Consider the following 72,089-nt stretch of genomic DNA (forward strand, 5'->3'; position numbering starts at 1 on the left):
GGAGGGAGGAAACTACAGTATGATACAATTTTCTTCAATTAACTTTATTTGGCAGATCTTAATATTTTAAAGTTCTCTTCTGAAACGAAGTGATCGTAACGACTGATGGAAATGGCTGTTTTTGCGACATAACATGGATTCATATAACCTTAAATGATTGATGATATAGCAAAAGACGTTTAGCGTTGGCGTTGCTTTCTATATCTATTTTACGACTGGCAAATTATTCTTTGGTTCATATTCTGCCATGGGTTTTTTAATTTCGATTTAGTTGTTGTCATTTCGGCATAAAATTCTCGTTTTTGGCTATTTTGCTTCTCTGTGCTATAGGAAGTCGGACTTATTTGATTCTCGTTAATATGCTTAGTAGTTTCGTTATTGAAAACTTTCTCTCTCATTTGGTAACATGGCATTACTTACTACGCTTGCCAAAACTTCCGATACACCTGGTCTTATTGTATTTATGCTTTTCCGTTGTCTCCTTAGTTTAATCGAATTTGAATTTGAAATGAGATGCGGCTGACATTTCAGTATTTCTAATGCTTTTTCTTTTTTTCACATCGATTAGCAATGAGCATGTATGCATTGAAGCTGTAAGTGTTCGAATGATAAACTTTGTAATTCCTAATGAATCATCGAGCGATGTAGAATCTGAAACTTGTGCAGTTCGAGTCAATCGCCTGTTATACAGAAATGTAAGTTGATAAAAAGAAAAAAAATACCAACATGTCAGCATACATATATATGTAATTTTATAATCCAAACGCAAGTGCAATAAAAAAGGGCAAAATATGAACAAAAGAAAGATTTACACAGAAAGTCCTGAAAAATTACCAAGAGAATAAGACAAGATGATCCGGAAGGGTAAGCGTCTTCTGAATTGTTGACCACACCCACCATGTAACTCTTGGTCAGTCTAAGTAAGAAAGCTGAAGTAGATAAGTAGCTAGTGTAATCAACTTTATAAAATGGTCAAATGGACTCCATTATCTGATTAGATTAGACGATGTTGTCTGTTTTCTTGAGGATACCCTGGTATTCATCTCCCATTTCGATCCATTGATACTAATCTCTTGTTAAATGCATGTCTATGTAACTCAGTGATCCTCAGAATTAGAACATAAAGATTTTTATTGTCAATCATTTTCGCGATGGAAATTCAGTTCGTGATTGCTCTTAACCCACAAATCTGTATCTCCATGAAATGACAAAAATGTACAAATCTGAGAGATTAAATCACTACAGGATTCCATGAACAAGGTTTATCCACGAAATCAAGTGCCAACGAAAGTATGTGATTTTATAGAACCATGAGATTAAAAAATAAATGAATTTACAGGAATTGGGATCTATAGAAGTTAATTATATTTGGAAAAGAATAAAATAAATGTGGTTTTGAAGATACCTAGTAGTCGTCACTTATGAATATTATGACACGAGCTTGTTGCTTTGGTTTTTGTTTTTGTTTTTATTTGATTTTTACTCGCATCGTGTTTGTTGGCCATGGTTCACTGGTATTAACATACCAAGGAAGCAGAGAATTCTCTAGCGATACAGATCAATAGTATGACTGACGTGATAGCAGTAGTCTTTACAGCCAGTTGCAGTAGTCGGTCGAATATCATATAAGGGATACATGTTGACAGGACATTGGCATGAAGTAACAGCTACACCAGACCGGCTACGTCACATCAGAAACACACTATTCGCCGAAAGTTTTGTGTGTTGATGTGACACAATGCTGCGATGAAACTTGTCTCTTTAACTTCATTACATGGATTAATTTGGCAATGGAAATAAAATATTTGGCTATGACATTGCTCTTTTTAACAGGTACAGTCGAGACGAAACGCTTTCTGTTTACCAGAATTCTACGGGTAACTACTGCAAATCATAGTATGTATTTACTCAATACAAATACAGGTGTCCCGAATCCTGCAATTTGTGCAAAGCACTGCGACAATGAGGAATGTCATTCTTTTTCATTCACGAATGTAGACAAAAGATGTGAAACCTACTCCCGTTCGATTGTTGAGGACAAGAGCGCTAGTGCAGCATTGGAGACTTGGCACTTCTCGAAGATTGAGAGTAATGAGAGTAAGTATCTTTCTTTATTAGTGTTTATTTTGGGTAATTCAAAATTTTTCTTTGATTTTTTTTTCATCCTTGTTTATTTCTTTTTCTTTTGAGGGTGGGGTGATGGGGGTGTTAGCCGTGAATTATTGCGGTCATTTTGAGGCGTGGAATCCTTGTAGTGACTTGTGACTACCTCAATGAACAACATGCGGGAGGGCCGTCGCACGCCAACGTGTCCTTCCCATGGAAACAACTACCATAACACAAAGCGGTCAGTTTGTTTCTAAGCTTAATGAGATACACCTGCTGTCTCAGGTATGGAGATTCAAACCACATACCTCGGGTTTTGCATGTGATATTACGTAAGACAACGCCCTAATCGACAGACCCATTGCGGCGCCTTTTATTACTTTAACTTACAAACACATTTTGTATGATTGCATATATGAAATCTATGAAAAATTTCACCTGTTCTTTTAAAATAATCCTCATTCATACAGATGACCCAAATGAATTAAATTGCATCATACAGCTCATTCGTCCTACTTGGATTCGTCAGAGATGTTAAAGACCAAAATTGTTAAAAGTTATGTGGCTACTAAGGAAGATTGAAATAATGCCTTATATCTAATAAATTGAATAATTCTTAATATGGAATGATTTTCTTTAAATGTCACGTAAATGTACATTCTGAACTCAAATATTAAAGCATAGCAAGCAGGTTGCGGCAAACCTCGGGAACTGTCCACTGGTAGTGTCTACCAACTGCAATTCCGAAGACTGTACAAAAGACACACATGTGGATAGCACCTATAAGTTTTGATTTTGATGTTGTATGTGTCCTAATTCGTTGGTTTTGTGTCATAATTTCATTATTTGATAAAAATATTGAGTTGAAAGATTTTTTAAAGTTCAATATAACAGAGGCTTTATCTAAGGAAATGAAAAAATGACTCATTAAAACTTTGCTTACTATAATCCATATATTGAATATACAACTGCTGATTTAACAGTGTCATCAATCTGCCTTAATTGATTAATTAGTTTCAGAATACAGCAACTGTTCAAAGATTCCACATGAATATCCATCTGGAGTTTACAAGATCACTACAGCAGAAGGAAACAACATGGAGGTGTACTGCGACATGGATTCTGCAGATGGGCCATGGACGGTTAGTATCGCGCTTTTATTATCCAGTCAGCAGACTGAAAAACAGCGAAGATTATGAATTTATATATTTTTTGTTTTGTAATTTGGAATGGTGTGCATATGTATTTCAATAGGAAAAGGGTACTAAAATCAACCTTTCGGGGATATGTGTTCCCTTCTACAGACTCTTGAAAATAAGGTAAATCATATTGAATTATTTTTGAAGAGCAATACCTCTCATATGTAATACTAGACACTAGCAATTATCAGTATTATAAGACAAATTAAAATTGGTTTCAAAGGTGTGGCACAAGAAAAAATATACAACAGCTTGTATTTGGTATTGGTAGCGTCTGTAGTCGCACGTTTACAAATAGGCATTGAAGGCCAAACATGTACATAAGCGAGAATATAGCACCATTTTTGTGCCAAAAATGAAAACAAATGTATGGTTTTCGGGAAAAATTTTTACAATATCATTTCTTCAATTTTTAAAGAAAACTAAACATGAACATGCTGATAATAACATGTTAGAGATAAATTGAGAACAAGAGACAAAATGTGATGGTGTTCTATTTTACATTAAGCAAATTTTCTGGAGGTCAAAAATGCTATTTCAAATTGAAGTTCGTTCGTAATTATGTGCAAAAAATCTTCAAATAGCATGTGATGAATTGCCCGAGAGTTGTCATTAGGAGTATTGTGGAAAGTAATTAAAATTGATTGACAATATTCTGATGCATTTGTTTAGGAAACATGAGCAAAGGGGAAAATCTGTATTGTAAAACGACTTTGAATCAAATGTTTACACTTGGTTTTATTAGTACAAAGGGACTGTCACCTTCGCTAATAACCCACTAAGGTGAAATTTCCCCTGGTACCACAGAAACTAAATGTTCTTACAACTTCCAACTTCCATCAAACCATAGCTTGAATCATCCTTGACTACACTACCCTTCTGGATTTAGTTATAAATCTATCAAGTCATGTTGTGTCTGCCAAGATTTAGATAAGACGGCCTATTTGTTGTCAAACTAAGTTATTCCAAATCTGGCAAAACATCCTTAAACCCTAGATCGACAACAACAATGTCATCTTTCTCCAGCCAGAGAGACTACCCATGATTGGGTTTGTAATAATCGCAGCATTATTATCGCTTCCAGGGGAAAACGTCCTACTCTGTCCAGAATGTAACCATCTGGCAAGGTTATGCACACGAACTTAAAATAGTTCCGCTTCTTCAGAGTAGGAGATTCTCTGGAGCTTGTGATCAGAACTCATAGGAATAAAGATAAACGAATCGTCAAGTATGACAATCGCTCACTGGCCAATAAATGCTTATGAAAACAAAATACTCTGCTCGAGCATATTTTCTCTTGTGGGGTACTTACGTCCAAGGAACAAAGGAAAAATGCTTGTTTCTAATGTTTACATCATTTAATGAAAGGTCGAGTAATCTGAATATTCGACTTAAGCGAGTTCGAATTTCATAGTGAAGCATGATCGGGACCGACGAAATATTTTGAATTAATTGAGGTCTTCGAGTCTTATGACTTCGAGATAACGAGGTTTGTCTCCATATCTATATCCTTAAATTGACTTCTGATACCTATATATTGATGTCAATTTACACATGATGTATAATATCAGCATCACGTTTTAAAACATTCTGGATAATTTGATTTAAAATGTCGTTATTTGGAATAAAGAATTCAAATTTTGTGAACGAAATCGTCCATGGGCCTTTATGTGATGTCAAAGCATGCAAATAAACAAGAACAAAAAATAACACGAAAGTGTAGTATGACTCATGTGATAGTCTTTCAACAACAGAACACTCTACCATCATGATTGCTGAAGCGATGGTTGAAGGTAGTTATCATAACATTATAAAAATAGTATATCAGGTCCTCTTTTAGCAACAATTACGCCGGGTTATTGTTCCTGTGTCAGTCTTATCAGAGAAAATTATCAACGCAGTCAGACTTTGGGTTTTTAAATAATTAATGTATCATAAAACCAAGATAATACATATTTTAAAAACCCAGTTATAGTTTTAAAAGGAGATCAATGTTACGTGTTCATGCGTTATGGCTTTCAGTTGATATTTACGCTTTAGAAAAATGATCTTTTTTCTGCGTTAGGATATACAACTGAGAATAACAATCAATAGGAAGGCCTTGAATTAGTGTACAATGTACGCGAACCTTAGAAATTTGCTTCTTTGTGCACAATATGCGGTCCTATCGTGGTTAATATAAATTTAGTATTTTTCCTAATTAAGCCATATATTTACAGATCGGACACACGTAAACTTTCAGGTACATATGAAATAGCTATATGCACATTTTGTTTACTAACTGACACATATGATCAGTTGTAGTGTACAAACACTCATTCTATATATAAAAGCGTTTAATGGACGTCTCTTCTTGTCTCAGCAATAAAACTTCGAAACATTCTTATAGTCACAAAGAAAATTTTATTCACATTCCTTCAGTATTACTTTATACATGACACAAACAGCATTTGACAGAGAAAATGAAAATTAATTAAACATCAAAATTCTAACTTTACCTTGTTCAGGACATAGAAATAAAAATCTAAACTAGGTTTTGGCAATCTTAGGGCCTGCTCACTATCTTACCCTCCTAGTAAAATTACAAAAAAAAATATAAACTGGTACAAAGCAAAGATACAAAAACCTATCTAATTATAAATAAGCAAAATTACTTACAACACAATAAAGTGAAAGTGTAACCTCAAAAGCTGACACAACCACCAGGCGACCCTGAAGGTTATAAGGTGAAGTGGGCGACCCCACTGCAACAAAAGTTGTGATAAACATTGCGAGTACGGAATTGTGTAATTAATAATTCATTGCGAGTAAAGTGTATGCACGTGATTTACAGGGCAAGCCCTGGCAGGTACATAGACTTGAGAACTACATGGAAATGGAATGATGTAACAAATGCAAGTACAAAAAACCAAACATAAAATGAATCGGGGTATAATTCCCCAGAATTAAATGCCCAAACGAGCGTAGGTACTATTTACAATTTTAATTTTCTATCGCTTTTAAAAAAAACCCGTGTATATCCGTATACATGCGATCTTTGTTGCTACTGTGAAATCAATAGTGAGACAAAGCGCGATCCGGTTGTATAGTCACATAATATTTCCAATTAATTTAATTTCGTTTAATTAATCAAACACTTTTATAGTATCAACCGCATAAAACGCGCGATCCTATCGCATGGTTGTGAGCTAGATACTGTATTATGCGTATGTATGTAGAAAATACCAACATGTCAACAGACTTACAATGCAAAATAAAATTCAATAAAAACTAGGACAGAAGATGAGCAAAAGAAATATTTATTAGGAAATTCCTGTAAAAAGTACAAAGATAACAAGAAAAGATGTTCCGAAAGAGTAAGCGTCTCCTGCTTCAGCGACGACAACCGCCCTATAAATCATGTTCACAAATGAAAACACGATAACCCACAACGGACCAGCAGCTTATTAACGCGCATCAAGCACGTCTAAATACATATCACATTGGGGACGTACAATGTAATATGTCGTACGTAATATTTGAAGAAAAAAATAAAGAAAATACAAACATGGCAATATATTTATAATCCAAATTCAAGTTCCATAAAACTAGGGCAAAATATAGACAAAAGAAAGATTTACACAAAGACTACTGAAAAAGTACAAGGGAAATAGACCATGTACTCCGGAAGAGTAAGTGTCTGCGTCTTCATCGATGACACCTGCCTTGCAAACCTTGTAATGTCAAGTTCTGAAATAAAAACAAGGTATGCAACAACGGAAACAACAGGCTAACTAACGAGCATCAAACACGTCCAGCTTCATATCACACATAGAAATATATATATATCTCAATAAGATCACTATGGCGACCATAAATCTTCCCCATAGTTTTTCATCATAGTAACAGCACAGGTGATCTCTTTTAAAATCGAAATGACGTCAATTTTCGATCGCAACTTGACCATTTTTGGATAGTCAATATCCTACTTTCTTATATATATCGTTTTTCCACATTCGACATATAACGGTTTGTTCTATTGTCACGATCTTTAGGTGGTAATATCGACACCTAATGGGGAACCTACACACCAGGGTTTCTAGATAAGCAGATTGATGGAGACTGATAGTAAACAATAGTTTCATTGTGATCTCAGTGAGCAGTGTTCTGTTTCGTTGGGCACCGTGATGTTCCACTGTGATGCTCGTCACAAGTCCGCATCGTTTCACGATTATAAACCCAGTCTACTTGGTCAAAATTGGCGTGCAATTTATAAAACTATTATTAGATCCGGAAAGAAATTAATTCATTTTCGAAAATATATTTTAAGATGACATTAAAATGATGACTGAAATGTTTCACATGGAACTAAGATGTTAGAAATTATAACATGTTAAACTGATTATTTATAAGTTAAGTATACAAAACAATGTTTCACAGGTGAAAAACACTTCACCGTAAATTAAGTCGTACAGTTATGGAACTAGAGCAGCGTGTCTTTTAAATGCCAGTGATAAACCATGTATACAGTGTAGGTAAACAAAGAATTGCTGGATGTGTAATCAAAGTGAAACTTGCTAGTGTCGATATCGAAAGACATACGTGTAGTTGGTGTTTGATTAGCACGATTTAATTAATTGCAGGTGATACAGAGGCGAATAAGTTCAGATGTGGATTTTTATCGTACCTGGACAGAATACAAGAACGGTTTTGGAAATCTAAATGGAAACTTCTGGATCGGTAAGTTACAGTGTGACAAAACTACAAAATCCATTTGTGACTTTCGTTTCTATTTGTTTGTTTATCGCGTTGTTTTTGTTTAAGTTATTTTTTTATTATTTTTTTTTTTGAGATAATTGTAGTGAAACTATCCATGTTTACATAAGTACATTTTATAAACATGTTTGTAGTTGACGGGATAATTTTAAGAGTTTGTGGATTATTCGTATTCGAACAAGCACGACATAAAAATCCCTTTACATATCTAGACATGATTGATTCAAACACATTATATTTGTTACAACAGGCATTGTTCTTTTTGTTTTGTTGTTTGGCTTTCTTTTAACGTTAGAAATATTCTATGTTAGTGCTTTGTTGACTACCAACCGATGATGGAAAGTAATGTTTTAAAGCTCCCGACAAAAGTTACTGATTCATATATCAACGCCACATCGCAGTAACTAATAAATAGTATTTATACGATCAATGAAGTAATAACGACAGTACGGACGGGTTAATTGTCAATATTTTGAGGCAATCTGTCCATTATTCAAGACACAACCCAAAAGTCACATCATATTCATAGACCATTAACAAAGACAAAGGTACACACTATAATTGAGAACGATATATAGTATAAAATGTTCCGATGATCTCTTCGGCTTATGAACACCGACAGCCATTTATATCGAACAAAATACATCCTCAGCAAGTGTTTGAAAGATCTCATTACATCATGTGCGTAGCCGCTGAGTGTGATCGGGGTCACAATTCAAATAAGGGTTCGTTGATTAAAAATAAGAAATCTTATTGTAAAGATTTTAATAAATATATACATAGTTATGATAAAAAAAATTATGATAAAAATGACAAGTGCAATGCACAAAAATATATAAAATAATGTTTTGAGTATGGTCAAACAGGACCAACTATTCAACTCATCCACACTGTAAAAACAAAAACAAACAAAAAACAAAAAATGCCAACAAACAAAAAAAAAAAAACAAAAACAAAAAAAACAAAACAAAACAAAAAACAAAAATCTTTTATCTTTTGCTTCCGAGGTAAAGTTCAAAATCATCGCCAATTTTAACAGTAACGAAAGCTGAGACATTGAACTTTAAGAATTATATGAGAATGGTGATTTTGAAAGTGGTCAGTGCAAAATAAATACCTATCAATTTACAAATAAGAATTTAAGAAGTCGACACTCCTTAGTGAGGTATTGCTGGTCGACATTCCTTAGTGAGATATTGCTGGTCGACACTCCTTAGTGAGGTATTGATGGTCGACATTCCTTAGTGAGGTATTGATGGTCGACATTCCTTAGTGAGGTATTGATGGTCGACATTCCTTAGTGAGGTATTGCTGGTCGACACTCCTTAGTGAGATATTGCTGGTCGACACTCCTTAGTGAGGTATTGCTGGTCGACATTCCTTACTGGGGCATTGCTGGTCTACATTCCTTACTAAGGTATTGATGGTCGACATTCCTTACTGGGGCATTGCTGGTCGACATTCCTTACTGAGGTATTGCTGGTCGACATTCCTTACTGGGGCATTGCTGGTCGACACTCCTTACTGGGGCATTGCTGGTCGACATTCCTTACTGGGGCATTGCTGGTCGACATTCCTTACTGGGGTATTGATGGTCGACATTCCTTACTGGGGCATTGCTGGTCGACATTCCTTACTGAGGTATTGATGGTCGACATTCCTTACTGGGGCATTGCTGGTCGGTATTCCTTAGTTAGGTATTGCTGGTCGACATTCCATACTGGGGTATTGCTGGTCTACATTCCTTACTAAGGTATTGATGGTCGACATTCCTTACTGAGGTATTGCTGGTCGACATTCCTTACTGAGGTATTGCTGGTCGACATTCCTTACTGAGGCATTGCTGGTCGACATTCCTTACTGGGGTATTGCTGGTCGACATTCCTTACTGGGGTATTGCTGGTCGACATTCCTTACTGGGGTATTGCTGGTCGACATTCCTTACTGAGGCATTGCTGGTCGACATTCCTTACTGGGGTATTGCTGGTCGACATTCCTTACTGGGGTATTGCTGGTCGACATTCCTTACTGAGGCATTGCTGGTCGACATTCCTTACTGGGGCATTGCTGGTCGCCATTAATTACTGGGACATTGCTGGTCGACATTCCTTACTGGGACATTGCTGGTCGACATTCCTTACTGGGGTTTTGCTGGTCGACATTCCTTACTGAGGCATTGCTGGTCGCCATTAATTACTGAGGTATTGCTGATCATCTTACTCCTGCAGTGCTTGATTTGTTTTGGTCTCCCCAACATGCTGCAAATAGTATTTCATTGGTGAATATGCAATATACCTACTGCACGATGTGACTAATAAAATCTATTACCTGTTACTGAAGAGGATCAGGGTATCCCTGTCGAGGGATAAGATCTCGTAACATAATCCAAAACGAGACATTAACCGAAGTTAGGATGTTACAGGATCTTAGCCCGAGATCGACGTCGTAAAAGGTTATATTACATGTGTGTAATCTAGCACGCCAATTATGTAATAAATAAAGATATATAAGGAATGTGTTATGTGTAAGAATGATAAGAAATTCTAATTTTACTCTCCACCTTCTTTTGTCAAAGGCAACGATATCCTCAACCTTCTAACACCCGTCCCGAGGATCCTACGTGTGGAATTAACAGCCTATAACGGGACAACGGCAAACGTTCAGTACTCACAGTTCCAGGTGGCAAACGAAGATCAAAATTATAGAATTTTCGTAACAGGTTTTTCCGGCACTTTGTGTAAGTCTTTATATAAAATGTTTGTTTTTTATCCTGTAAATACATCCCACCGTTTGATTGATTTAACATCCGGGTATAGGCCCTGTTTCTAATAAATTATTGTGAAGTCTGTAATTTCCGGGAGAATTCTTTTCGCTATTTTTGAGGATTGTTTATAATACACAACTTGAATTTAGATTAACAATTAAGGAATAGTCAATGAAATGAAATATTTCCTTCCAACCGTGAAAAAATGAACCCACAAAGTATACTGAAACTGAACAAATATAAAGCAGAAAACATTTTCTTTCATTTTTTAAAAACTATCCAGGTAGTGAAAGGTTCTGTGTTATACCCACCTTTCAAAACGAGAAGTACAAAACTTTGAACGCGCAGATTTTTGTATCAGTCGGAAGTACAATTGAAGTCAGCGTCATTGATAAACCTTGTTGTATACAAAATTGTTTTTATTGCTCAGATGATGCCATGGAAAACGACAATGGCTTCGACTTCACGACCTTTGACAGAGACAATGATATCGACGATGAGAACTGTGGAGTACTACGACAAAGTGGTTGGTGGCATAAAAAATGTACGCGAGCCAACCTTAACGGCGGCTACCCGTCTGACACAAGGGCAACGAAGAAAGTAGCTTACTGGGTGAATTTTCCTGACCCAAATGAGTATTTTTATCCGTTGAAGGGCACCCTGATGATGATTAGATAGACACGATACGATATAGTTTTTTTCTCGGTCGTCATTCTCATTTGTGTTCTCCTGACACAGAGTCTCAACATTTAAAAAACACTGTAAATATTATCAACATTGTGAAAATTCCCGCGCAAAGTTTTTACGAGATTGAGTAAATGGAAAATATTTATCAAAATTTAAAATAGATTAAAGAATGTGTATATGTCCGTGTTCTTGTCGCAACCTGTGTTTTATGAGTCCGTAGTCCAGATGTCCAACTACTAGTACGCACGTAAAACTACAAGGACGCACCTAAAAATTCATTATCCCAAAATCTGTTTGTAGTTCATATAGTATGAACATCTAAACATGTTATTTGTCATATACAGGTATAGATGGGATCTTAAAATGATATTTTTGTGCCAGTCCTTTTGCGAGCCTTGGCGAGCAAACATTTAATGGAGACGAGTTTCCTGAAATGAAAACAAATTTGGGATACTTTTCATAAACTCAGAGTAGGTACCATTTCACAAATTTAAAAAAGTAAAAATGGCGAAGCAAAATCAAACAAAGGAGGCCATTTTTATCACGAAATGTCATTGCCCATATTATGACTTAACTTTTTTTTGACTGACACAGCCGAGGAAACACGCTACAGGGTATATTGCCCTAGTGATATATACGTTAAAAACTTGTATGGGCGATTTCACTGCATAACAGGTGTTTATGTGATGAAAAGCATTAAGAATTTGAGCTGTGATCTCGTATTTCTTTTTGACTGGATTAACTGCACGCATTTAAATGTATTCTTCACTTGCAATATTAAAATAAAAACTAAACAAAAAATACCAGCATGTCAACAGAACCATAATCCAAACCCAAATTAAATAAAACTAGAGCAAAATAGGAACAAAAAAAGATTTACAGGTAGACTCATGAAAAAGTACACGGAGAAGACCAGGTGTTCCGGAAGATCCATAGTCTTCTGCTTCATCGACGATACCATACATTTAAAGGTCAATTCAAGTAAGCAATGTCACGTTCTCAAATAAGAACAAGGTCTTCAATAACGAAATCAACAGACAAACTAACGAACATCAAACACGTCCAACTTCATATCGTACAAAGAAACAGAATATTTCTCAATGAGATCACTCTAACGACCGTGAATGAAACTTTCCAAAAAGACAGTCCACAAAACCAGGTGCCTAATCAAAACACATGCTATCTTCCTCAAATCATTTTAATGCTATCTTTCGAGTTCTTATCCAAACAAATAAGAAAGGTAAACATAAGTCATCATTCACCAATCGCATCGGAATCGTTCTTCTGATATTGTGCTAACAAGATATAAGTAATGTCAGTATAAGGCTATTTTTTACATGTCGATTCCATATAGAATAATCTCATTGTTCCTAATATAAAGAAAACAACAATTTGTATCACATTGGCAATATGAATGTAGATAGGTTCAATACTCGTTGGTGTCATGGTGGCTTAATTATAAATCATTATCCAGAATTAAAGACAATTTTCACTAGACACGATTTACCGACGGTAATAACGAAGGCAGACATCAAAATTAAAATATAGGTCAAGTAATTAATATGTATTAAGTTATTAATGGATTATTCATTATTTATCATTAAATAATTCCATTTCTCTTCCTTTGTGTCACTACTAATGAAAGAAATTACAGATTCAAAAAGGATAAATCGAAAATACTAGCGATGATTTCCTTCCACAGTTTTATTCTTAGAGTTTGTCATCGTCTGATGAAAATGTCTATTTCTTTCAATACTTTTTTATTCTTTTATTTCTCTGGGTAATTTTGTGGCGTCAGTAGCAGATATATTCTGAATCTATTAAGTGTGACGTATGTTACAGACTTACAGTTCATGATTGATGACCAGCTTTTTCTAGAAACTTTATTGATGGAAATCAGGGGCAAAACAATTTCATATTCATCTCACAGAAAAAAACAACAAAATATGGCTGAAAAAAGTATAAGAAATGAAATACAAAACATTGAAGATCAAGACCATGTAGATACAGAGAAATTAGAGCATTTGAACAAGGAATTAGAAAAAATAAGATTAGATAGGATTAAAGGTAGCATTGTTAGATCTAGAGCGAGATGGCAAGAGGAAGGAGAAAAACCAACAAAATATTTTTTTCAATCTAGAAAACAGAAATTTTACCTCCAAAATTATACCCAAGTTAGAAACAGAGGATAAGGGCACATTAACTGGACAAGATGAAATTCTTGAAGAAGTACGGTCATTTTACAAAAAATTATATGATGATAATAGAAGTGTAGAAGATGTCAATTTAAATGATCTCTTAAATAGTTGTAATGTTTTGAAATTAGACAACGCTGTTTCAGAAAGTTTAGAAGGGCAAATTACTTTGGAGGAAGCAACAATTACTTTGAAGTGTATGAAAAATAATAAAAGCCCAGGTACGGATGGTTTTACTGTCGAGTTTTTTAAATGTTTTTGGAAATATCTTGGGGGGTTCATTTTAAGGTCTATTAATTTGGGTTATGAAAAAGGGAGGTTATCGGTAACACAAAGGCAGGGGGTTATAGTATGTATTCCAAAGGGAGATAAGTCTAGACAATTTCTTAAGAATTGGCGACCAATTACATTGTTGAATATAGTATATAAAATTGCATCAGGAACCATAGCTAGAAGAATTAAGAAAGTTTTAGACACATTAATTAGTGAGGATCAGTCAGGTTTTATCTCAGGTCGTTATATTGGGGAGAACACAAGATTAATATATGACATTATGCAACATGTAGAGGAAAAAAAATATTCCCGGAACGCTGTTAATGATAGATTTTGAGAAAGCATTTGATTCCGTTTCATGGAAATTTATTGACAAGGTTTTCAAATTCTTTAATTTTGGTCCAGATATTCGTAAATGGATAAAAGTTTTTCATACTAATGTCAGTGCTTTTGTTAATCAAGGTGGTAATGTATCTTCATCCATCAATATAAGAAGGGGCTGTCGACAAGGTGATCCAATCGCGCCATATATCTTTATTCTCTGTGTTGAAATTTTGTCCATTAAACTAAAACATAACAAAAACATTAAGGGTATAAACATCAGTAATATTCCAATTCTTATCTCACAATATGCAGACGACACCTCTCTTATATTAGATGGCTCTGAAATATCATTAAAAGAATCTATTTTAGAATTGAATGCTTTCGCAAAATTCTCTGGTTTGAATCTAAATATTGACAAAACACAAATGATCTGGATAGGAAGTAAAAAATATAGTGAAGATACTTTGTTGCCTGACTTGAAATTACAGTGGGGAAAGGTCAAATTCACGCTTCTTGGAATTGAATTCAGTGTCAATCTTCATGAAATTCCAAAATTAAACTATGATAAAAATTAATTAAATTGAAATCTATCATTAAGATGTGGAATATGAGATCACTGACTCCAATTGGGAAAATTCATCTTATTAAATCTTTAATGATATCACAGTTTAACCATTTATTTATGTCTTTGCCAAACCCAGACAACCAGTTCTTGAATAAGCTCAATTCCATCCTTTTTAGCTTTTTATGGAACAGTAAAACTGACAAGGTAAAGAGAGATATTGTTACCCAGAATTTTGATAACGGTGGACTTAAAATGGTAGATATAAAGTTGTTTATAGATAGTCTGAAATTAGGCTGGATTAGAAGATTACACCAGAAATCTGCTAAATGGCAAGCAATTCTTCAAACATATATTGACCTACATATGCTATCTTCCTGTGGTAGTGATTACATTCAGAAATGTTGTAATATCTGTAGAAATAATTTCTGGAGTGATGTTTTCAAAGCCCTGTTGAGGTTCAGTGAAAGGGTGGGGGTAGAATATGTTAAGAAAAATATTTGGAAAACTCCTTTATGGTATAATAAAGATTTGTTGATAGGGAAGACAAGTATATTCTACAAGACATGGTATGATAAGGGAGTGATGATAGTTAATGATTTATTCAAAGATTTTTCTACTGGCACTTTCTACACTTTTCAAGATTTTAAGCAAATTTATAATGTAAATTCAAATTTCCTTGAATACCATGGTGTGGTCTCTGTGGTTAAGTCATATTTAGCTAGATCTGACTTTGTAAGAACATGTACCTCTCAAGTTTTTCCAACCATTCCAAGTAGTATTGAGTGTTTTGTAAAAAAAGGAAATGGGTCAAAAGATATATATAATCTTTTAGTAAAAAACGATATAATTTCTACTGGGAGGAAAAGATGGGAAGAAATATTAGAATTTGATGTTCTAAATTGGAGGGATATTTATAAAAATTGTATTCGTGCAACAAAAAATACAAAACTTCAATGGTTTCAGTACAGAGTGGTTCAACACATCTTAACAACAAATTTATACATGTTTAAAATTCGACTACTGAATAACCCACACTGTACATTCTGTAACTTAGAAAAGGAGACAATTATTCATATTATGTGGGAATGTCCAGAAGTTCAAAAATTTTTAGAAAGTGTAGAAGTTTTGCTGGAGGCTCTTTTTATTCCATTTTCCTTCAATAAAATAAGTTTTCTGTTTGGTTTCATTGCTAATAAAAATCAGTTAATCAGTAGCAAACTTGACAATGAAATCTTAATTATCATTAAATATTACATATATAAGGCAAGATGTCAACACAAAGCCTTAAGTGTATATAGTCTTATTTATTCAGTCAGGGAATTTTATACCTTTCAGAAATATATTGCCAATAGTAAAGGTGAACAGGCACAGTTAAGTTTTAATGAGGAATGGAGAAAATGGAGAAAATTATTGGAATTGGCCAATTCTTAACTTTAAATACATTTACTGTCATGTAGTATGTTTTACCGTATTTTAGTATTCTCTGTCTTTACAGTATAGCAGGCCCCTTGCTTACCCTTATAGTATTTATTTATTTATTTATTTACCAGGTATTTTTCTTTATACTCGAGTCCCTATTGTTTCGCTGATTATTGCAATTTTTACTAACCCAGATCACCTCTCTCTCTCCCCCCCCTCTCTCTCTCTCTCTCTCTCTCTCTCTCTCTCTCTCTCTCTCTCTCTCTCTTCTCTCTCTCTCTCTCTCTCTCTCTCTTTATCTTTATGTGTAGTATTGATGTATGTGTAGGAGTGGGTGTGTAAGGGTAATGTTGTGATGTTAGTAAGGGTGTTGATGAAAATGCCAGGCGATGATGGTGGTGATGATGATGATGATGATGATGATACAACTTAATCAAGATTATGGTGATGTGTGAGTGAGCATATTGTATGTTGTATGTTTGATGATGTTTTGTTGATGTAATTGTTATGTACATTAAAAACTCTTGAAAAATAAAAAAATAAAAAAAAAAAAAAAAAAAAAGTGTGACGTATGTTATGGTTGTAACATCAATTGTAGCATTTATGGCCGCCGGTCATCATGCAGCTGGATAATTAAAGATAACCTTCAAGGTCTAAATTGACTAGTTTTGTGTTAAAATAAAAATTATAATGCTGGGTCAAATCTCTCTCTCTCTCTCTCTCTCTCTCTCTCTCTCTCTCTCTCTCTCTCTCTCTCTCTCTCTCTCTCTCTCTCTCTCTCTCTCTCTCTCTCTCTCTCTCTCTCTCTCTCTCTCTCTCTCTCTCTCTCTCTCTCTCTCTCTCTCTCTCTCAAACAAAATGAATGAGACCTATCTTATGTTCTCCTAAGCAATGGGACTGAACTGTCTAATTTCAGTCCGTTTCAAGATTGTGGAAAAGAACACACAAGTGAAGATCACATTTTAAAACAAATTGAGAATTGAATTCAGCAAAGTCAAATGAATGAGTTAAACAGTTTCGTCCTTCCAGAACTCGTCAGTGATGCTAAGTCATACATCTGTATCGTCCTTCCAGAACTCGTCAGTGATGCTAAGTCATACATCTGTATCGTCCTTCCAGAACTCGTCAGTGATGCTAAGTCATACATCTGTATCGTCCTTCTAGAACTCGTCAGTGATGCTAAGTCAGACATCTGTATCGTCCTTCCAGAACTCGTCAGTGATGCTAAGTCATACATCTGTTTCGTCCTTCTAGAACTCGTCAGTGATGCTAAGTCATACATCTGTTTCGTCATTCCAGAACTCGTCAGTGATGCTAAGTCATACATCTGTTTCATCCTTCTAGAACTCGTCAGTGATGCTAAGTCATACATCTGTTTCGTCCTTCCAGAACTCGTCAGTGATGCTAAGTCATACATCTGTTTCGTCCTTCTAGAACTCGTCAGTGATGCTAAGTCAGACATCTGTATCGTCCTTCTAGAACTCGTCAGTGATGCTAAGTCATACATCTGTTTCGTCCTTCTAGAACTCGTCAGTGATGCTAAGTCAGACATCTGTATCGTCCTTCTAGAACTCGTCAGTGATGCTAAGTCATACATCTGTTTCGTCCTTCTAGAACTCGTCAGTGATGCTAAGTCATACATCTGTTTCGTCCTTCCAGAACTCGTCAGTGATGCTAAGTCATACATCTGTTTCATCCTTCTAGAACTCGTCAGTGATGCTAAGTCATACATCTGTTTCGTCCGTCCAGAACTCGTCAGTGATGCTAAGTCAGACATCTGTTTCGTCCTTCTAGAACTCGTCAGTGATGCTAAGAACCTGTTTTATTTAAATCTTAACCTTGCTATTTCAGCAATATGTGGTAATTTGATATATCTATCAGCTGATAGTGATCCTTTGTCCCATAGAAACAAAAAATAACTGTTTCGGTTTCCTTTCCGATTTGGCAGATAGTTTGGAAATGAATATCAATGATCAGTACAAACACTTTCTTTTTTAACATGGCATGTATCCGCCAGAAATTATCTTTTTTTTCGATGTGTTAGAATGATCAATATAAACCCATTTAACACACTAAATAATAAAAACCTACCTTGCCCTACTACTGTGAAACAACATTCACAAATAATGTATTAGTGGAAAGCTAAAAGCAAATCACTTATCGTTTCTTTCTTAAACAGCTAAACTCCTCGACCGTGTCAATGATAGATGTGTGGTGCCAAACTTAGTCTCCTAAACAGGAGACATTTCTGATGTCATTGCTACAGTAATGGGTTAACAATCCCTAGGGATTAGCGATTGGTAAACATTGCTAGATTCTGAAAGTATGTTTTTTTATTGTTCAAGATCCTATCTAGTGTTTTTATCAGACGGTCTCCAGGTGTATCCAAGGTGAGTGCGTGCATTTTCGGAACGTTGTTCGTGTAAGCCTTTTTGTGATAGCTTCTTTCATTTTGGCTTCTGTTCCTTTACGTCCTATTAACAACCAAGGCTCTTTTAAGGACATGCCAAGTTTGGTTGAAGTTCCCGGAGAAAAACAACCGAACTGAGGCTAATATCTGGCGACTGCCCCAATTAGGCCCCAAACCCGTGACCCAGAGGTAGAGGGCTACTGATAAAGGCGGTTAGAGGTTTGACCACTCAGCCACCCACATTAGTCCCTTTCTTTTGATAGCGCGGGCCTGGTCTTCCTAAGTAATTCGCCAATACGATCCTGCAATTGTTGCAGCAGGTACAATTTATATATAAATATGAAGATATTTTTGCGGGAATTCTTTTGAGCGAGAGGAGCACTGAAAAGTCCTGAATGGACAACAAACCTTTAAATGTCAAGGTCATCGATTTCTAAAGGTTAGGATGTTGATCTTGTCCAATATGTTTATAAGCGACATTTGCAAGTTCGCATAGTCTGTGTAAAGAAATGCTAAAATCATAAAGATGATACCGATATAAACAGACTCACTATTCCAACTTCAATTCGATCAAACAAGGGCGAAATATGAAAAAGTCACATAGTAAATCCTGGACAAGTGACATGATAAGAACGCCAGGTTTTCCGGAAGAGTAAGCGTCCTATGCTTCATCGACGACATTTGGGCAAGCCAAGTAAATGATGACACGTTTCCAAACGAGGAACAAACGTAAACAACAACTAAACCATCAGACTCACTAAATAGTATCAAATACGAACATTTTCATATCGCACAAGAAATTCGAACATTTTCAACTGAGATAATCTTCATCAACATGCATCCCTCGAAACCCTGGGTTGTGGGTACATTATTTGTGTAAAATTCTACACATTCTTCAGAGTGATATGGCTAGCACGAAAAATCATTCAACGTACGCATCTCCCGTAAATCACGAACTGTTTTATACACTTATTTCGAAGATAGGATTATCAAATCACACGATGTGAGTAAAATGTTACAAAAACAGAGGAATGTATGTCTCGTGCAAGGTGGTCGACACAAGGAGTGTCACTGAGTCACTGATCACTCCCGACTTACTCGCGAAGAGAGCGACCCTGACCAATCTATGGCATTGACATCTGTAATGATAAGCGCATGTATTCAACAAATGTAACTGAGGTAAGATGGGGTGCGGTTTTCTCCACATGTGGGGATGGGTGCCTGGTTTCAGTTTGGTTTATGATTAATGATTTATAAAACCAAGTGAAATACCAGCCTCTGCATGTACAATAAACAGGTACATCTACATTGTATGGCGTAATGATTTATATATTAGTCACACGTTTGCCAGTTTACAAAATATTTCAACATATATCTGTTCTGTTTTTTTATATATATTTTTGTTGGAACTTTTGTTGTATGAGGTAATTTTACTTATCAGTCTAAAATGTGACTAGATGACTAGATACCGATAGAATAGTGACAAAACTACTTTGTACGATGTTCCCAGTGGTAGAGAATAGGCAGGGCAGCTCGAGTTATCTCCCTTCTTCTACTGTCTTCACTATTGGACTGCCCGCATTTCACATGCTCGAGGAATATACATCATACCTCATCTCGTGATCGAAGAAGAAGAAGAAAAAGAAGAAGAAGAAGAAGAAATCTTTCGAGTAAGGAATAAATATGACGATCTACTAGTTCTAACTGAAAAGGAAAGCTGAAGGTTCAAATACATTAACTAAATTACCTATTTCCTCTTCTGTCCCACGTTTCATTGCCCCATCCCATCTGTCTTATTCAATCAAAATAAATCTACTATGTTATAAACTTAATGTTTAATCATATTTGTATGTGTAGAGATGCATGTTAACAGTATTTGTATATCACGTGATGTAGATGTATTTTGATGTAGTCAGGGAAAGAGTCCAAATCTTGGTCTCCAATACATTTCTCTTATTTTGACAATAGATATATTTAAATAAACGAAATTTAAAGGTGTTATTTACTTGTGTGTCTTTCTACAAATCTTCTCATCCCAACGGCATTAACGATCTGAAATAAAATGCTAGAATTACCACTGTACCATTTAAAATAATTAACCTATAGAGCACGTGGTATCATACGTACCGGTCACAATCGATCCTATTTTGATGACGATATTTTGAAAGAATAAAATGTAACTACAAAAACCGGTTGTCATACCAGGTGCATATCTAGTCATGTGATTGGGTGTTTTCAATATATAATTGATGAAGATTCGTGTTTTCAATGTTTGGGTGTTATCACTGTGTATGGTTGATGGGGTCGGGTGTTATCCCTGTGTATGGTTGATGGGGTTGAGTGTTATCACTGTGTATGGTTGATGGGGTTGGGTGTTATCCCTGTGTATGGTTGATGGGGTCGGGTGTTATCACTGTGTATGGTTGATGGGGTTGGGTGTTATCACTGTGTGTGGTTGATGGGGTTTGGTGTTATCACTGTGTGTGTTGGATGGGGTTGGATGTTATCACTGTGTGTGGTGGATGGGGTTTGGTGATATCACTGTGTGGTGGATGGGGTTGGGTGTTACCACTGTGTATGTTGGATGGTGTTGGGTGTTTTCACTGTGTGTGTTGGATGAGGTTGGGTGTTATCACTGTGTGTGTTGGATTGGGTTGGGTGTTATAACTATGTGTGGTGGATGGGGTTGGGTGTTATCACTGTGTTTGGTGGATGGTGTTGGGTGTTATCACTGTGTGTTGGATGGGGTTGGGTGTTATAACTGTGTGTGGTGGATGGTGTTGGGTGTTATCACTGTGTGTGTTGGATGAGGTTGGGTGTTATCACTGTGTGTGTTGGATTGGGTTGAGTGATATCACTGTGTGCGGTGGATAGGGTTGGGTGTTATCACTGTGTGTTGGATGGGGTTGGGTGTTATAACTGTGTGTGGTGGATGGTGTTGGGTGTTATCACTGTGTGTGTTGGATGAGGTTGGGTGTTATCATTGGGTTGAGTGATATCACTGTGCGGTGGATGGGGTTTGGTGTTATCACTGTGTATGTTGGATTGGGTTGGGTGTTATAACTGTGTGTGGTGGATGGTGTTGGGTGTTATCACTGTGTGTGTTGGATGAGGTTGGGTGTTATCACTGTGTGTGTTGGATGGTGTTGGGTGTTATCACTGTGTGTGTTGGATGAGGTTGGGTGTTATCACTGTGTGTGTTGGATTGGGTTGAGTGATATCACTGTGCGGTGGATGGGGTTTGGTGTTATCACTGTGTATGTTGGATGGGGTTGGGTGTTATCACTGTGTGTGGTTGATGGGGTTGGATGTTATCACTGTGTGTGGTGGATGGGGTTGGGTGTTAGCACTGTGTGTGTTGGATGGGGTATGGTGTTATCACTGTGTGTGGTGGATGAGGTTGAGCGTTATCACTATGTGTGGTGGATAGGGTTGGGTGTTATCACTGTGTGTTGGATTGGGTTGGGTGTTATAACTGTGTGTGGTGGATGGGGTTAGGTGTTATCACTGTGTTTGGTGGATGGTGTTGGGTGTTATCACTGTGTGTGTTGGATTGGGTTGAGTGATATCACTGTGCGGTGGATGGGGTTGGGTGTTATCACTGTGTGTGGTGGATGGGGTTGGGTGTTATAACTGTGTGTGGTGGATAGGGTTGGGTGTTATAACTGTGTGTGGTGGATGGGGTTGGGTGTTATCACTGTGTTTGGTGGATGGTGTTGGGTGTTATCACTGTGTGTGTTGGATTGGGTTGAGTGATATCACTGTGTACGGTGGATGGGGTTGGGTGTTATCACTGTGTGTGGTGGATGGGGTTGGGTGTTATAACTGTGTGTGGTGGATAGGGTTGGGTGTTATAACTGTGTGTGGTGGATGGGGTTGGATGTTATAACTATGTGTGGTGGATGGGGTTGGGTTTTATAACTATGTGTGGTGGATGGGGTTTGGTGTTATCACTGGGTCTTGGATTGGGTTGGGTGTTATCACTGTGTGTGTTGGATGGGGTTGGGTATTATCACTGTGTGTGTTGGATGGGGTTGGGTGTTATCACTGTGTGTGGTGGACGGGGTTGGGTGTTATCACTGTGTGTGTTGGATGGGGTTGGGTGTTATCACTGTGTGTAGTGGATGGGGTTGAGTGTTATCACGGTGTGTTGGATTGGGTGGAGTGTTATCACTGTGTGTGTTGGATGGGGTTGGATGTTATCACTGTGTGTTGGATGGGGTTGGGTGTTATCACTGTGTGTAGTGGATGGGGTTGAGTGTTATCACGGTGTGTTGGATGGGGTGGAGTGTTATCACTGTGTGTGTTGGATGGGGTCGGGTGTTATCACTGTGTGTGTTGGATGGGGTTGGGTGTTATCACTGTATGTGGTGGATGGGGTTGGGAGTTATCACTGTGTGTTGGATGGGGTTGGGTGTTATCACTCTGTGTGGTGGATGAGGTTGAGTGTTATCACTGAGTGTGGTGGATGGGGTTGGGTGTTATCACTGTGTGTGGTGGATGGGGTTAGGTGTTATCACTGTGTGTTGGATGGGGTTGGGTGTTATCACTGTGTGTGGTGGATGAGGTTGAGTGTTATCACTGTGTGTGGTGGATGGGGTTGGGTGTTAGCACTGTGTGTGGTGGATGGGGTTGGGTGTTATCACTGTGTGAGTTGGATGGGGTTGGGTGTTATCACTGTGTGAGTTGGGTTGGGTGTTATCACTGTGTGAGTTGGATGAGTTTGGGTGTTATAACTGTGTGTGGTTGATCAAGTTGGATGTTATCACTGTGTATAGATGATGCGTTTGGGTGTTTTCGCTGTGTCTCGTTGTTGAAGATAGATTTGTAGATAAAGTTGACAAAAGGACGACGCCAAGACGGACAACGGACTTGACTCTTCGGGCCAGGTGAGCTCAAAATGTTATCCTTAATTATGCCCTACTATAACCTTACTATTCTCTGCCTTTACTATGGTATCACTATCAATCCCCTACAAATACCAGATTATCTCTAACTATTCTCAAACATAACCATGCGATCCCCAACTACGCCCTGTTAAACCATGTCACCCCTCAATATGCTCTGATGTGACCATGTTAGCCCTATCTATGCTCTACTGTAACCATGTTACCCCTAACTATGCTCTACCGTAACCATGTTATCCATAATTTCTCTCATTTTCCTTGTTTTGACTATGTTACCCATTCCATCTTCACCATTATTCTACAACATTTTAAGCACACGCGCACAAAAAATTAATTACTGTAAAATAATTAGGTGTTTTATCCCAAAATTGCATATGTCCCAAACCACGAAGTACAATAAGTAGAGTATTAAGCTACGATTGTCAAAAAAATCAGGTGAGTGTCCACAGATGTTAAAAAAACACATTATCAACTTATTTTATTTATTTGTTCATTCATTTTGTTTCGTTTTTGCAAATGTTCATTTTACGTTAAGCGCTGATTACATTATAAACATACACATGCATTTATACAGTTGTATACAACAGTCGCAGTATTGTACAGAGTTATCGTTCTTGTTTCTGGTAGCGAGGATAACATCATATAAGTAACACAGCACTACAGATAATTACCCATAAATCGTTCACCCCAAGTATTGTGACAAACAAAAATGTATGATAGCCAGGAACATAGCTGACATTTCTAACAAGATTTCTGGAACACCAGCAGCAACAGCTTCAGAACACCAGCGACTGATACAGTGTCGACTAACCTAAACATTGTAGCTTGTAAAATAATGATAGACTATACATTTAGACTGACGGATAAGGTTACCCGTTAAATGTTTCACGTAGTTTTAGCAAGTCGCTTTCACAGCATGCTACACTTTAAAAGTGTATATGAATTGCTTTCATCAAAAGAGAAATCAGTTTTTGTGATACGTCTGAAGCTAGATTAAGGAAACGCCCCCGCCATTCTGCTGAAGAGGGTGCTGTTTTCCGTGAGAAATTGCCACAAATATGACGGGTTTCGTCCTCCTGCAGTGTTTTTTCCTTGGATTTGTCATCTCAGTTTTTGCGCAAGTTCGCCAAGGTAGGTAAACCATATGTCACATTCCACAAACGTGACTACATGATAGCTATATGATATTCATGTGTTGGTTTTTTTTTTTTTTTTGTTTTGTTTGTTTTGTTTTTTTTATTTATGTGTGTGTACCTTTATGTAAAAGGAAACGAACAATTAATATCATCAGCAAGTTGCTGAAAAACGTTATAAAAATACGGCTGATTAATTCTTTGATTTTCAATATTGTGTGTTTCTATTGCCTAAATCCGCTCAAGATATTCTCATATCATCGCTATGTATTGCTTGGGAGATGACTTTTTTTAACCTACGAGCTAAAGTTTTTGAAATTATTTCAAATTATAATTATCATGTGGTGCTTCTTAACTGCATTTTAAAAACTGTTTTTCACTGTATCATAGGCCTAAATTGGTCGTGTAAAGACAGGTTGAATTAAATAACTTAAAGATTTTGAAAAAATCAATGATACCAGAATAATGAAAAATGGAATAATTGGGAAGTGATATACTAGATTTGTAATCTAAATTTAACATATAAACCAAGGCGGGATTTGACAGGCAACAGTAAAAACTGGTATATAGTCCTTGCTACTGACAGGTTCGCTATGTTTTTCTTATACTTTTCTTTGTGAAAAAGTTGAAATGGCTTACCAAACATGCATTCCTTAACAACAAAGTGATTTGTGAAAAATCGGTTTCTACTGTTCCCCCTCAAACTCTTTGTTTGGAAGCTAATGCGTTGTTTGTGGGACTCTCTGGTTAATGATTTCTGAAACTTTCGTCTATCGTGTCTCCCTTTTTACAAGGATTCTACAGTTTGACCGTGAATGACCCCGCGGTTCTAAATTGAGGTCAAAGGTCACCAAATGTAGTCGTCAGAACAGACAATGCCCTCCTTGACACGGGTATGATGTTTCTGTACCGCTGATATGGAAACAGCTGGTACACATGGGGGAGATATTGTTGTTCTTGTGTTTGTAACGAAAAACATTATGTGCACGTGCTTGATCAGACTGACCTTTAAACTTATCCAGACATGCATGTAACTACGATACAGGACGCATGTTGCTCCTGAAATGTATCTCATGCCTCGGTGCCGCCTCAAAATGTCCACGATAGAGTAGAGGTCAGTTTGGGCCAAACTTGTCATCTTAACGGAAAACAAACACACACGTTAAGCTAGATTTGTCATTCAATTTCAATCATTCTTATCCATTGCAAACACGAACAAATACCCACTAGGACGGGTTTCAATGTTATCGTATACAGGAACAAAATTAAAGTCAATATCTTATTTAAACATTAAAAACCATTAACATTTCAATAAGCTGATATTTTTTTTTAAACTGCACGCAAAAGTGCTATGATTTGTCAGCTTTAGCAAGACGAAAGGAAGAGTGCCGAATTGCGTTCTCGTTTGTGTTTTGCGATTCTTTTGAAGTTTATTATTGTTTTTTGAAGAAAAAAATGTGCTTTTAAAATATGTTACAATCAATAAATCCGTCCAGTTTCATAATCTAAAAGCATAACTTTAATTTTTTTTCTTAAAAGGGTATGTCTATGAGGCAATGCTTTACGTATCAGATTAGGACTTTTTTGCATTCGATATGATAAGGTTTTGTAATAGGACTTAAATGTAACCGTTTAGGTAGCAATTCAGCTCCAGTGGAATTCCCAGGGTTATAAGTGTATCAAGATGTTGAATGTAAAGGAGAAAGCAACGGCGTGTTTACAGTTCAGACTTAAGATTAAACGAATTATAAACACGTTCAAAAATAACATCAGAAACAATCTAAGAGACGAGAAGTCAGCTTATAAAGATCGTCGTAAAAACCTTGATTTATAAAACCGCACTTTCTCATAATCTATAATGTTGAGCAATATGGTATATCCAAAAAATTAGTCAAACCGCAAGTGTAAAAATGGTATGAAAAAAAACATCAATTTAAGTCAAACCTTTTTGGTTTTATAGTTGCATTGATTTGAAGGACTTACATTTCGTGAAAAATGAATGGTACGATATATGTGCATGGAAATTTACACCCGTGTCTACTCTAAAGGTTGAAAGGATGTAAAATAGATGGAGTCATTCATGTCAGATCATCAATTGAAAAACATATATGAAATAAAATGACTAGCATTTGTATATGTTGGTTCCGTTGCTGATTAACATCACTCACTTGGATTGACAAAGGTTTAAGTGGCGGGTGTTGTCGGCGAAGCAGAAGACGCTTACTCTTCTAGAACACCTTGTCCATTATCCTTGTACTTTTTCAGGATTCTTCACGTAAATATTTGCTTTGATCATATTTTCCCCTAGTTTTATTGAATTTGAGATTGGATTATGATTATGTTCACATGCTGGTATTTTCTTGTTCTTATTATTTATAACTTTGGGACATGAAAATTAATTACAGTATCGGTTTTAACTGAATCTGTTTCATCACATGTCTTGTAAGGTTAGATCAATATTTCAGTAAAAATCACACTCGTTGAACGCGTAATGTTGACCAAATGTTGATATCAAAACCACGAGTCCTGTAACCTTACATCTAGACTTTCAGGTAAATAATTCGCATGTCCTTGTGTGTTTGTATGTCATATCTTCTCTTTGTACTAACATATATCATGCTTTTTAGAAGTGGTTGTACATAAACATCATTTCCTGTACAAACAAAAGCTTTATATTACTTCTAATGCATTTTCTAAAATCTTTATAATACGTTTTAAATTTTAGTTCGATGGTTTGTGGTGTAGTTTCATATTCCCGTTCGAATCTACCTTCCACTTCAATATTTTTTTACCTTTTCTAATTTTATTTCTTTTGTTTTTAACTGTATGTATAACATTTAAATCCCATTCAAGGAAAAGAGAGCGAGAAAGAAAAAATATTTAGTGAAAATGTGTAAAAGGAAGTAAAATGTACAACATATACACAGAAAATCTACAGCTGTCGTCCTTTAACTCAAGACTTTTAAAACTTTCTCTGTACGCTTCAATGGTCGATCAGATTTACATAATGAACGCGCTGTACGTGCTTGTCGACTGCTGACTAATAGATAATAATAATAATAAAAATACTTATGGACACTTGGTCCTCTTAAAGTAGCATCAATTTTGATAATTAATTTTCCTTTTTACCTTCATGTATCATTGCCATCACATTTGAGTACATGCCCTACGTCGCCAGATTACTGACGTGCGTCGGTGAGACAACCGCTAGAGATTTCTCCGGAAATAACATGAGCTGTTCAGTCGCAAAACCAGTGAAACTGCAAAGATTCTCGTATTATACACTCCCGTCATGTCCTCAGAAAGGATTCTATTAGCTATTGCATTGATGCACTAATTAAGTGTATTTTGTCTTTTAGATATTTTCTACAAAATCGTTCACCAACCTGAATTTGGCACCTTTTGATGTTTTGTTAAGCCTTCCTATTGTCAGGATGAACTTGGTACTAATGAACTATTTTATCGGATGCCAGACGCGTTTTTAACGGCACCGTAAGAGGCTAGATACGGACGGAATTCGTAATCGAACCGTTACCAAACCCGTGTGATGGCACCGATGCATGCAAAAAGGACGCCGAAAATACTCTCTGCTTGAATTATCATAACTTTGAAACTTTGTTTTTGTAAGTAAGTAAGTCTTTATTTTATTTCTGTAAAAAACAACACACACATGCACGTTCAAAGTTAGACAATCCCAAGATTAGACCCTTGAATCAAAAACATATCGTTTGCACGTCTTCTACAGCCGCCATATCGTATTTCGCAAATTCTATAAAAAGTTGTTTCCCTTTGACTGTTTTGGTGACCATCAGTATGACGCGCTACTTCCTGTTTCAGTGACGGACGAGAACACCGGTCCAGCCTTTATTCTTAACTCTGACTTGTATTTGTCCGGAATAGTGAAGAGTCAAGATGGATTGTTCGGGATTTTCCGGGCGGAAAACAGTCAGCTCGGTACAAATCTGGTCGTTTACGTCAACTTCATTTCAAACGAAGGTCAGTTTAATTGAAAGTGAACAAAACACACATGTATTGGTGTTTTATCATTTAGTATATGGTCTTTTTACGTAAAATGTACATTATCTCATGCCCTCGAGATTCAGATTGGAAACAGGTATACTGTCGAATAACTGTTTCTGTTAATTACAGTGTTTGGAGTGAAAGATCAAAGACATTTACGATATTGTTTATTCATTTCCCCTTCTTTCTCAATTCAGTAAATTTTGAATATTTCATCATCAAATATAATTAATGTTCTTTTGATTTAAAATTTGTTTTCATTGTCTGTCTTTCGAATAAGTCATATCCGCTTTTTTCTGTTTTTCTGATTAGTTTCTACCACCGGAAATTTTGTGTAAGTCTTACCTACTTCCGGTTTTCGGTTAGAATTTCTCATACACCGAAAGTGATTGTATTGTGACATATCAAACCCAGTGTCAGTTTGTTCTATAAAGCCATCTGAAAGCAATGCTTACGTAATATGAAATAGACACTAACTTCGAGGTATTAACTTCTGAACAATACTGTAAGGTGCAAATTTAGATGTTTTGAGTCCTTGATCTATAATAATATTTTTTATACTGTGTTTATGTATTTTTGCAAATTAACAAACAAGAGTCAGTCCTTAAGCACTGTTGAACACTTATGAAGATATAACATCTATAATATCTCTTCATTTCGTCGTCACATTATTATTCAAGATAATACACCTACATTCTGAATTTCCTCGCTTCAAACGATCGATTCCACAAACCGGAAATGATTGGGGCTAACAAAACCTTCGATAATCACGTGACCGGAATGGTTAACACTTGTGAGCAATTTGGGATCATAAATCGAAAGACAGCTATTGAAAAGTGCACTATATATTGTTTATTCTAGTAACATTTTTTTTACTCCACGCAGTGGTCATTCGAATGCGCTCCAGAGACGGTCGGACTTATAAGTTAACGTTTCCGGTTCGAGAATTACAACAACTTGATGCCTTCCGGTTAATTATACATCTGAGCAAATTGGGGTCTACATCAAATGGTATAGCACTTTATATCAACTGTGAACCTATCGCGCGAGACAATACAGAAGTTCCATTAAGGGAAGGACTGCTTGGAGAACCTACCATCGTAAGTTTGTCTCAAAAGTTTGTTTAGTTTTGTTTTTTGCCTGAATGGACAACAGTGCTATATATGTATTTGTAAAAGGAGCAAGTTCACGTGGCGTGAAAATCATATAAAATTCGGTCTCAGTCATTCACCTAACGGAACATGCTACTTTGGCTGAGCAAGTTGGGGCCTTGATTATCACGCTGGTGACCTTGGTTCGATTCCAGGAGGGCGTAAGCAGGAACATGGCTCTTCTGGTTTATATCACGTTAATGTTTAATGAAAAAAGCTGACTCTAAGAGGTGAATTTTGCGTCAAGATGAATAAAACCGTAACATTATTTAGTGGTGAAGTGCGTTAAACAGATCTACTATCGACGGCAAATTAAACATTTTACTCAAGAAGCTCTGAATGGCGTAGGCTTAAGTAAAAAGTTAGCGCCAAAATGTTAAAATCAGCATTCAAATACAATGGCATGCAATCGACTGACCAAAGTTACGTATAAAACTGACAGGGCATGCTATAGAAATACTACAAACAAGTGAAACTACATGACAAGGAAATGATCACTATTGTCCATAATACAGTTATTTTCAATATGTTCAAATATGATTTCAATTGTTTTTTACTAATTGGTCACTAAAAATATATCGCAGATGGGGGAAAAAATGATAAAAAACAGTACTCAACGCCCAATCTCTCTATCTCTCCTTATGTGACTTGCGGCATCCATAGCCCAGTTAAAGTTCCATTCAATAGACACATTGTTAGTGGTTGGTAGAGTATGTTCTTATTCCTGGTGTCTGTACGAGGTCATCCTCACAGAGCTGTCTCCAGCTTTGTGAATTTTTGTCATAAACGAAATCAGTTCTCTCTAAAAAAAAGTTATCTAGATGCTTTCTTCATGAATATTCTCCACATTCTGACATGTAGAAGATGTTTATATAAAGTGTGAGGGGAGAAGGGATGGGGCGTTCATTTAGACAACTTCAATAAGAGAAGACATGAATTTGATATTATTTCCTCCTTTGAATTTGTATAATTATTTTTTCGTTGTTTGTACACAAATGCCGCTTCCTAATTCGATTTGTTCCCCATTTTTCTTTACACAAAGAATATCCAGATCCGCCTACTTGATAATGATTGGACGGGTCAATGGCAACACGCCACCTTGCGGCGGGTCTGTTGCAGTTTATGTTAAAACATAGAATGGAATACCTGTTTTTGCAAACTTATCATGAATGTGCGCTATGCACATTCATCCAGTTTGCAAAAGGGTTTTCTGTTATACCAGCATGAAATTAAACAAAAACATATATTCCTATCAAAGCTTAAATAAAATTTGTAAATCGATTTGTAGACAAAAGACGACGCTTTTAACCTCTACACAAGCCCATCTGTTGAGGCCGTTTTTGACAACCAGGGCTGTGACGTCGAGCCAGATCGGACACTCGCCTTACCTACACACACGGTCACGAACAACATTCCAAACGAAGTCCCACTACGCCCCCCACCTGTCAGCTATGACAATGATGGCGACCGACTGACACGTGATCGGACCAGATATAACGAAGTTCCGGTGGCAGTTCCGCAGCCAGGTTATAAATAGATTAATAATATACATTTGGCTTTTTTCTTTGTTCTTATTACAAAAAGACTGAATTAACACCAGTCTCATTATCAGCTAGAGGTTAATTGATATAAATGTACATACATATCGACTCATTTCATCTGTGTTCGTGTGAGAAATCAAATGTGAACTGTAAAATGTTAAAAACGAAGATTATTAAGAATGATGTCGTCTCTGGTCAGAATTTGGTAATGGTTCACACTTCTTGGTTTATAGTCGTCTTTTATCTCCATTTTGTTTGTTTGTTTGTTTTTTGTAATTTTCTGGGTTTTTTTTTGTATTTGCTGTTATTTCGACAGATTACCATCAGTTTCAGTCTTTGGCGACTACCATGCGGGACTTAAGTTATTCAGTCCGCCAACTCCAGAGGGAGATTCAAATGCAGGTACTGGATAACATGTACAAATTGATCAACCAATCAAATCGTAGCCATATCTATGTATCATTGCAGTTTCAACATATCCAAAAAATTCAACCCTCTTTTTAATGTACAGTGACATACATTGTATTTTAATTGGTTTGTTTGTTTGCTTGTTTTCAACCAACTTGCAATTTATTGACATATCTCACATGGAAAGAGTGTTTTACATGTACACAGACGAGAGAGACCCGCCATCTACGAGAGACCCTGCGCCAATGTCACATGTGTCGTAGTCCCACCACAGTAATGTCGGAACAGGACAGACGTAAGCTTTTCTTTCCGTAAATGTGATACATCTTGAATGGTAGAACTTTTTAATATTAAATCACAAACACGGATTAATTACCGGTTCTCGTACCAGTTCTCGTGGACAAACGTGAATTCATCAATCGGAGCTGTCCTTTCTTGACTGAAGTTCATTTGTTGTATAATTGTATTTATTTCCAGGTAGAGAAATTCCGCTTCCACCAGAACGAACATGCGCATTAAACCCTTGTTTCCGAGGCGTACGATGTGTAGATTCATCACGTGGCTTCCGTTGCGGTGCTTGTCCAAGAGGGTATCTTGGGAATGGTGTGCGGTGTGAACTTCCGCCTACCTGCGCCATCAAGCCTTGTTTCGAAGGCAAGTTCGAAAACGTTTTTACTGTTTTAATACAATTCAATCATTATTTCAAAACATAGAAGCAATGCTGTTTTAAGAAGGGATATAGCTATTGGCCAAAGTTGCTTATGTAATGCAAAGTAGAACATGATTAAGTCAATATACAGTACGACACATAGACTGGAAATTTGACAAATTATCCTTTGATTTTCTAATGAACTGTTTTTTTTAAACTTACGTTAAAATAAGATGATAAATTGGAAATATTTGTCGGCATTGTAGCTATATCCTTTCGGAATTTCCATTTTATTCTTGGGTGTCGGTCTATAGAGAGCGTGAAGTCCCAGTCAACGGTGGGGAAGACAATTTTCATAACGCATTCCTATTACATTTTGTGAAAAGTGTATATTTTGGGTGACAAAGTGGCTTCATTTAAGATAAAGAACTTGGTTTGTGATAACTTCCGGTGGTGAAGACCTTGTATTGAATCGAGCAGCCTGATAACAGTTTGATTTAAGTAAAAAGACAATATTGTAGTACTGGAAAGCATTTATTTGTAATAATAGCAAAACCAGCGAAAATTCTTTTGATAGGGGTTGCATGTGAAGATACACGGGCTGGATATAAATGTGGCCCATGTCCCCCGGGAATGACTGGAGACGGTCGGAGAGGTAGCTGCCGCGTTATCAGAATTGGTTGTGAAACAAAACCTTGTTTCCGTGGAGTGCCGTGCACAGACACACGCGAGGGGTTCCGATGTCACTCCTGTCCACCTGGTATGACTGGTGACGGACGGAAGGGAAATTGTCACGTGGTCAGGATAGGATGTGAAACCAATCCGTGTTTTGATGGAGTAGAGTGTACCGACACCCTCGAAGGGTTCAGCTGTGCTCCCTGTCCACCAGGTATGACAGGAGACGGTTTGAGGGGCGGATGTCTGATAATGAGAATTGGATGTGACGTTGATCCTTGTTTCCCAGGGGTCCCGTGCACCGATACCGAAGAGGGATTCCTATGCGAAAACTGTCCAATTGGTTTCCAGGGCAACGGAACGGTTTGCACAAACGTGAATGAGGTTCGTGAACTGATCTGCTTTTTGTAAAACTCTAAAATGATATGCACAACTTTCAGTAGAGACGGTTGTGAAAAAAACAATTTGCATAACAAGATAAAATGATTTGTATTTCCCGTGGTGCTGACCTTGCAGCTTTTTGGGGCGATGATTTACTTATTATTTATTTCAGTAAAATTACGCACAACGTTACAAAACCCTGGCTGTCATGTTCCTCTGAACCTCAGTCCATGATGTACACAGCACTTGGTTAGTTCGAGTTAAAAATAGACCTATGATTCAGGTTTTACTCACTTGGTTTTCCCCTTTAGTTTTTGCGAATGAAAATTTGGGTCAATTTATCAATTTATACAAAAGGGGAATAACTCATAGGAAACTGAAATATCATATCGATACCTGTGTCTTCTTTACAGTGTGAACACCATAATCCGTGTTCAGATATAACTGAATGCATTGACACGGTCCCTGGCTTCGAGTGTTCTGAATGTCCACCAGGTTACATTGGGAATGATGTCGGGGGTTTCGGCGTAGAAATGGCACTAAATCAGACCCAGGTGAGTAAATCCGACAAAATGTCACACGGAAGAAGGGAATTAGACCTACCTTCGACCCTGTCTTAAGAGGGACGCAGTTTACCATGAACATGTGTGTTCGGGAGTCGCAGTGCTTAAGTATTCGCATTTTATCTCGACGTCCGGGGTTCGAATTCCAAAACTGACGTAAAAAATATGAAATAATCTGTCATACCACGTGAGTTTTCCCCGGGTACCCCGGTCCCTCCCAAAGTAAGAGCCTTCGGGCCAAGAAGGGTGATAAATATATGTTGGAAAAATTGTTACGCAATTGTTGTAAACTAAATCAATTTTAATTAACTAATACAATTTTCATTTCTCAAGCAAATTCAAAATGTTCAATGATTTTTTAGATGTGGTCAAATACATAGACAAATAAAGAGAAAAATGGATCTGGTTCCCAGTTCCGTTTAAGGGGAAACGTAACAGGTATTCGGATGTCAGTTCCGCGTAAAACCAAATCCTACATTAAAGCTATGATATATGTAGTCATGGTTCGAATTGAAATTGACATCACTGTACTTAATTGACAGGTGTGTGAGGATATTGATGAATGTGTGACCCTTGACGAGTTATCCGGTGGGTGTGCACAAAATTCTGTTTGTGTCAACACTGTGGTAAGTATATCAAGCGCAAATGAATTGCTCCAGAATATTACAATTGACAAAGTTGTGATGTGGGGCGGGGGGGAATAAGTCAAGGGTAGGGTGCTAGTGGAGAGGTAAATCTGATGTCCGGCAGAATACACAGAATGCAGCGTCTTCTTCATCTTTTTTTACGTAAATGAAAAAAACGTTTACAACACCGATACCGAAATTCCGGAAAAGTGAATTTAAATCAATAGGAGTTATCTCCCCTTAAAGCTGAAATACCTTATATGTTCTCCATGTTCTCCCAGTTCGTCGTTTACTGAGCACAACTTTTTCAATATACACAATAAATTTATAGTATGTCTGCCAATGTCAATGATATTTGGTTTTGGAAATGTCAACTCTTCAGATTGGATCGGTGGCTAAGAATTATTTTTTCGTTATTCCTGTTAGTGGAAGCCAGCTGCTCTTACAAAATGTGTTAATCAAAATGCCTGTTCGTCGAGGTTCTAATCTTAAAATTTTGTTTCCAGGGAAGCTTTGTATGTGGTGATTGTGTGGATGGTTACGTTGGCAATCAGACGTTCGGATGTCGTAAAATAGGCACACAGTGTCCAGATGGAGTTTCCGAATGTGACATCAATGCACGTTGTATCCTACGCAGAGGAATAAAAGGCTTTATCTGTCAGGTAAATTCATCGAAGTGTCATGTTCAAATGTCGTCACTTCCGTTTAAACTCTACGGTATAACAGATATTAATCTAAAGAAATAAAAAGAAAGGATATTATGCACAAGTTAGCAAATTTCTGTCTGTTTTATAACTTTTTCTAGTCCTTTCCAATGACTTGTAGAACTGTTGTTACCATCAAAATATCAAAAAAATTCCCCATGCCAATATGAATTTATATTGTTTAAATATAGCACTCTGGGGATCCAAATTTCAGTCACTGACTCGATCATAGATTTTGTTTTGTTTGGCTTACTTCTTGTCAATTTTAAAATATGTACAAATGTTTCACATTCTTCCACTAAAACAAATCTGCTTTGGTTCAGTCACAGGCAGGCTTATATTTTTAATTCAATCTAACTAGATCTATATAGAATTCTCACAAATTAAATATTGTATGTTTATTTATAAGGCGTAAGGATGCCTACAATTTCCATAGGAGGAGTAGTGGATCCGAGTGTGAATGTGATGGATTTATTTTTATAAGAAAAACTTAAGGATGAAGACTGTGATTGATACCCTTGTAATAAAATACAAATACAAGATTTGTAACATAGGTGCAACCAAAACATTAAATAGCTAAAGCTTTCACTGCTATTTTTCATCCGATGTTGAAAACATACCGATATTTCGTTACTGTACAGTACTGGGACAAGGTAACACTGTACTGTGTCGTTGTCGTTACTGTACAGTATGGTGTAGAAGGTGACACGGTAATGTGTCGTTGTCGTTACTGTACAGTATGGTATAGAAGGTGACACGGTACTGTTTTGTCGTTACTGTATAGTATGGTATAGAAGGTGACACGGTACTGTTTTGTCGTTACTGTACAATACGGTGTAGAAGGTGACACGGTACTGTGTCGTTGTCGTTACTGTATAGTACGGTGTAGAAGGTGACACGGTACTGTGTTGTCGTTACTGTACAGTATGGTGTAGAAGGTGACACGGTACAGTGTCGTTGTCGTTACTGTACAGTACGGTGTAAAAGGTGACACGGTACTGTGTTGTCGTTACTGTACAGTACGGTGTAAAAGGTGACACGGTACTGTGTTGTTGTTACTGTACAGTATGGTGTAGAAGGTGACACGGTACTGTGTTGTCGTTACTATACAGTATGGTGTAGAAGGTGACACGGTACAGTGTCGTTGTTGTTACTGTACAGTATGGTGTAGAAGGTGACACGGTACTGTGTTGTCGTTACTGTACAGTATGGCGCAGAAGGTGACACGGTACTGTGTTGTCGTTACTGTACAGTACTGGGACAAGGTGACACGGTACTGTGTTGTCGTTACTGTACAGTACGGTGTAGAAGGTGACACGGTACTGTTTTGTCGTTACTGTACAGTACCGTGTAGAAGGTGACACGGTGCTGTTTTGTCGTTACTGTACAGTACGGTGTAGAAGGTGACACGGTACTGTTTTGTCGTTACTATACAGTATGGTGTAGAAGGTGACACGGTACTGTGTTGTCGTTACTGTACAGTACCGTGTAGAAGGTGACACGGTGATGTTTTGTCGTTACTGTACAGTACGGTGTAGAAGGTGACACGGTACTGTTTTGTCGTTACTATACAGTATGGTGTAGAAGGTGACACGGTACTGTTTTGTCGTTACTGTACAGTACCGTGTAGAAGGTGACACGGTGCTGTTTTGTCGTTACTGTACAGTACGGTGTAGAAGGTGACACGGTGCTGTTTTGTCGTTACTGTACAGTACCGTGTAGAAGGTGACACGGTGCTGTTTTGTCGTTACTGTACAGTACGGTGTAGAAGGTGACACGGTACAGTGTTGTCGTTACTATACAGTATGGTGTAGAAGGTGACACGGTACTTTATTGTCGTTACTGTACAGTACGGTGTAGAAGGTGACACGATACTGTGTCGTTGTCGTTACTGTACAGTACCGTGTAGAAGGTGACACGGTACTGTTTTGTCGTTACTGTACAGTACGGTGTAGAATGTGACACGGTGCTGTTTTGTCGTTACTGTACAGTACGGTGTAGAAGGTGACACGGTACTGTTTTGTCGTTACTATACAGTATGGTGTAGAAGGTGACACGATACTGTGTCGTTGTCGTTACTGTACAGTACCGTGTAGAAGGTGACACGGTAATGTGTCGTTGTCGTTACTGTACAGTATGGTGTAGAAGGTGACACGGTACTGTTTTGTCGTTACTGTATAGTATGGTATAGAAGGTGACACGGTACTGTTTTGTCGTTACTGTACAATACGGTGTAGAAGGTGACACGGTACTGTGTCGTTGTCGTTACTGTATAGTACGGTGTAGAAGGTGACACGGTACTGTGTTGTCGTTACTGTACAGTATGGTGTAGAAGGTGACACGGTACAGTGTCGTTGTCGTTACTGTACAGTACGGTGTAAAAGGTGACACGGTACTGTGTTGTCGTTACTGTACAGTACGGTGTAAAAGGTGACACGGTACTGTGTTGTTGTTACTGTACAGTATGGTGTAGAAGGTGACACGGTACTGTGTTGTCGTTACTATACAGTATGGTGTAGAAGGTGACACGGTACAGTGTCGTTGTTGTTACTGTACAGTATGGTGTAGAAGGTGACACGGTACTGTGTTGTCGTTACTGTACAGTATGGCGCAGAAGGTGACACGGTACTGTGTTGTCGTTACTGTACAGTACTGGGACAAGGTGACACGGTACTGTGTTGTCGTTACTGTACAGTACGGTGTAGAAGGTGACACGGTACTGTTTTGTCGTTACTGTACAGTACCGTGTAGAAGGTGACACGGTGCTGTTTTGTCGTTACTGTACAGTACGGTGTAGAAGGTGACACGGTACTGTTTTGTCGTTACTATACAGTATGGTGTAGAAGGTGACACGGTACTGTGTTGTCGTTACTGTACAGTACCGTGTAGAAGGTGACACGGGTTTTTTTTTCGTTACTGTACAGTACGGTGTAGAAGGTGACACGGTACTGTTTTGTCGTTACTATACAGTATGGTGTAGAAGGTGACACGGTACTGTTTTGTCGTTACTGTACAGTACCGTGTAGAAGGTGACACGGTGCTGTTTTGTCGTTACTGTACAGTACGGTGTAGAAGGTGACACGGTGCTGTTTTGTCGTTACTGTACAGTACCGTGTAGAAGGTGACACGGTGCTGTTTTGTCGTTACTGTACAGTACGGTGTAGAAGGTGACACGGTACAGTGTTGTCGTTACTATACAGTATGGTGTAGAAGGTGACACGGTACTTTATTGTCGTTACTGTACAGTACGGTGTAGAAGGTGACACGATACTGTGTCGTTGTCGTTACTGTACAGTACCGTGTAGAAGGTGACACGGTACTGTTTTGTCGTTACTGTACAGTACGGTGTAGAAGGTGACACGGTGCTGTTTTGTCGTTACTGTACAGTACGGTGTAGAAGGTGACACGGTACTGTTTTGTCGTTACTATACAGTATGGTGTAGAAGGTGACACGATACTGTGTCGTTGTCGTTACTGTACAGTACCGTGTAGAAGGTGACACGGTACTGTGTTGTCGTTACTGTACAGTACGGTGTAGAAGGTGACACGGTACCGTGTTGTCGTTACTGTACAGTACCGTGTAGAAGGTGACACGGTGCTGTTTTGTCGTTACTGTACAATATGGTGTAGAAGGTGACACGGTGGTGTGATGTTTAGGTGAAATAGAAGTGTGTTATTGTTGTTACAGTGCAGTATCGGTTATGCCGGTAACGGATTTGTATGCGGGAAGGATTCAGATGTTGACAGCTGGCCTGACGACACAATAGATTGTACCAGCGCCAGGTGTAAGAAGGCAAGTCTGATTGATCCACATATTTCTTCATCAATATGGTTTTTAATAACATTTTCTCTCATTTTCGCGATACTGAAATACAAAATAGTGTGTGTATAATTACATGATGTCAAGTATTTAATGTGATTCTACACGTACAATGATTTGTTATTCACGAAACAGGTCCCAGGCCTTTCCGATTTTAGAGAACACTTTGTGAGTTATATGAAACAGGAATTGTAACGGCTTTTCTGAATCTCGTACGAAATTGAATTTAATACATTATTATTTTTTTCTACCACATAATGGAAATTGTTGTCAATCTCTGTTTTATCAGATGATCAAAATATTGCCCTTGTCATTTTATGATCGGAGGTATGTAGTGTTAACAGAGTCCAACAATCCATTATTCTGTCTGCACAGTAAGACCAATATTTAATAGCCTTGGTTAACCCCAGAGAGAATTAGAAAAGTAAAAAAGTTCTCAAATTCTCCTTGGTTTTTGGAGTTGGTTTTGAGGGGGGGGGGGGGGGGGGGGGGGGGGAGAGATTCGAGTCGCTCCGACGCCCGCAAGTTTGTCATTGATTTTATTATGCTTAAAACCAAGTGTGTAAGTGTGTTGATGACGTCACAACAAGTTTAGTAGCATGTTCAAATAAATAACGATGAAGATGTTAAAAACATACAACGGTACATTAAATATTTTTTTATTTAGAGATGTAAAAACGTTATGATAAAAACAATGTCACAAACAGAGAGAGTCGTGTATGCATTTGATATGAGTGAAATTAATAGTGGGACACTTTCAATTATTGCAGGACAATTGTCCAGATATCCCAAATAGCGGTCAGGAGGACACGGACTCTGACGGTATTGGCGATGCGTGCGACGTTGATATCGACAACGATGGCATCATCAATTCTCCGGTAGATGTTACAATGACGTCATAATTACGTCAGCATATATAACTTCACGAGTGTGTTGCTATCAATCCTCGTTCTTGACATATAAGTTTTTTTTAGATTAAATAGAATATAGCCGAAAATGGTACCTTTGGGACACCTGAGGTAGGAGAAACAATGTTTCGATCTTCTATATTTACGAATTGGATTTTCATTGGATAAAGAACCACGTTCAGAGAATTACTTTTGTTGACATACATTCGTGTAATTTATGCTGAATATATTAGTGATAAACATTGTCGAATGCTCATTTGTTTTTGCCAGGTCTCGAGTAAAAAACACAAGAGGGAACCGAGGTGAAGCTATGTCGTAGATCATAAATAGTTTTGTGTCAAAATTGTTCAAATTCTTGCTTCTAAAATTCTGAAGGATTATGCAGCATATGTTAGTAAGAGAGATTAGGTGGTTTATCTCTATATTTTACAGCGGTTAAAACTGAGCTTAATTCCCGCCTAAAAGAGCAGTTTCAGAATGGAGTATTTGCTGTAAAGCACAAAGAATAGGGGTTACATTTTCCTTACAGTATTTGACTATATTTCCATAACTTTCGACACGGTGTGTGGTTTTGTAGTGATTTATACAATTCAGTAGTTTAAGCTGTCATTTTAAGATTTGGATATATCAGGGATGTATCTGGAAAGATTGGGGTCTATGCTATTTAAGTGGTAGAGGTTGGTGTAAATGCTGTTAGAGATTTGGTCATTACGGTTGTTTTCATTTGTCCGAGTGTTATGGAAGAGCTGGTCAATATGTCGTAGAGTTAAGTAAGATACGTGTAGGACATCGGTTTTTTTCTGGTTTTATGAAAACAGATTTTGACTTATATAATCCTGAGTGTTTGTGTTCTTGAGGGAACATATTTAAAAAACTCTCTTCTTTCATCATTGGAGGACAGAAAGCAGACACACGATATGTCTATGTAATGCAAATCATATTTACAATGTACACGTCTTGAAACTTCAACATGTTCCTAGTATGAAGCGAAAATTTTTAACACGAGAGCTGAAACGTTTTTGAAGGCAACTTTAACCAAGTACATTAAGACACTTAATTTGATCGTGTATGACCTTGACTTTATCGGTTCGCAGGATAACTGCCCGTATGTTGCAAACCCCAGTCAGGCTGATGATGACACCTCTGACATACAAGGTGATGCTTGCGACAATTGTCCGCGAGTTCCAAATCCCGACCAAAAGGACACTGATGAGGACGGAATTGGTGACATGTGTGACCCAGACAAGGACAACGATGGTATTCAACGTCATCATATTCTATTACAATAACGCGGGGTCTTTAACGTGTTTTCAGAAAGGTTGACCACCAAAAACTTATTTTCTATCTTTAGTTTTCTTAATTTTTCGCTTGAAAAGTTTGCATAAATGTTTTGCATCGTAATTCTTAAAGTTCTTTCAAGTCATTTTGAATTACCTTTACAGCTGTATGGGGAGTTATCTATCGATAGAAAATGTAGCACCAGGTAACACACTTGCTTTTCACCCGCAACGGACGTGAAAAGGCATGGGGTCAGCTACCCGAGCTCATGGGTTTTCTCACGCGCTCCCGGACCAACAAGAGTGATTAATATAAGTTAAAAACTTGTTGCGGAGTTTATATCTTATATATAGTAACATATAAATGTTTGGGATTTTGTCAACCCTACATGTAAAATTGTACCTATTACCCCCGCCCATTGCTAGTTCGTGAGATAAGAGGTAGATAATATGGATGCTTGTCTGTTCTTATTTTCCTAATTTTATCAATGATTCACTTTAAAACATCTCGTTTTTGCCAGTTTTGCCGTAAGTACTCCCCTAGGAAATGATGTCGTGTATTCTATTCTTTGAGCAAGACTGCCTGCTGTCGGCTTCATTTCCAGCTCTAAATGTCCACTGTCCGTGCATGCGATCGGACGGGGTGTCTTGTTACAGTGTGCATGTTATAGCACCTTGGAACAATGTGAATAGCATAAATATGTGGTGGTTCCATCGTCCTAGGAAGTCTTTTCAAATGACGTCAGCTGTTAACCTTAATCAAATATTTCATTATTTTTCTTATTTTGTGTATGACAGGGGTTTTCAACAATGAAGACAACTGTGAGTATGAAGTCAATCCCGACCAGCTGGATAGTGATGGAGATCAGTACGGAGATGCTTGTGACAATTGTCCATCCGTCCCTAACCCAGGTCAGGTATGTCACTTCCTGGAATCGGACAGACAAAACCTTCGTCATATTTACATTTGATATGAACTTCGCTCTCTAGTTTGCTTTCAAGTTTCTGCGAGAAAATCTGTCAGAAATTGACAAAATTGTATGAATATTTGAATGCAAGGAAAGACAAATATATTTTTTTTTTTTTCATAATAGTGCCAGGCAAGTGTTCAAAATTATAGAAACAGAAATTAAAGAGTCATCTCAGGCATGGCCCGTGGTTTCAAATTTGTGAAATTTGGAGCCAAAAATTACCCGAACCATAGATAGTCCTTTGTCTTTCTTTGTACTGACCATTACTTTTTCGACTGTTGTCACATGATCGGGATTGCTTAGTCGGTTAGAGAGTTCGCCCACATTACCTCAGTTGAAGATCCCAGGTGTGTGGTTCAATGCTCCCAACTGGATGTGGATTATGTTTCTCAGGAAGCTGAGAAACGGTCCAGTCGGTGCCGACGTGGTTGTGTCTTTAAACAAAACATTTTACCATGGATGGCATGCGACGGCCTCTCGTGTGTTGTTCAGTAAGGTAGCCATCAGCCATTACACCCAGAATGATACTGTCTGCTCATGGGGCGATGAACCCAACAAACAAACAAATCAAACAACAATGACGCTGTATGTATCATCATTTCAGATTGATTCTGACAACGACCTCATCGGCGACCTTTGTGATTCTAACGACGATGAGTAAGTTTATATCAAAAGCCGACCGATCTGATACTGTGATAGAGGAAATAGGCATTGGCTCTGTTAGTCTGGTAATTTGTTCCTTATTAACGGAGTAGTCCGATTAACTCTTCGGAAGGTCCGATAAGGATGCTAACATCACTGTCGTCATCGTAATGTACTAAGATCCTGTATCGTATATTTCTTATAGTGCAATGGATTCGTTATATTATAGAAATAGACATACAAGATGTCCATCATCACAAGAGGTTTTAACGAGGGTAAGATATACATAGTATTATAGATGCCGTAAGCCTGCACTCAATGTAACGCACTCCATTTTCGATTTGGCCTTTTCATTGGTGGCCGCAAACAGTAACAGTGGTCACAATTGAAATGTTACATATATGTACTGTAGATTTGTGTGTCAGCATTACTTAGGCTAACTGTAATAGACTCTCTGGAATACAGCTGTAAACAATGTATGCTTTCCAGTGACCAGGATGGTGTACAGAATACAGACGATAACTGCCCGGATGTAGCTAACTCTGATCAGGCAGACACGGACAAAGACGGCATGGGTAAGTCATGTGTGTCAAATGTAAATCATGTGACCATTGGTACTACGAATTCATTGACGAGATCTGAAGGTTTGTTGACCCACATTCTTAAAGTTCAACTTCTGAAAGATTAAGGCATATTGTCTCTTACTTAACGGATATTTATTCGTGCGGAGAAATTACCGTCACGTTCCGGTGGCATTCATTTAAACTGCAGCAAATCCCGAATTTCCTTGTGATATTTCCGTCTATAATGTAAATTAGCTAGATTATAAAATTTAACAATAGTATATACGAATGATCAGTTAGAAATGTATGTATTTTTTTAAAAAAAATGCAACTAAACTATTAGTGAAGTTATGTTCAACATTGTCTTTTTACGTGCTTAAAATAAAAGCTGAATTAATTTCATGTATTGTATGCTTAATTTGATATGTACAGGAAATGCGTGTGACAATGATGACGACAATGATGGCGTACTAGATGAGGACGACAACTGCCCCCTGGTGGCCAATTCCGACCAAGCTGATTTTGATGGTAACCTTTTATGTAAATCGTAAACAGCGCGTGCTTCCGAGTAATTATATATATTGTTTCATTGATTCAGAGATAGATGAGTATTGTGTACATGTTATCGTCAGCTGCCATGTATTGGCATTGTAACTTTATCCTCATTTGATATCACGTGACTATCTATTTTTCATTTCTGAAGCATTTATAAATGTTTTATCTACTGTGTTTAATTGTGACATGACACATTTTTAGAAATTATAATACACCAAAGGTCGGGTTCAGTTTTCTGAAGAAGATGTTTTACCATGAATGGAACTTATGGCAATTCTTGTTGAAATTCTAAAATAAACATTGAATGTGTGGTAGACTCCAAACATATCACGTGGACATCATCATGCATGATGATGTCGTCATATCATGGCGACCCTCCTTAGAAACCTCTTGGTGTGTACATGTCCCTATATTTTATTATGTATTCATAGACCAAGAACATATGTCTCATGTCTATGAATTCCAAACTGCACGCGGAATTGCATTGAAAAGCTCCATACCCATCACCACAATAGATATATACTCGGCGTCAATGAAAACGCAACACCTTTAAATTACTGTCAAAATTTACCAGTTATAGTTTTGAATACAATATTTAATAAAATACCTAAACGTTGATTATGTCCATAACAAAATTCACTCAATGCAATCAGCACTACATCATGGGAATACTTTGATTTCCGGTGACTAATGTCCATACCCCCAAAATCAAAATTACCACGTTCAATATCTAATGTGGCCACCATTTGCAGCGACACAAGCGCGGCATCTTCGAGGCATTGACCGAATAAGGCGTTGAATTTTTATTTGAGGAATGTTCCTCCACTCTTCCTGAAGAGCGATTTCAAGCTGCCGACGCGTCTGGGTCTGTTGTGGTCGCTCTCTCACAGCCCTACCCAATTGGTCCCAAAGATGCTCGATCGGACTAAGATCCGGGGAAAACGCGGGCCACGGAAGGGTTGCGATGTTCTGATGTTGAAGGTAGTCTGTAGTGATACGAGCGGTATGTGGTTGTGCATTGTCCTGTTGTAATAACGCTACGTTTGGGTGTCCAGCAAAGAATGGAATAACAGCAGGAGTTAAGACCTCGTCAATGTAGCGCTGTGCTGTTAGATTGCCGTCAATAATTACTAGAGGGGTACGGTATGCAAAAGAGATACCTCCCCACACCATCACACTGCCCCCGCCACACCTATCCGTTTCCGTTACACAGCAGTCCAAAAACCTTTCACCTCGACGTCGCCACACTCGAATTCTACCGTCATTTCCTCTGAGGCGGAATCTCGATTCGTCGGTGAACAGGACGCCAGCCCACCGACGTTGGGTCCATCCTCGGCGCTGTCTTGTCCAATTTAGACGATTTTGACGGCGGATTTGAGTAAATTCATTTCCTCTTAATAGACGGCGCGACGCCAATCCGGCTGTGCGAAGGCGAAGGCGACGGCGCACAGTACTAGCTGACAAACGTCTGCCATGACTTCCTATCGTCTGTCTAGCCGTTCTTGTCGCGGTTTGAAAACGATCTCGCAGGTGACTTAGTCGAATGTAACGGTCCTGGTTTGGTTTGACGAGGTCGATCTCTCACGGATCCGGTTTGTCGCACTCGTTCTGCCAGTCGATTGATTGTGGAAGCAGAACAACCCATTCTCCTGGCAACTTCCCTCTGAGAAAGCCCTCTTGCCAGCATACCACGAGCTTCGTGTCTTTCATTGTCTGTCAGTCGAGGCATTTGTAGCAAATGATGATGACAATTTAAAAAATTGATGACGGAAAAATGTCCGCCTGTAACTACAGTGTTCACTAGTAGTGACTGAGCAAGGATATAACGCACTTTAGAGCGCCGACGTGCAAACTCATGCTTTTACGACAATGCCCTGTGGTACGACAAGGAGTTGATATTACTCGACCATTATTTCGTTAGTTTTGTAGTGCATTGTGTTGTGGCTAAATACAGCAGAATAAGAATCTAATCCTTGTTGTGAAGAATATTTTATGTCCAAAATTTTAGTGTTGCGCTTTCATTGGCGCCGAGTATATGTTGGATTAGTGCCAAAACTTGCAAAAATTCATCAAGATTATCATAATTGTTTGTTTTCACAAATTAGACGATTTTATTGGTGACGCGTGTATGGAAGATAGTGACGGAGACGGATACCCGGATGCAGAAGATGTCTGCCCTGACAACGGAGAGATCCATTCAACCGACTTCCGGGCCTTCCACACTATCATATTGGACCCCGTGGGAGACTCACAGATAGACCCCAACTGGGTGATCCTCAATGAGGTAGGATCATGCATTGTGCATGGCATTTGGATTTCAAATCCGGGTTGAATCGAGGTTCAGTAAACAAAATACTGAGTTAAACGTTTGACCTTGAAATGTCTGGGTTCGAATTCGGATAATAGTATTATCCTGACTTTGTCAAGCTCAAGCAGTGAAATGATAGTATCAAGTAATAAATGGTTTCGATGATTGACCAAGTTTTGATGAACAATTTGTGATTGATCGAAAAGACAATGAATCATAAGTTAAGCATTTGTTGATTTACGACCCCGGTAACCGATTCAGCCGTTGACGAGCCATTTTAGTTTGACTGTTACAGTAACAATGTCTATCTAACATTATAAACATGATAAAAGTCAAATTAAATCTTTCCTTGTTTTATATTTGATGTAATTTTGTCTCCAGGGAGCAGAGATTGTTCAGACCATGAACAGCGACCCTGGGATAGCCGTCAGTAAGTCTTCTTCTTCTGTACAATTGTTCAATGATAAAGTGTTTGTTGTCACTTCGATGTTTACAAATTTAGGTCCTAAGCTTCAATAAGGAGTGCTAGAACTTTACAAGACAAATTAAATGAACGATGAAGCAATATTTGTCTTTACTCAATTTAATTCTAAATATTGAAAAGCGTGATTCACTTGTTAGTGTGTGTTTTTTGTATAGTTTTAAATTCCTTAGATTTTACGGGGAAATGGTAGATTTGCTTTATCTAACCACATGCCGTAAGACGTGCCTAATTGTAGTGCATCCATTGCAAATCGGGGTGTTATTTCATGTCTTCTCTTTCAGGGTATGCTTTTTTTTAATGTCTTCTCTTTGAGGGAGTGCTTTCTTTCATGTCTTCTCTTTAAGGGGGTGGTCCCTTCAATCTCTTCTCTTTAAGGGAGTGCTTTCGTTAATGACTTCTCTTTATGGAAGTGTTTTTTTTTTCAATCTCTTCCCTTTAAGGGAGTGCTTTCTTCAATGTCTTCTTTTTAAGGGAATGCTTTTTTTCATGTCTTCCGTTTAAGGCAATGCTTTCTTTCATGTCTTCCCTTTAAGGGGGTGCTATCTTTAATGTTTCTATAGGGGTGCTTTTTTCTGAAGAAGACATCGGGGGACCTCACAAATATAGTCTTCTTTATTCCATTGTATCATCTAATTATGCTGTCCCTCTTGACATCAACCCCTCATATGACTGATTGCCTTTAAATGATTGTAATACCGAAAAACTCTACTACATGTTACTTGTACCTCATTTGATCTACAAATGAGCCATGGTCTCTTTTGCAAATAAGGTTCCATTCTTTAGCAGATTTCTCGAAATTCGATTCCAGCTCAGAGTACATTTCTCTGTCTCTCTCACAAACACACCTGTCCTTTGCTTGAATTTGCTCAAAGTAGCTGGTAGCGTAAGGAATGAAGGCAACATTCAGTAGTTGTCATCAAAAACAGAAATTATTTGGTCACTGAATATGTCGTCTGTGTTAAACAAAGATTGAGCATTGTTTCATTTTTTTTATTGTCGAAAATGAATTTGTCATATAAAATGTTGAAATTCCGTGTCACAGGTTACACAAAATTTAGTGGGGTCGACTTCAGTGGAACGTTTTTTATCAACTCGGAAGTAGACGATGATTATGCCGGATTTATATTCAGTTACCAAGACAACGCCCACTTCTATGTTGTCATGTGGAAGAAAGCTACCCAGACTTACTGGCACCCAACCCCATTCAGGGCGGTAGCGGAGCCAGGAATACAACTCAAACTTGTCAAATCGGTGACGGGGCCGGGCGAATTTCTACGTAATGCACTCTGGCACACTGGCGATACAACAAACCAGGTACTTATATAACTGAATAGTCAATAACTCTACTTATCTGGATCTTCAGGATAATATTTCCAAGTTCCCAAGCTACTCTTAAAAATTATCTAAATACAGTTGTTTTCTGTCTACATTACACATGAGTGATGGGATATATTCACCCACTCTATCGGTAGGACCATTCACTTGTTTGACTTTTTTTAGATCAATTACACAGCTGGTATTTACATTTTGCGTTTATATATAGATTTCACATACAGATATGTTAGCCCACATGCTATGCTCTGCGATCGGTATCAGCGGAATGAAAGTCGTTTTGAAGACAAAATGTAAAACAATAATTCTAACACATTAATTTTGTTATTGTCCTACGAGTCCGATAATGAAGGCACCTTTGTGAGTTGAAAATGTCATAGATTAATGTAAAACTGCATGTCTTTTCAGTTGTAGAACAAAAGGGATGAATATGGAATGTTTTACATTTGTAAGAACATCAGTGTTATAGGACATCTCGTTATCTGTAAACATATAACTGTAACATGTTTTCAGTTACAATTTCTACTTATGTAATTCTGTATACAACGGATCCGATCCGAAAATAAGTTAAATGCCGTCAGTCGCGGGTATGATTCATACACATGAAACTCTCATAAGATGGACATTTTATTTCTAAACAAACATTGCTTTATTCATGTAACAACGTGAATCAAATTACCGCCAATCAATATGTTCGATTTGTGTACAAACATTATTTTTATTTTCATTTATTTGTACAATTTGTGTACATTATTTTATACGGTTTAATGTCTTTTTTTACAGACAAAACTCCTGTGGGTTGATCCCCGTAACATTGGATGGAAGGAAAAAACTGCCTACCGCTGGGAGCTCATCCATCGTCCGGAAATTGGACTTATACGGTAACTGTCGTAGCTTAAGTCGAATGAATCCGCCAATTATCGTATGTTTAGTCGCTCACGTCAGATGATTTCCGCAATATGTAGGACGTTATCTATCAAAACAAGAATCAATCTAACTTTTAAGAAACTAGACAGAAAGTACATGATCAGTGTCAATCAGTGTTTACCCAAACTTAAGCTGAATCTTGCCTGATGACCGACGCCAACGTGATTGCTCCGCACGGAAATATAGTTCCAAACTTCATCGGATATTACATTGATTTTATGAATATTCATAGAACAACTTGTTCATTACAACATGTAGAATCGCTTATTTCATCAACTATTTATTTCTAAACTTAATATTTATATGAATTCAGAGAGTAAAACTGTCGATTTACCGCACGTGCTAAAATACAGCTCTTTTCCGTCACTGCCGAATGCAGCAAAAATATATGTGGAAGGTGTATTCCGACAATGACAGTGCAAAAGTAAACCTTGTTTACCATCAGTTTCACATTATTTGTTGTTCTTTACAGGGTGTTGTTCTTCGAGGAGGCGAGTTTGGTAGCCGACTCCGGAAATATATTCGACAACACCTTGCGTGGTGGCAAGCTTGGAGTGTTCTGTTTCTCACAGGAAATGGTCATCTGGTCTGACCTGGTGTACCGATGTAACGGTTAGTATCTAAGTGTAAACCCTTATCCCGGTGTAACAATCTATTTCTTGGTGTAAACCTTTGTATCGGGTTAACTTTTCTGCGTGTAAAGCTTTGTTCCAGAGTAGTGCTTTGTATCAGAGTGTAAAACCTTGTATTGTTGTAGTAGCTGGTATATAAGTGTAAAACTTTGTACTGGTGTAATGGTTAGTGTTAAAGTGTAAATCCTCGTCTCCGTGGAACAGTTTATTTCTAAATGTTAAACTTTGTACCGGTGTAACGCTTTCTGTCTTAGTTTAACACCTTTGTATCTGTAACGGATACTCTCTACGTGTAAACCTAATGTATGATATGTTACAGTTTTGTATACCATATACATCTGTACAAGCAAACAAACAAGAACTTTCTTATAATTGTTCAGGAAGAAAATTAGATTCATTTTTTTTAAACTGTATAATCATTTTGTTAAATTATGTTTCATCTCGTATTAAGAATACTATTGGATGTTTCGCTGTATGATTTACATTTCTCTGTGTTTATCAGAATATGTGCCGGATGCACTGCTGAATGAAGGGGCGGATCCGCTGGAACCGGGAACCGATCTGGATGAGGAACTCAAAAAGGCAGATACGTAAAGCGGAAGTAGCTTTGTCGCCATTTTGGTGTCATTGAATTAAACAATGTGGTGTCTGGAGTTGGTTTCAAAATCGCCTGGCACGTAACCTGAGGCAAACGTTTGCCTTGAAAGCTGATATAAGTAATAAGAATTGACACTTGAAGGGCAACTCCTGTTTGTTTAATTAATTACGTTTTTTAAGCTTTTCGCTGAGTTCATAGTTTGAAGGTGTCTTGTGTTTGGAAGAACAGTTAGTAAGAAAGCGAATTGCTTATTTGATATGTAAATATATAAAACCTCTATTATCTGTATATAAATGAGTTTTGAAAATCAACTTTACTGAGACCCTGTATTTCATATTTACTGCTTTCAGATATGAATCGGGTCAGTATATGTTATTATTCTTTTTCATCTAAATTCTGTGTTAGAATTAAAGTGCATGCTTCATCCACTTATTTTTGTCAGTGTTAAGGTGTTATGCTACACTTTCATTTAAGATATTTGAAGACGAGATTCATTTCTGCCTTTCATGATTAACATAACCAGAAAACACTTTGAAATACATTAACTGATTGGTGTATGACGTTTACATCTTTTTTTTTTGGGTGATAACAACTTATCTATGAACGATGTTTTTTTTAAAACGATTTGATCAGGAAATTTCCGCACCAATATTGATCTGGAGGTTGATAAGATGAAATCTTTTATGCATTTAATCATATGTTAATATCAACTTTTGGCTTAAAAGGCACTCTTAGTTGTTTATAATTGCTGGGGATTGTTGTTCGAATGATACATTTTCAATAATATTACTTTTATTTTTCATTTACATAAAATTTGTTTGTAATTGTGCGTGTCCAAACACTTTATATATGGTGAAGAATTTAACAGCATGCGGCAAATTTTTATAGGCAGGCGAGGTCCAATTTGATTTTGGCTTCTATAGAGTTATCACCATCTGTTACACATAGCAAGACAATTTCGTCACCATTTATATTTAACTAAAACACCATATTTAACTAAACACACCATATTAGGAGTGCTGATTAAAGAATTTACTTTTTATTTTGTAGTTTGAGGTCAGCTAGTTCAAACGAAATATCAGTGACACATTCGGAACAACTCATTTCGTATCGTATCTTACAATGACAATGAACATACATGTAAAATAAACCGTGAAATAAGAAGTGATTTTCTGTCAGAGTCGAAAAAGTTAGAAAATGTGTATAAATTGACTGTTCAACTTATATTATTGTAGAGCTTTTTTCATGATGATTTTATCACTCAGATTTTCGGAGATATATACATCGTCTCGAGGTAATTTCAAACGATCTTTTAATGTTAATGATATAGAAATATTATTCTTATTTCCAACAGAAATTTAATGGCTGAGAGGACACGTCACGTGACGTCCTTTGTCCACATGAAATGTAAGGTTTTAATACAGATATTTAATAGTGTGTTTATAATATCAGTTCTTGTCATTAATTTCGTTTCAGCTTATGAATTCCCAACACTATAGAACAAAAAAAACCGTAAAACGAAATGTTAAAACTCCAGAACAATCCGATTTCAACACATAGTTCAACAGTTTGTAATTTAAAATTTAATGGATGTCTCATTTTGTCAAATTGATTATTCATTTGTGTTGTGTAAAAGGGATTTTTATGTTTAATAAAAATATTCGGACATAGTTTTTTGTTGTTGGTTATTACAAGTATTAAACAAGATATAAACAGCTCACGAGTGATAATGTCAGAGATTTTATAAAACTGCAGAAGTTGATCAGTCATTCACTTGTCTGTTGCCCAAGAAATCTATAAACGACTTACACGCATATGTCATGGCTTAATCGACGTTGTCTTCCAAAAATTATTACCCGGAGGAGAGCTCGAACTTGTCCCTTTTACTCACTGTAGCCAATGTGGGGCAAGAAAAGAAAGTGAAGACAATGCTCTGGGTGCGTTCGTTTCTAGTTTTATATTATACTGAAGCAATTATATTACCTTCCATCAAAGATGACTTCATGACGATCGGCCGGGGTGTTCCGATAGGATCGGCCGGGATGTTCCGATGGTACCGGAAAAAGTACTTGCAGGTGGCATAAACCATCATGACGCCGCTATGACTGTTCCGACAAATGATTAAATTGTTGTTTTAATTTACAACTTGTATATATAGATATAAACATAATGTGAAATCACCGTTGATGTTGTAGTGTTATCAGACTAACAGTTAATGGGATAGTATTTGGCCATAACCCTGGCTGTCTCAATCTCAGACAGTCTCGGTATTTATGACCGGTACCTGATAGCCTCAGTATAATTGGTTAGCCCCTGCATTATGGAAACAGTAAATGCATTTTAGTTAGATTAGATTCTTTGTATAGAAGTTTCCGCCTAGATAAAGATGAATAAACATATACTATTGTACTATGTATTTTGTCTTTAAAGATCATGACACAACAAATGTATAAAATTTAGCGATATACGCAAATATTGTGATTTATTATACTCATGCTGACGCCAAATCGCAAGGCATAGATATTTCAATAAATGTATAAAGTGCGGTTTGTAAGTTTCATATGGAGACGTGTAAATATAAGATATTGAAAAATTTCACAGAAACTATTAGAGTTACCTCCCTTCTACCGTACGATCGTGCTGCTACACGCTGCAGTAATGGAATCAGTCGAGTTATGACGAAAATCAATACTTCTCATATAGACGATGATACAAGTGTAATGAATTGTCTTCGGACGAACAGACAGGTATATCCATCTCAAGTCAATTAATTTCTCTCTCACAGACCAAAGTGTAAAACAACCCATTTTCAAATTGTATACAATCATTGTGGAATGCTCAAAGTCAGGTGTACCAAATTAATGCATTGATTTTTTTTTTATAAAAGTACAACTTTTGCTTTGTATTTTTATACTGGTAGTGTTAATTAATCATGTTTTGTGTCAAAAAGGAACTATCTGTTTGTGTATAGTATTGTAAAGTCAGGCAAAGTGATGTACAATCAAGTAAGTAGAGAAATTCATCACTTATTTGATGACGTTACAATGTTTTCTTTTTATCTAGTTTCATCGTTAATTTCTACAGTTGTAGCTTGGAATTTTATTATGAAATATATCTTTTTTCATATCTCTGTTCTTTTAACTACATCTATGTAAATGGGCGTAAAAAGACAACGTATACTTAATATAAAACAGTACGAAATATTCTTTAAAAAGTAGCTTTTGATAGGGAATGAAAATCACTCTCAAATTTCTGTATAAATTTGATTGGTCTTTTTATTTGTAAATGACATGTTTCAGCCAAATAGTATTGCAGGTACACTCTTTAGCTTATTGAACTGTTCAAACTATGTCACATTACTTTAGAATCCGATGTATAATTTTACATATTTATCAGTATGACGTAGAAGTATAATATTTGTATTCAATTCCATTTCCTTTTGAGAATCATTTATGACCATCATTTGTTGTCTGCCTTTCTTTAACACACAGTAAACAGAATGGTTATGTTGTCTGCCTTTCTTTAACACACAGTAAACAGGAGGGTTATGTAGTCTACCTTTCTTTAACACACAGTAGACAGAAGGGTTATGTAGTCTACCTTTCTTTTATGTTGTCTACCGTTCTTTAACACACAGTAAACAGGAGGGTTATGTAGTCTACCTTTCTTTAACACACAGTAGACAGAATGGTTTGTGTTGTCTGCCTTTCTTTAACACACAGTAGACAGAATGGTAATTAAGTATATATTTCTTTAACACACAGTAAACAGGAGGGTTATGTAGTCTACCTTTCTTTAACACACAGTAAACAGGAGGGTTATGTAGTCTACCTTTCTTTAACACACAGTAAACAGAAGGGTTATGTTGTCTACCGTTCTTTAACACACAGTAAACAGGAGGGTTATGTTGTCTACCTTTCTTTAACACACAGTAGACAGAATGGTTGTGAAGTCTACCTTTCTTTAACACACAGTAAACAGAATGGTTGTGAAGTCTACCTTTCTTTAACACACAGTAAACAGAATGGTTATGTTGTCTGCCTTTCTTTAACACACAGTACACAGGAGGGTTATGTTGTCTGCCTTTCTTTAACACACAGTAAACAGGAGGGTTATGTTGTCTGCCTTTCTTTAACACACAGTAAACAGAATGGTTATGTTGTCTACCTTTCTTTAACACACAGTAGACAGAATGGTAATTAAGTATATATTTCTTTAACACACAGTAGACAGAATGGTAATTAAGTATATATTTCTTTAACACACAATAAACAGAATGGTTGTGAAATCTACCTTTCTTTAACACACAGTAAACAGAATGATGGTGAAGTCTATATTTCTTTAATACATAGTAGACTGAAGGGTTTTGAAGTCTACATTTCTTCCTTTCTTGCAATATTGTGATTCTTTCCTGCGGTAAATGAATTAATACGGTTAAAAACTATGCCGAAGTAGGTGACGAAGTTAGACAAATTATCATAATCCTTAAGTTATCAAATATTTTCCATATATGCCCAATGCTCCCAACATTTTTAATCGCCAGCGATCGTCCACATATTAGAGACATGCTTCCGAATCCGGCGCTTCCACAAGTTTTTTTTTTTTTTTTTTTATCGTTTTTTTTCTTCTGGCCGTGAACAACTAGGATGATTTTGAGACTGGGTCTCGTTATAGTAGCTGGTGGCTATTTAAATTGGTCGCATGCCACAAGAGCAATTGCGGTAAGGTGTCTTTCCCAAGGACACAACATCGGCAGCACAGACCGGTCCATATCTCATGTTCCTTAGAACATAATCTCGAGATTGATTGAATTCCACATTGGAAACCTTCTAACAGACTGTCGGCATAATCGTGATACTCGAGGAAATTAAGGTAGTGTGTTCTGCTTCCTCAAAGAGACGAGTCATCAGTGTTTGCTTTTGCTGTATTGTACTTAACATTAAATTTTAAAGTGGATTAGGAGAGGAAGCATGAGTGTGATCATGCAAGTGTAATGCTACCACGTCGAGGTCGTAGCATTTCAGTGTGATGGCACTTAAATGTACCATTCAGTGATCCAATCGCCCCGATTTCAAATTAACTTACATGTAGCAGTTAGGCTGATTTCAATTCAATTCAATCAATCAATCAATCAATCCATTGTTCAGTTCGATTTCTATCATTCAAACTCTTGCTTAGGAAAATATTGTATGGATTCACTAAACGGTGGATATTGTAGAGAGAGAGCCTATCCTGCGATATGTATGGTATTATCTTTTAATCTGTTCAAGAATTGTCATTCAAGTATTATTTTTACATGTGACTGTACTGTATTGATCCATCTAAAACTGAAACAATTTCTGTTAGATTAAGTAAAAAATGCCGAAGCAGAATATGAACAATACATTAGGCGAGAATCAAATTGTGATGGCGGAATCCTTATAACAGACAGTTCCATGTTTGTAGCAAATGGATTTCACGATGAAAATACAATCATAAAATGCCGTTTTTACGAACTGGAATGAAAAGTGTGATTTCACTTCCGGGTACACTTAAATATCTTTTGTTACATTTCGTAGTTGCCTGAAAATGGACAAGGAATGATTATCAAAGATCTCTAAAAAAAGTCTTGAAACCGATGTAAAATTCTTCAACGCCTCTTTAAACACTTCGACAAATCCGTTTGTACCATACAGCTGTACATGTATCTCTGCATGCCGTTGCAAAATGTAAGGCATAAACGAAGTCAGCTGATTGGTTCCAGGATTGAAAATTGACCAATCACAGGCTGATATCATCATCATCATCATCATCATCATCATCATCATTATTTCTTTATTTCCTCCAAAAATTGAAGAGTAATTACAATGATGATTATGATAAATGTAGGTGAAAATTAAAGAAAGAAAAGTGCAAGAATATATGTATATATATATTGAACAATGAATGTGAATAACCAATCCATCAATAATGGAGATTTCTAACAGAACACATCAAACATTAGATATGAGATGGAAACGTCATATTGTAGGTCTTTTCAGAAAACATGAGACAATCTTTAATAAAAAATATTAACAAAGATGAATCGTCATAAAATGATTCATAAATGTCCTCACTGGGAGCACCCAACAGAGCCGCTATCTGGACATCTCTGTCCGCCTGGTCAAATGTCCACAAAACTAGTGAAAAGAATATCTCGCAGAGACTTTAATATGGGCTCTTTGCAGTCAAGTAAACAATGGGTGACTGCGTCTTCAAAAGTGCCTTTACATCGAGCACATAAAAGTTCACAAGTAGGAGAGGCAAACCACATTTTTGCGAAAGTTTTAAATGTCCTGTTAAAATTTGGATGGCGTTTAGAAAATGAAGAATTTCCAATTTATAAAATTCTAACGCACTGTTTATGCGTAAACGCCAGTCATCAGATTCTTTACACAGAAGGACATTCTTTACAAGATATTTCCAGCTAAGTTTGGATGGAAATTTCCCAGAATTAAGAAAATCAAATAAGATGTCTCGGAAGTTGTATTTGTGTAAAGCATCCCAAATGTCATTGACGTCACCTTTCTTAGCGTTATTTACCCAAAGATGTTTTTGGTGTAAACGTAAAAGAAAGAGTTGCTTTGAAGTACAAGTTGTTTTGATATGTTCCTTTTGAAGACTACAATGTAGCGACACACAACTTCAAAACCATTACGATATATTGTTACTCGACCTCGAGATTCGTTTGATGTGCATCAAAGGATCACACTAGGTTTTTCGTCTTGCCCACAAGGTGTCGCACATCGAATCTACAATTTGTTCAAAGGGTACAGAAATCGATTTATCCCAGGCTGTAATTTTTGGTATTGACCTCAACCGATTTTCATTGCACCTCGTTACATAACAGTACTTTTTATCTACATCAGTAGATTCGTTTCGTCAATAGCCAGTACAATAACTGGTAGTGTACTGATGTTTTGTTAAAGTCCAATTAATGCATTACCATACGACACCATACACATCATCAATCTAAGATGTTTACATGAAGGCTGCACTCACCATTAAAATAGGATGTTTACATAAAGCTGCACTCACCATTAAAATAGGATGTTAACATAAAGCTGCACACACCTTCAAAACAAAATGTTAATATTAAGGATGCACATCATCAAAATAGGATGTTTACATTAAAGCTGCACTCACCATCAAAATAGGATGTTTACATAAAGCTGCACACACCATTAAAATAGGATGTTAACATCCAGGCTGCACTCACCATTAAAACAGGATGCTTACATAAAGCTGCACACACTTCAAAACAAAATGTTACTATTAAGGATGCACATCATCAAAACAGGATGTTTACATTAAAGCTGCACTCACAATCAAAATAGGATGTTTACATACAGGATCCGCACACTATCATGTTTACATGAAGAATGAAAATCTCTGGAAATTCAACACACTGTATGAATATCATATATATATTTACCTACATACAAAGTAATGGTATACTTGTTCATCAGAAAAGCAAAGTATAATGACTTACAATGATATACTACATAAGAGCCTTTGAGAAGCACTGAAATGAAGGTTTGGGCTAACGGATGGAGGGAGGGGGTTAATTCTCATGTATCCATATAGCCTGTTGAGCAGGCTCACCAGCGAAATGTACCAAATATTCCCTTTCCCATGTGTTTAGTCTTTGCGCCAATAATTTCTTGAGTCGATGGACGTTTTGTTCATCAGAAGAAGTTGAAATAGACACAGGAGACTTGAAGCAATAGTCGCCGTGTCTGGCTTTGTTATGACACACTTTCGACGAGAAATGGAATTGACTTCGGGATAGTTGTTGCGCTTTCAGATGTGATGTTTACAGACAGCTGTCCTGTAGTGTCATTGCTGGATTTATCCAACATCTTATTTACATCATTGCCCATGAAATCATCAAATTCAATATTGTACTCAAGATTTCGTGATGTTTTTCGACGGAGTCCCAGGAAAATTTCACCAGATTAGGCTTCACTACAAATCAATCTTGAGACAATCAATCTGAGTGCCACCTTTGATCTGTCCATTAACAGAGTTCCGAAGAGTGACGAGGTAAGGGCTGTTTACAGAGTTGATCAGTAATGGACCAGTACAGGGAAGTGTAAAGTTGACTCCCTTTGGCTCTTCAAGGATGTAGACATAGTCATCCACCCTGGCAGAGAGCGGATTGGCTGCTTCGTTGACACGATCCAACATTTTCATATTTGATTTCATAACACACCTGACGGATATTGTCTAAACTATAGCCAAGATATTGGTGACAAATCGCTGGTATTCCACTAAAATCTGGTGTCGGAGTATGACATGAGAGGGGAAAGCGGAGACGATATCCATACATGATTTCTAACGTAGAATAATATAGACTAGAATTTTCTCTGTGTTGTTCATGGAGAAGATTACTGCAGGTAGCACATCCTCACAAGACCTTCCTTAACCAATATACTGTGTTATTTTCCCTGTAATTGTTCGGTGTGTGCCCTCCAAGCACCAAGGCAATGATGTATAAGTCTAGGTGTAAATGTCTGGGGAACATCTTACACACGAGACACTTCTCTGACACATATAACTATATACTATTAACTACCACAGTCACTTGTGATAGTCTCACATACTCCAAACAGAGATTATACACAGTATACCACCGTAATCATGTCCTTAGTGGGAATAGGATTGGTTACAATGTATTTGCTGAAGACATCAACTTCAGTGACAATGCAGCAGCTGCCGATGTTTGTTTCTGGTATTGGTTCATACAAATTAACCTCCCACACCTGAAATGTCGACGACTGTTTCTCTAGGCAGTGATATCGACGTTGGATGAAATGGAGCAATTTTGCGTTTCTAAAAATTGTGGACATGATCGCACATATTCGCTCACAATTGTTGACAGTTTCTTAAAATAATAGCTGCAACGAATCCAATAAATGGTATATTGAAAGCCTCCAAGAGAGGCATCGTGAAAAAGACGGTTATTATCATCACTTGAGGCAACATCAACTGGTAGTGGTCTATATTTCTAGTGCGTTTAGATTTTGCTATCCGCGAATAAAAAGTCCATCATCAGCAACGCTTTTGGCACTGATATCTGAATAACTAAACAGTTCAACAGAGGAGCAGCTTCAGAAAAGATATCTGTGGTTTCATACGTATCTAGGACGAATTAATGGATCCTGTACAGAAGTATCTAGGACGAAGTAATGGATCCTGTACAGAAGTATCTAGGACGAAGTAATGGATCCTGTACAGAAGTATCTAGGACGAAGTAATGGATCCTGTACAGAAGTATCTAGGACGAAGTATTGGATCCTGTACAGAAGTATCTAGGACGAAGTAATGGATCCTGTACAGAAGTATCTAGGACGAAGTAATGGATCCTGTACATACGTATCTAGGACGAATTAATGGATCCTGTACATACGTATCTAGGACGAAGTAATGGATCCTGTACAGAAGTATCTAGGACGAAGTAATGGATCCTGTACAGAAGTATCTAGGACGAAGTAATGGATCCTGTACAGAAGTATCTAGGACGAAGTAATGGATCCTGTACAGAAGTATCTAGGACGAAGTAATGGATCCTGTACAGAAGTATCTAGGACGAAGTAATGGATCCTGTACAGAAGTATCTAGGACGAAGTAATGGATCCTGTACAGAAGTATCTAGGACGAAGTAATGGATCCTGTACAGAAGTATCTAGGACGAAGTAATGGATCCTGTACAGAAGTATCTAGGACGAAATAATGGATCCTGTACAGAAGTATCTAGGACGAAGTAATGGATCCTGTACAGAAGTATCTAGGACGAAGTAATGGATCCTGTACAGAAGTATCTAGGACGAAGTAATGGATCCTGTACAGAAGTATCTAGGACGAAATAATGGATCCTGTACAGAAGTATCTAGGACGAAGTAATGGATCCTGTACAGAAGTATCTAGGACGAAGTAATGGATCCTGTACAGAAGTATCTAGGACGAAGTAATGGATCCTGTACAGAAGTATCTAGGGCGAAGTAATGGATCCTGTATAGAAGTATCGAAATCTTACAATCTTGTCCACTGAATCGATGTCTGTAGATACACTATACACGTTATTCTGTACATCACTGTTTATCAAAATGTCTGAATGATTTACATCATCTGAGATGACAAGGTGGGAAATGACAATGTCACTGATGTCCTTAATGTTCTTGTCTTGTTCCCAACCTACCGTGACGGATTTACCCGTCATAAGAGGTTTACGTTTATGAGACACATGTTTGCACAATCCTGGGGTAGACACAAATCATGGACATCATCAATATCTCCATTGTATCCAAAATTCTCCTCCAGAGTAAATGTAGGGTATTCTGCTGTCACCATGTTGCACAATTGCCTCCTTGGGAAGAAAGGCGGTGATGGCAGAATCACCGGGTTTGAGTAGGATGTCATGCGATTGACCATCTGGCAGGGTTATAGTGCCAGGTATCTCAATGTAAAAGATATGGAAAACCCGGGCAATCTGCACTTTGGCCTGACCAAAATAGCTGTTGCTTGTATTGTCCCTACAAATTTGTGATGGTATATCAGTCACTTGAATGTCCGCAATAGGATATTAAGACAAGATGTTCCGGAAGAGTAAGCGTCTTCTGCTTCATCGCCGACACCTGCCAGGTAAACCATGGTCAATCCAAGAAAGTAATGTCAGGTTCTCAAATGAGAGCAAAGTTTACAACAACGATTCCAACAGGTAAATTAGCTAGCGCCAAATACGTCCAGCTTCTCATGTCACACATCACCATGAAATAAAAAAAAACTTCCTCATTATTTTCAACAACTGCATTTTTTTAACCTTTGCGTTACGATTTTGTCTTTCAGTTGACGACTTCTTACACGAAAATCGTGATATTAGGAACAGACCCTTGAATATCGAATCTGTTAAATGTAAAGACTATAGGTTTAATATACAGGGATATTGCTATCCAGAAATGGGTTATACGCGCAATATGGAAATCGAAATCATCACGTTTATCATAAAGCTTCATCGAAAGCTGTCCGTGTTGGTGTCGTAGGAAAAGATCGAGATAAGCAGCTGATGAAGAAGAGTTGCCGTATCTTCGATTTCCAGCTCTGGTGGATATATATGATGGAAGTGGTCAGTAAATTTCTTGCTATTTAAAGACAAGACGTCAACAATATATCTGAAGATGAAATTCAACGACTTTTCAAGGTCTTTGCGACCTGCTGTATAAGCTCTTCCAGAAATTCAGTCTCGTATAAAAAGGAAGAACAAATCAGTCAATAGAGGGGCGCAGTTGGCTCCCATAGTTATGTCAGTAGTCTGTTGGAAGATCTTACCAACAAACTCCATGAAGATGTTGTCAACCAGAAACTCTTTTGTTATGATTTCGTCCTCCGTATATTTCTTTGATTTGGCCTTTGGCCTTTCTTGGAGATGAAAGCTCTCATTATAAGAGAACGAAGGCGACCCTTTAGTTTAGATTTGGGTATTATGGTGGACATGGTGGAAAAACAAATAAGATTTTAAACTTAAACAAAATGAGCTTAATTTCTGTCTTTGTTCAACACTAAGGCTACCAGATAAACAACAACACAACTTTCACTCTCGATACTTTTGTATCTACACTACCAGTAATACTGCCACTACCTGCATTCCCTGCTATGTCTCTGTTGCTGATGCCAGTATCAAGTTCAGTTTTTACACTTGCTCTTGACATAATTGAACATGCAGGACGGATGGCACCTGTTCATGGATTAGTATATAAGGTAACAATATTGGTAATAAAATCTAACAATAAAAACTAATAAAAAAGTATCATCAGCAGTATTTAAACGTTTGACAGGTATTGTATGATAAGCCTTTACAGTAGCAACACTTCTAGAAACCAATCAACCTTTCTTAGTAAGAGTATGGCCTGTACAACAAATATCGTGTAATTCATATTCAGTGTTAGGAGCCATTTCAACTCTCTTGGACTGTGAATATGTAAACATTGTTTTGACGTAAAATCAAGTCCAGATTTGTGAGCTTTAAGGTAAGACGTTCCTAAAATCGAATTGTGAGACATATTCTCCAGAATATATACTTCAGCAACACGGGTACCATAAGGCATAGTGATACAGGACATGCCCATTATATTGACAATCTGGCCTTTCGTCACTTAAATGTGGTGATACTTCTGTATGTTAGACAGAGGTAGTTAACAAGACAACGACAAGAAGTCGAAACATATTTTGGACATGATGTTGATAGAGCTACCTGTGACAACTAAAGCAGCCACATCGTAGGTATTAGATTTTAAAAGCATATATATAAATGGGGAGGTCTGTGACTCAGTATTTCTCTACATAACAGTTTGTTTGTAAATGCCACTCTCAGCACCCAATGTTAGGATCTCCCCCACATTTTAGGCGAGCAGATGGTTTCTCTGATTCGGTATTTTACAGGCAACAGCAACATGGCCATATTTACAACAGAGCTGACACTAAAAAGACCTTGACCGTGCTAGTTACGGGACCTTTCCTGATGATCCAGCCCACCACACACATAACACGATATTGACTGCCGATTTATAGCATTAGCCAGAGCCATTCGAGACACCATGTTGGTCGTTCGGAACTGACACGGAGTAGAGCGGTATCGATGGTTGTGAAAAAACATCCACAGTTTTGCACAGGTGGAATCTTTTCGTAAATTATAAGCCTCGTCTCTTGTTCTGTAGCCAGCACCATTTCACACATGTAGTTGAATTGCTCATTTGGACGAAAAACCTCAAACTAAAAGTTCATCATTCCGCTGCTGAAGAAGTCGGCTTTTCTCGATGAGGCGCGAATAAAAATATCAAATGATTGTTGTGAATGTAACTTTAATTTCCTGTTTACCTCCGCTTCCAAAAGTATTTTTTGACACTGAACACTCAAATGAATGAATTTTCGTATGGAATGCCATACGGAGCTCTTGCCATGACATGGTCTGACGATATTGAAGAGATTCAGATCATGTCCACGCTGATAATAACAAGAGAAAGGCAATCGACTTTTCCCCGCCCAAATCCAGAAGCGAAGCGTAAGTCTCAAAGTATTTTAATATCGTTTCAGATCCTCGCTGGAAAATCCTGAGAATGGAGAACATTCTTTCAATATCGTTGATAGATCATCAGAACGTGACTTTGCCACATTTGAATCTAACATTCCTGTATATGTCTTTGTATTAGAGTTTGTAACGATACCTTGCGGGGCTAATGGCGGTGAAACGTACGACTGCGGGAGTAGCTCATTGCTTTCTGTTACCCTGATAAAATACTAGCCCCAATATACCATTCGATTGGAGGGAACGTCTCTTTAGCTCAGTCGGTTAAGCATCAGACTAGAAAGCCAGGGGTCCCGGGTTTGAATCATGGCGGAGACATTGAAACAAATAATTAACTCTATTATACTAGCACCCGCGTAGGGACTCGAGAATTATGATTAGCGTTACTTTCACGGGTACCACGGAAACCCCTGGAAGTTCGAGGAGGAACCAGTATACCCTGGTAAAATACTAGTCGCGATACTGCTCGGCTTAAGAGAACTAGTAAGTTCAAACCCTAGCGGAGGCATTGAAATAGATAATGACTTTTGTTACATTTCAAATAAATTAAGACTCAGAAAAAAAAAGTTAAGTAGTCATCATCAAACAGGAAAAGGTTTATTGATCGGGACCCAGTTTATATTTTTCACCATATACAGATGTGCTTGTTTTTATCAGGTGTGGATTTGTTGAAATTAACAAAAATCAACAAAGAACTGTTCGTCATTCCACCTGCTATAACATAAGATTATATTTCAATGAAGTCTACGAATAAATATCCGAAATCAGGTACATATTAATTAACATAAGATTATCTTTCAATGAAGGCTACGAATAAATATCCGGAATCAGGTACATAATAATTAAGTGAAATGAAAACTGAAATTAATATCCGGAAAATTATACCAAGAAAATAATATAATAGAGGATACATTGACGATATGTATTCCAGCCAGTTGACTGACGATATCATCATGACTCGTAAATATATACATACAGTACAATATTTGGACAACAAATAAGAGGACATTCACATCCTATATACGAAAATTTAGGGTATAAATGTTTTGTCAAATAAACTCTCATTTCATGCAAAAAGGACGATTCGTTTCTCGGCTTTCTGAGAAACACTAGTATCAAGTGTTAAAACATATGAAACAAAAATAGAAAAAAAACCAGGGTGTCTAATTTGTCTAAATGCAATTGGAGGCAAAATATAATGAGATTATGACAGTGGTTAGCCAGTAAGGAAATCAGGTTATCTGTTCATTGCTAACTGATTGGTAGCCATACAGTTTCTGACCACGTGTTCAGTACTGATTCAAATGAATAAATAGGTCACCACGTGACAACGTGACGATGTGAAAGTGTTATCACTTCCCTGAATTAAATCTAGACATCTATTTTCTAGTTAATACCGTCGATACACTTGGGCTCATTTGGTCCCTAATTCCATTCAGCAACACACCTGAAACAATTATTTTGTTCCATGATTCCATTAGGATCGGCCAGTTTGACACATTTTCATCATGTCCAGTCCGTACTGTATCGGAACTCTTCCAATTCCACAGCTGCGGTTGAAAACAGATGTGCTCATCATGCATATTTAAACTCCTGATTGGGAGGGCGTAATGATGGTGTTAACGGTTCCCGATGGACCCGGTAAAGTGGTTTTAATAACGAAACCGACTATTTTTGGAATAAGGCGTACTTTGACGTAAGTGACTTTTCTTGTCTTTTATGGAACCAGAAGGGCCCACCAGACAAGCATCAATAATGTATGCTGTATACATAATTAAGTCAGAAGTTTTAAAAAATGGATTTTAAAGAGCTTCATTTCGGAGAATGTCGATGTGTTTACAACATTTTCCATTTGTGATATTGAAGTCAGTATTAGTTATTTCAACAGATTTTATACTTACATTGATACATAAACCCGACACCTGTCACAATGAATATTTATAGCAGTGAATATTTCTCACCAAAATCCACATTTGTAAATTATGTATATACACAATATATCTTCGTATACATATAGTTATTAACATCGTGAGAAACTTAACAAAAACAACAAAAAATATCGACTTGTTAGCAGAATATGTATTCAGACTCAAATTTGATGAAACTAGGACACAATGCAAACAAAAGAAAAATGTTTACGGAGACCCGTAGGAGGATAAAACCAGATGTTCCGATACCGGAAAGTTGTAGGAAATGATCGAGGTAAGAAGAATCTGCCGCGACCTTGTTTTTCATTATTACAATAGAATGTGTTATAGTTCTACTAGAAAAAAAAGACTTTTCGACGATACAATAAATGTGATGTTATTGAAGGTCACTTGAAGGTGATCTGTCGTCACAACAAGCTAAATTTTGCATGTCAAACTTTTCGTTAAAAGTCATAAACCTGATCTTAATTATTTACAAATTCATCTTAAACTCCTATATCTCTATATCTCAACCACGCTCACCCATTCAGAAAATGCGGATTGAAGACCAGCTCTTGGAATTGGCCAGCTTTGGCATTAATCAGCACAGGATTTGTCATCGGAACAGCTGAACCATTTTATTTTTGATGACGTACATATACGTACATTTACATCGGTTCAATGATATCCAAGATCGGTCTTGCTATCGTCGCATTGACACCTTAAGAGCAAAGAGTGGTATCGACTTTGATCCCTTGTGACCACATCATGGCTGACCAAAATCGGTAATAGGATTAAGCTCGCCGCTAGCCGAGGCTATGGTGAGGCGCTCATTGTTTAGGTTTGACTATTAGATCATATGGCTAAACCATGAAGCACTAAAGCCGTATAATTGCGGTACATAAAATGATGTGTCTTATTCTTCATATTTTAATCAAAAGAACAAACAATTCACTTAGAATAAATATGTTGTTCAATTTCAAAATTAAAGAAACGGTCTCGCATGTGGACATTTGTGTAGTGTAGAGCTGGCCTTTTTGCCTAAAGGGCATGTCTTTGGTATCCCAAACAAGAGAAGTATTCATGTCAATTAGACGTATGTTACTTGCTGGGAACATGAGAGTCTCTTGGGAAGGTATCAATGGTACATTTATACGAATAATACATTTAGCAGAGTAATGGTGTTGCCACACCAGAACTATTTTTCCTGGTTAATTTTAGAGATCGTTTGTATTTTGTATCGTCGCAACGTTAAGGATCAGCAATACTTTGTTAACAATATCACACGTGTTACCGTTATTCTATAGAATGATACTGAGTCCAACACCAGACAGAAATAGAATGGAAGGGCATCGAGGGGGAGGGGGTCTACTGTGTTGTATCGCCTTGAAGGGTAGCTGTATACATCGTCGTTTGCACGACTTTGTCACTCTTTTCATTCGGATTTCAAAGCATTTTGCTCGTATATAACCACAATCTTTCTTTCAATGGTACATTTAGCATGGGTATGACATTTTTTCGCATACTACAGCGTCATGTGTATGACAATTTTATAATAGAACTGTGTCATTGATTATGATATTCCTGACTGTACTATTGTGTCCTACTGATGATAATCTTACTATAAAATGGTTAATTTGGTAATAATTTTCTTGCTTAACAAATGTCGAGCGAATATTCTCATAAAATGGACACTTTATGACAAAATGGTACTTGTCTTCGATACATCACGTTTAATACACACAGTCTGTTATTCTAATCAGTATTTCTGAATCTTCACCTTTCGATCTCCGAGTCACGAGCTGTCATTCTAAGTTTTGCATATTACATATTTGTTCAATATTTTTGCTTATACAACGTGTCAACAAAGTATCAAGAAGACGTAATGCTATGCTATCTCAACATTTTTGTTGGACCATATCGATAAATCGATGATTGAGCATATTATACAGTGTTTCATTTACACCTGTACGTTTTGGAATGTTTGAAATATATCCTAAACTGTTTGGTTTTCTACCTAACGCAACTGAAAAAAATGAAACTGAAAAGAGTTGTCTATTTTGAATAATTTATTAATTATTTATCAATTCTGGTTCCTGTGTCAAAGAATTTCATTTTTTAAAATGATTTTCCGTTTAACAGATGCAGATTTAAACGTTAACATGAGATAGGTTTGATAGATGTCTAATGGAGAATTCGCCGTTAAAAACTGACAAAGAGTACAGCATATCTCCTGTGTTTACTCTGACACAAACCACGCACTACATCGCCCTGGTGACTTTCGCGTTTTCCTTGTACACAAATAGATATTAATGCCATTATTTATAATGTACAAATGTGTTCCAGTGAACATCCATCATACCACTTTGCTATGACCCAGGACTCGTTTCTCATATCAATGCCTATACAAGTCGACCACACTTCTAGTTCTGGAGAGTCGACCAATGTGTATATTGAATACGTATATGGGTGATTCATAAATACAAAAAAATAATATACCATATGCCGTTTAAAGATCGCATACAAAGATGTCATGACTCTAAGCTTTATCATTCTTTAGCAGAAGTCGTGTGCAGGATTAAACAAAGGTCACTTTCGAAATAACATTTGTTTCGTTTATCAAATGTTGATCCTTTGGGCCTATTGACCCAAAATTTGTCTCAAAATTAGTTTAAAATACGTATTGTTTTATCCTCGTACTTGAAACGAAGAATTTCGTTTTCTCTTCGTTCAAAATTTTCATTGAAATTTTACAACTTTTCTTCATTGAATATGTAGACCGGAGTTTCCGATAACTTTTTTGGATTTCATTTTTCTGATTTGTCTTTTCCATCCATACGTGCATTCTGCTATAAAGTATTTTTAATGTTTTGTTATGAAATATGTTTTTAATATTATTTGTATTTTTCCTTCGTAAAAGCGTCATGATCTTTATTACAGGAAAATAAAATCCCCCTTATAAGCTTTGTAACAGTAAAACAAACAGCAGAACCATATATAGAAAATCCAATATGTCAGATTAGTAATGAAACACGAGTATTCAACGTGGGCTGTTGCATACATTACAATATACCAGATCCTTTTATGGTTTATGAAATATGCGTTGTAATTAATTATGAATGATTTTATGTCCCATCTAAGCAATAGGCCATTACTGAAACAATTCATGTCAGTTCTCGGCTTATACATCAATAGGGGTTTTATCCTTTTTATAGAATTAGATCGAGGAAAGCAGATAATTTTTATTTTTATAAAATGGTAACACATTACATGCGAAACAAACGGTACCTGTGGTGCTGACGTTAAACGAGGTACGAACTCATTGTTCTTTTATGTGTTAATTAGCTCGTGGTAGGAGAAAGATATCTCCCGTTTTTTGTATTGTGTGTGGTTTATACATTTCAGCGATTCCAATGCCCTCTACACACAGTAAGTGAACTTTGACTGAAGCTTCGGTAAATAAAGGTTTGTTCAATAATCTCAGCGAAGCCAGGAGAGCATAATAACACATGATATTTACTCGAACCAGTACAGCAATAACCTCAGAACCGTATCAATGTTTACTTGGTGAATTAATGTCGAATGTGTCGGCGTCATTTGGCACTTACAACGAAAATCGAAATAACTTGACAGTACATAAAAACCGACCTCAGTACATACCGGGAACATAATTATTGGCGAGTACTGTTGATTCCAGCAGCACGCAAACCTTTCTACATATAGTCTAGCTTTAACGAAAACCTTTCAAGTTCTAACAACATCACAATCCTTCCTAGACAACAGCACCTTATACATTTATAAGTCTACCAACATTCTAACCCTTCCTAGGTCTAATAACTTTCTAACACTTCCTAGGTCTAACAACATTCTAACCCTTCCTAGGCCTAACAACATTCTAACCCTTCCTAGGTCTACCAACTTTCTAACCCTTCCTTGTTCTAACAACTTTCTAACCCTTCCTTGTTCTAACAACTTTCTAACCCTTCCTTGTTCTAATAACTTTCTAACCCTTCCTTGTTCTAATAACTTTCTAACCCTTCCTTGTTCTAACAACTTTCTAACCCTTCCTTGTTCTAACAACTTTCTAACCCTTCCTTGTTCTAACAACTTTCTAACCCTTCCTTGTTCTAATAACTTTCTAACCCTTCCTTGTTCTAACAACATTCTAACCCTTCCTAGGTCTACCAACATTCTAACCCTTCCTTGTTCTAACAACTTTCTAACCCTTCCTTGTTCTAACAACTTTCTAACCCTTCCTTGTTCTAACAACTTTCTAACCCTTCCTTGGTCTAATAACTTTCTAACCCTTCCTTGTTCTAACAACATTCTAACCCTTCCTTGTTCTAACAACATTCTAACCCTTCCTAGGTCTAACAACATTCTAACCCTTCCTTGTTCTTACAACTTTCTAACCCTTCCTTGTTCTAACAACTTTCTAACCCTTCCTTGTTCTAACAACTTTCTAACCCTTCCTTGTTCTAACAACTTTCTAACCCTTCCTTGTTCTAACAACTTTCTAACCCTTCCTTGTTCTAACAACTTTCTAACCCTTCCTTGTTCTAACAACATTCTAACCCTTCCTTGTTCTAACAACTTTCTAACCCTTCCTTGTTCTAACAACTTTCTAACCCTTCCTTGTTCTAACAACTTTCTAACCCTTCCTTGGTCTAACTTTCTAACCCTTCCTAGGTCTAACAACATTCTAACCCTACCTAGGTATAACAACATTCTAACCCTTCCCAGGTGTAACAACATTCTAACCCTTCCTAGGTCTAACAACATTCTAACCCTTCCTAGGTCTACCAACTTTCTAACCCTTCCTTGTTCTAACAACATTCTAACCCTTCCTTGTTCTAACAACATTCTAACCCTTCCTAGGTCTACCAACATTCTAACCCTTCCTAGGTCTACCAACTTTCTAATCCTTCCTAGGCCTAACAACATTCTAACCCTTCCTTGGTCTAATAACTTTCTAACCCTTCCTAGGTCTAAAAATATTCTAACCCTTCCTAGGTCTAACAACATTCTAACCCTTCCTTGTTCTAACAACATTCTAACCCTTCCTTGGTCTAACAACATTCTAACCCTTCCTAGGTCTACCAACATTCTAACCCTTTCTTGGTCTAAAAATATTCTAACCCTTCCTAGGTCTATCAACATTCTAACCCTTCCTTGTTCTAACAACATTCTAACCCTTCCTAGGTCTATTAACATCATAACACTTTCTAGGCCTAAGAACATTCTTACCCTTCCTTGGTCTAACAACATTCTTACCTTTCCTAGGTCGAACAACATTCTAACCCTTCCCAGGTCTAACAACATTCTAACCCTCCCTAGGTCTATCAACATCATAACACATTCTAGGCCTAACAACATTCTAACCCTCCCTAGGTCGATTAACATCATAACACTTTCTAGGCCTAACAACATTCTTACCCTTCCTTGGTCTAACAACATTCTTACCTTTCCTCGGTCGAACAACATTCTAACCCTTCCCAGGTCTAACAACATTCTAACCCTCCCTAGGTCTATTAACATCATAACACTTTCTAGGCCTAACAACATTCTTACCCTTCCTTGGTCTAACAACATTCTTACCCTTCCTCGGTCGAACAACATTCTAACCCTTCCCAGGCCTAACAACATTCTAACCCTCCCTAGGTCTATTAACATCATCACACTTTCTAGGCCTAACAACATTCTTACCCTTCCTCGGTCGAACAACATTCTAACCCTTCCCAGGTCTAACAACATTCTAACCCTCCCTAGGTCTATTAACATCATAACACTTTCTAGGCCTAACAACATTCTAACCCTTCCCAGGTCTAACAACATTCTAACCCTCCCTAGGTCTATTAACATCATAACACTTTCTAGGCCTAACAACATTCTAACCCTCCCTAGGTCGATTAACATCATAACACTTTCTAGGCCTAACAACATTCTTACCCTTCCTCGGTCGAACAACATTCTAACCCTTCCCAGGCCTAACAACATTCTAACCCTTCCTATGTCTAACAACATTTTAACCCTTCCTAGGTCTAATAACTTTCTAACCCTTCCTTGTTCTAACAACATTCTAACCCTTCCTTGGTCTAACAACATTCTAACCCTTCCTAGGTCTAACAACATTCTAACCCTTCCTTGTTCTAACAACATTCTAACCCTTCCTAGGTCTATCAACATTCTAACCCTTCCTAGGTCTACCAACATTCTAACCCTTCCTAGGTCTAACAACATTCTAACCCTTCCTAGGTCGGTCTATCAACATTCTAACCCTTCCTAGGTCTACCAACTTTCTAATCCTTCCTAGGTCTAATAACTTTCTAACCCTTCCTAGGTCTATCAACATTCTAACCCTTCCTAGGTCTAACAACATTCTAACCCTTCCTAGGTCGGTCTATCAACATTCTAACCCTTCCTAGGTCTACCAACATTCTAACCCTTCCTAGGTATATCAACATTCTAACCCTTCCTTGTTCTAACAACATTCTAACCCTTTCTAGGTCTAACAACATTCTAACCCTTCCTAGGTATATTAACATCATAACACTTTCTAGGCCTAACAACATTTTAACCTTTCGTAGGTCTAACAACATTCTAACCCTTCC

At 37.3% G+C, this 72,089-nt stretch overlaps 2 protein-coding genes across 2 annotated transcripts; both read left to right on the forward strand.

Moving 5' to 3' along the window:
• Positions 1–851: 851 nt before the first annotated feature.
• On the forward strand, positions 852–11,502 carry LOC132543321 (fibroleukin-like). Its single transcript, XM_060206809.1, has 6 exons — positions 852–864; positions 1,924–2,097; positions 3,121–3,248; positions 7,928–8,024; positions 10,636–10,797; positions 11,255–11,502. The coding sequence occupies exons 1-6, from the start codon at positions 852–854 to the stop codon at positions 11,500–11,502; spliced, it is 822 nt and encodes a 273-aa protein (XP_060062792.1).
• Positions 11,503–24,655: 13,153 nt separating this feature from the next.
• LOC132543281 (cartilage oligomeric matrix protein-like) lies at positions 24,656–52,130 on the forward strand. The gene is made up of 24 exons (XM_060206763.1): positions 24,656–24,735; positions 28,575–28,733; positions 29,643–29,857; positions 31,197–31,429; positions 31,755–31,851; positions 32,065–32,152; positions 32,335–32,511; positions 33,084–33,565; positions 33,976–34,116; positions 34,668–34,751; positions 35,258–35,413; positions 39,144–39,248; positions 40,046–40,153; positions 41,278–41,440; positions 42,259–42,377; positions 43,036–43,088; positions 43,563–43,648; positions 44,069–44,164; positions 46,297–46,475; positions 46,881–46,929; positions 48,026–48,297; positions 49,099–49,196; positions 49,715–49,854; positions 50,377–52,130. The coding sequence occupies exons 1-24, from the start codon at positions 24,663–24,665 to the stop codon at positions 50,466–50,468; spliced, it is 3,465 nt and encodes a 1,154-aa protein (XP_060062746.1). The 5' UTR covers positions 24,656–24,662; the 3' UTR covers positions 50,469–52,130.
• The last annotated feature ends 19,959 nt before the right edge of the window (positions 52,131–72,089 follow it).

Source organism: Ylistrum balloti, unplaced genomic scaffold (assembly GCF_031769215.1).
Source record: "Ylistrum balloti isolate Yb309-2 unplaced genomic scaffold, AGI_CSIRO_Ybal_v1 Utg369752, whole genome shotgun sequence".
Classification (NCBI taxonomy): Eukaryota; Metazoa; Mollusca; class Bivalvia; order Pectinida; family Pectinidae; genus Ylistrum; species Ylistrum balloti.

Excerpts from the sequence above, each read along its gene's own strand:
- LOC132543321 (XM_060206809.1), top strand. Across the intron at positions 3,249-7,927 it reads CTGCAGATGGGCCATGGACG|GTGATACAGAGGCGAATAAG; the intron begins GTTAGTATCGCG and ends AATTAATTGCAG. Across the intron at positions 10,798-11,254 it reads AGGTTTTTCCGGCACTTTGT|ATGATGCCATGGAAAACGAC; the intron begins GTAAGTCTTTAT and ends TTTATTGCTCAG.
- LOC132543281 (XM_060206763.1), top strand. The coding sequence starts at position 24,663 with ATGACGGGTTTCGTCCTCCTGCAGTGTTTTTTCCTTGGATTTGTCATC. Across the intron at positions 46,930-48,025 it reads CGACCCTGGGATAGCCGTCA|GTTACACAAAATTTAGTGGG; the intron begins GTAAGTCTTCTT and ends TCCGTGTCACAG. Across the intron at positions 49,197-49,714 it reads CCGGAAATTGGACTTATACG|GGTGTTGTTCTTCGAGGAGG; the intron begins GTAACTGTCGTA and ends TGTTCTTTACAG.